Genomic DNA, 70,105 nt, shown 5'->3' on the forward strand with positions numbered 1-70,105 from the left:
CCACGTGTTTGAGACCCCTGGGTTAGATAATACTTAGTCCTGCCATGAGTGCCGGGGACTGGACTAGATGACCTCTCGAGGTCCCTTCCAGTCCTTTGATTCTATGATCCAGTTACGGGCTGCCTCCTGCCTGCAACCTTTACTCACTCCTGCAGGAGAGACAAGCCGCTGCAGGTGGAGGAAGGCTGCTCCAGGGCTGAGGGCTGCTCTCCTCCAGACTCACCAGGGAAGCTACAAACTAGATTGCCTAGTAAGGGGAAGGACTGACACCCGGGGAACCAGCTGCTCCTCCTCCTTCACAGGGAGGGTCACCATGGGGCTGATCCCTGCCCTCGCAGCATGTCCCCCAGGGCTGTGAGGAACCCAGCGACAGCCATCAAGATACCTGCACACAGACTGACAAGCACAGTCAGTGTGCACAACTGTACCAGCTGGCACGCTCTTGGGAATGCATGCAAGCCTATAGCCCAGACGACTCATAGACTGTAAGGTCAGAAGGGACCATCTTGATCCTCTAGTCTCACCTCCTGCACACTGCAGGCCACAGAACCGCACCCACCCCCTCCTGTAACAGACCCTGAACCTCTGCTGAGTGACTGATGTCCTCAACTCATGGTTTAAAGGCCCCAAGTTACAGGGACTCCACCATTTCCACTAGTTTAAACCTGCAAGTGACCCAGGCCCCACGCTGCAGAGGAAGACGAAACCCCCCCAGGGTCTCTGCCAGTCTGACCCGGGGGGAAATTCCTTCCTGATCCCAAATCTGGCTGTCAGTTCGACCCTGAGCATGTGGGCAGGACCCACCAGCCAGACACCTGGGGAAGAATTCTCTGTAGTACCTCAGAGCCAGAGGCGGCATGTTATATGGGCCCGTGGTGCCAGTGCTCCAGCAATATTCAGGGCCCAGGGGCCCAGCTCCACCAGTGTTCGGGGCCGGGTCTCTCCCTGCCGCCCCGGTGCGCTTCCCCCAGAGCGTCCCTTCCTGTGCCCTGGGCAGCGGGCGGTTGCCCTGCCGCTCTGCGCTGCGCTCCCTCACCAGCTGCTGCTGCTGGCTACAACAAAGGGAGCGGCACCGGCCGCAGGCTGAGGCGGCTGCTGCACCTGCCGAGGGAGGAGGTGCACATGTGATGGCAGCTCCCCCAGCACCCACTCAGACGACTCCAACTCCAAGGGGCTTCCTGGAGTCTGGACCTGAGCAGCTGGGGCTTGGGTGAGTTTTGGACTAGTGACACCCTGCCCCCTGCCCACAGTCACCACTCCTGCCCCATGCTGGGCAAGGGGCAGCCCCATCCCCCACCCCCAGTGAGGCTACGGTGAGGGGCAGCAGCAGGGGAGGAGGCGCACACGTGATGGCAGCCCCCCCACCTCCGGCACCCACCACAAGGGAGGCGAGGGGGCTTCCTGGACCTGAGCAACTGGGGCTGGAGTGAGTGTCGTGAATCCCTGCCTCCCCCGCCCACAGTCACCACTCCTGCCCCAGGCTGGGCAAGAGGCAGCCCCATACCCTACTGAACAATGACAAAAAGTGTTTGCTGCCGCCTGAAGAACATCGCAAAAGAAGGGGCTACATTTTGTTTTAGTTTTAGAAAGTATTTGCTTTTGAGGGTTATTGATCCAAGAGTGCTTGGTTGTTTCCATATTCAAAAGAGTATTAATAAAGTTGACATTCTTAGTTAAATGAATTTTTCTTATGATAGTGATATTGTGCAATAGAGGGAAACTGTTAAACGCTTGCTGTTTCCAGTCCATTTTTACATTATTTTAAAAAATATAGATCAACTTACAAGGCGGGGGGGGGGGAGTGGCGGGACTTCATGGAATCATAAAATATCAGGGTTGGAAGGGACCTCAGGAGGTCATCTAGTCCAACCCCCTGCTCAAAGCAATCCCCAGCTAAATCATCCAAGCCAGGGCTTTGTCAAGCCTGACCTTAAAAACCTCTAAGGAAGGAGATTCCACCACCTCCCTAGATAACCCATTCCAGTGTTTCACCAGCCTCCTAGTGAAAAAGTTTTTCCTAATATCCAACCTAAACCTCCCCCAGTGCAACTTGAGACCATTACTCCTTGTTCTGTCATCTGCTACCACTGAGAACAGTCTAGATCCATCGTCTTTGGAACCCCCTTTCAGGTAGTTGAAAGCAGCTATCAAATCCCCCCTCATTCTTCTCTTCTGCAGACTAAACAATCCCAGTTCCCTCAGCCTCTCCTCATAAGTCATGTGCTCCAGCCCCCTAATCATTTTGTTGCCCTCCACTGGACTCTTTCCAATTTTTCCACATCCTTCTTGTAGTGTGGGGCCCAAAACTGGACACAGTACTCCAGATGAGGCCTCACCAATGCCAAATAGAGGGGAATGGTCATGTCCCTCGAACTGCTGGCAATGCCCCTACTTATACAGCCCAAAATGCAGTTCGCCTTCTTGGCAACAAGGGCACACTGTTGACTCATATCCAGCTTCTCGTCCACTGTAACCCCTAGGTCCTTTTCTGCAGAACTGCTGCCTAGCCATTCAGTCCCTAGTCTGTAGCAGTGCATGGGATTCTTCCGTCCTAAGTGCAGGACTCTGTCCTTGTTGAACCTCATCAGATTTCTTTTGGCCCAATCCTCTAATTTGTCTAGGTTCCTCTGTATCCTATCCCTACCCTCCAGTGTATCTACCACTTCTCCCAGTTTAGTGTCATCTGCAAACTTGCTGAGGGTGCAGTCCACACCTCCTCCAGATCATTAATGAAGATATTGAACAAAACCGGCCCCAGGACCAACCCTTGGGCACTCCACTTGATACTGGCTGCCAACTAGACATGGAGCCATTGATCAGTACCCATTGAGCCCAATGATTTAGCCAGCTTTCTATCCACCTTATAGTCCATTCACCCAGCCCATACTTCCTTAACTTGCTGGCAAGAATACTATGGGAGACCATAACAAAAGCTTTGCTAAAGTCAAGGAAATAATACATCAACTGCTTTCCCCTCATCCACAGACCCAGTTATCTCGTCATACAAGGCAATTAGGTTAGTCAGGCATGACTTGCCCTGGGTGAATCCATGCTGACTGTTACTGATCACTTTCCTCTCCTCTAAGTGCTTCAAAATTGATTCCTTGAGGACCTGCTCCATGATTTTTCCAGGGACTGAGGTGAGGGACCTGACTTGGACCCATTCTGGTGTGACAGATTTATGTTACCAATCTGCCTGGGACTTCAGGTGATCAGGCTGAGGCTGCAGGATTTTTAGGGGAAGAGATGAAGGAGCACACCAAGTGACTAAGTTTAAGCTTTATTAACCAAATAACAGCGGTGAGTGCTGGATGCGCCCCACGTCACTTAGAGGGAGGAAGAACGCGTTAGTGCCCGAGCCCTAACCCACTTTCATACTTACACACGCACAGCCCAAGGCTGGCCAAGCCTAGGTGTAATGTAAGAAGAGGGGGAAGGGTAGTCGAGAGTTCTGCCCTGTGCCCTCTGCCCACGTTGTTTAGGGTTTGCTGTAAATCTTTGACTTGCTTCAGCTCTCGGGAGGGTTTTAAGCCCTGGGTTTTTCCGGGGCATTTTCGTCCAGGGACCCTTGTCCCCCGTGCTCTTGGTACCAGTCTGAACCAGCCTTCTGCGGCTCCCTTAATTTCCCCAAAACACACCGGTCTCAGGATCGCAAGACTGTTGTTTTTTAACTCACTGACCTTTGCAGTTTTACAAGTTTTGCACCCCTTCAGTTTTGTCTGGCTCAGTTTTCCTTTCTTACAGCTGGCCGGGGTTGAGACACAGGCTTCTGGCTGTTTGGCAGCAGAGAGCTTGTTTGTGTGCGCTGGCCTTGGGCTGAAGTTTCGTTCCTTATTTTTGGGCCTAGCTGGATTCTTGAGTTAACCCGTTCCTTTCTCCCTTCCTCCCCCTTTGGCCTCTTGTAACCTGCAAAGGAATCTTCCACTTCACACTCACACCTTCAGCCCTTCCCAAGATACTTTCCAATGCATATAAAGGCATTAGCAATATACAACGCTGGTGCTTACCTAGGGGACCCCATGGGGAGGGCATTTTAATGTGACACTGGGCACCACCAAATATTATACAAACCTGCTGTCCCTGCTCAGAGCCCTCCCCATCTAGTGTCCCATCTCCAGCCGTTGGGGGTATTTGCTGCTAGCAGTCACAGATCAGCTCCATGCCATTGTAGGCAGCCCCATCACACCATCCCCTCCATAAACTTATCAAGCTCAGAGTTAGGTCCAGAGCACTGGAACTATTTGTATAGTGGGGGTGCCGAGAGCCACTGAACCAAACTATAAACCCTGTATATGATGGAAACCACTTTGAGCCGGGGGTGCTGCACCCCCAGTTCCAGCACCTATGGTTATGTCTGGGTTTTCTTCCCAGCTCTGGGGAAGGAGTGGTATCTAGTGGTTAGGGCTGGGTGTCAGGACTCCTGGGTTCTCTCCCTGGCTGTGGGAGGGAAGTGGTCCATAGTAGTTAGAGCGGGGGGGGGGGGCGTGCATGCAGAAATACACACACACACACATACTTCATGTATCAGAGGGGTAGCCGTGTTAGACTGGATCTGTAAAAAGCGACAAAGTTCTGTGGCACCTTATAGACTAATCCAATACGTCTGCCACAGAACTCTTTGACGCATACTTCATTCCACTCTTAAGCAGGGGAACGCACCAAGGAGGCCGAAAAGGAACCCATTGTCCGTCTTGGGAACCAGTCTCCCTGGGAGACGGAGCAGGGACAATAGCTGGAGGGGTAATCATACCCCTCTCCTCCCTGCTGGATTTCAGCCTCATTTCTGGGCATCAGCCAGCCCCCTTCCCGAGCCAGGGAGAGAACCCAAGAGTCCTGGCTCCCAGCCCCCATCCTTGAATCACTAGACCCCACTCCCCTCTCGGAGGTATTTGGCTATGGGGTGAGTCATGTACCTGGCAGTCAGCCCACTCACCAAGACACCAGCTCTGAACCTGGGGGCATGGGTCCAGGACACAGCGCAATGACCCCCAACACCCCCCACAATGCACTGTGCTCTCCAGCTCTCCATGGCTTTCAGCACCTGCCCAGTGGGCCAGTGTGAGCATCTCCCAACCCAGTATTCCCAGCGCACCCGTTAGCAGAGAGGCTGGAACAATTTTTACAGTGGGGGCACTGAGAGTCATTGAACCAAACTGTAAATCCTGGATATGATGGAAACCACTTCAAGCCAGGGGTGCTGCACCCCCAGCACCCCTAGTTCCAGCATCACTGTCCGTTAGCGTTTTGAGTGCCAGGAGCTCATGTGCCGGGGTGATCAGCACAACATAGATAGATAGATGGCTGTGTGGGGATAGACAGATTGCAGGGGGGCCTGGGGCTGGATAGATTGCGGGGCGGAGGTCTGGGGATAGATCGATGTGCTCCTTCATTCGAAGGCTGAGTTACCAATGGGCTTCGAGTCCCCAGTTTTTTGGTGCCCGGGCGCCCCCTGGTGGTGGTGGATTCATCTGCTGAGTTCAGCTCCCAGGTTCCTTTCCGCTGTGCGAACTGTGCCATGCCGAGCTGGAGGAGGAGAGAGGAGGAGATTCTGCATTTGCTTTCTCTGCCCCACAGCTCTATCTCCCCCTTTCTGTTGGTTTTGCCCTTTCACCATCCCTCCCACCCGTGCCCCAGGCCAGACCCAGCCTTTACTCCCGCCAAGGTCTATGAGGAGTGACTGCACTGGGGTCGACGTGGTCACACTGAAGTGACCCTGCAGGGCACTGGGAAGGGGGGCCCCAGGCCAGGCTGCCCTGACCCCAATCTCCATGTCCCACTGTAGGCCCACTCAGCCACCTCCCAGCTGCAGAGTCCAAGTCCAACCCAGGGCTCGAGGCGTCTGCCCCCACACCTCACTCAGCAGCCGGTGGGAAAGCTGGGGTCCTACACCCCACCCTTTGCTGCCCAGCCCCCTGGCCTGATTGGCAGGTGCCCAGGGTGGTGGGAGCTGTGAAGCTGGCCTGCCCCAGGAGCTGTGTCTGCCCCCTCCCCTCTGTCCCCCTTCAGTCACTCTGGACAGCTCTGCTAATCCAGCCACCTTCACACACGCCCTGGCTCAGGGTGTGCTGTGTGATTCCCAGGGCTGTGAGCTTCCTCAGAACAGTGCCCTGCGAATACTAGCCACTGAATCGTCTGCTGTGCTGACACTAGGGCCAGCGCAGGGACTGAGGGAAGGTAGCTGGTACCATAGGGGGGAGGGGATGCCCCATGCTGCCCTCTCTGTTGTGCAGGACAGCCCAGCCCAGCCACCAGCTCCTGCCCCCAATCCACCCCCCTTGGAATGACTCCTGCATCGGGATCCCCTCTAGGGGTGGCATAGAGCCCTCCAGTGCCCGGGCATTTCCCGAGAGGGGCACACCAGTCCCACACCCCTCAGTGTTGGCAGAGTTCCCACGGCAGAGTAACTCCACAACCCCCTGTGTTTGTTGCAACACAGATGAGCTCAGCTGGGCTCCGGCTCCCGTAGGTCAGGCTGACGTCTGTCTCTCCCCATCATGCCGGCCTGTTCTTGAATGCCAGAGCTGCCCCTCGCACAGAGCCAGCCAGCAAGGATGCAGGATGCTGACTATGTGCCAGGGCCCTGCTTCCCTACCAGACAAGTCACTAATAGGGGGACTGGTAGGCAAAGGAGTGGGGTGGCTGGGCCTCGGCTGCAGGACCTTCTGTTCGAGAAGACTGCAGTTCAGTGCAGCACTGTGAGCTTCCCCAGGAGCAGTGGCGCAGTGATTCTATCATGGCGCTGCAAGCTTCCCCAGGAACAGAGCCCAGGAGTCCTGACTTCAATCCCCCACTATAGCCACTAGTCCACCTGTGTAGTAGCCATGTGACCACACAGGTGGTCTGTGCCTGCTCAGCAGGGCCTCATGGAGAGCAGCCTTCACCAGGGTGAAAGTAACTTAAAGGACTTACCAGTACGCCGGAGTCCTGAGTGGGGCATGGCCTCAACCAGAAGAGGTGGGGCCTTTCAATCACCCCAGAGGCAGCTGGGAGCCCCGGGGCTCAGGGGTGAATTAAAGGGCCCGGGACTGTGGCTGCCACAGAGCTCCGGGCCCTTTAAATCACCACGGGAGCCCTGCCGCTGCTACCCTGGGGCAGCAGGGCTCGGGCTAGGGCTGGGGTAGCAGCAGCAGGGCTCCGACAGTGATTTAAAGGGCCCAATGCTCCTGCCACTGTGGGGAGCCCCGGGCCCTTTAAATCACCGCCGGAGCTCCGGCAGCGGGGCTCGGGCGGCGCTTTAAAGGGCCTGGGGCTCCCTGCAGGGGCCGGTGCTCCGGGACCTTTAAATCCCCGCCCGAGCCCAGCTGCCGTAGCTCCGGTGGTGATTTAAAGGGCCCAAGGTTCCCCGCATCGGCTGGAGTCCTGGGCCCTTTAAATCACCGCCGGAGAAGCCGGTCCAGTCTGGCACGGCGTACTGGCTCTTGCTGTACCGGCTTATTTTCACCTCTGGCCTTCACCGACCCCAGGTGCCAGCCAGCGGCTGTGCCCTCCTGGCTGGCCAGACACTGCGTGGGAACTCCCTGGGGCCCCTCCCTCTAAGCAGGCTGCAGGGTGCCTCACCCTCCCCCCCCAACCAGGAATGGCGGGGAAGCAGCTAAGGCAGCAAGGGGGTGAGCGTGAGCTGAGGACCCTCGACCCCGGAAATACCCCGGTACCGCCACGGAGAACCCGCTTTGAGTGGGGGCGGCCAGGACCGCACCCCCGGCTACTGCAGAAGGAAAGAAAGCTCCCGGTGGGCGGGACATGAAGTGCCCGATCAGTCTGCTGGATTTAAAGGGGGCTCCCTGGCCCCCGCCCCACCCCTGTAGACCAGAACCCCCAAGGCCTGCTATGAGTAAGGAGGGATGCAGCCCTCTCACAGGCCTCAGTTCCAGGGCAGATCTGGGACTGGAGGGGCTGCCCAGAGCCTGGACAGGTGCCCAGGGTCTCAGCGCTCTGCCAATGAAGGCTCAGGAAAACCTGGGGCAGTGGGGTGGGTGCGGGGAGACGTAGCAGGGCCGGCCTCTGGGATGGGTGTACAGGCTCCCGCCCAAGGTGGGTTTGGATTCCCACCTGACCTGCTGCCCAGAGCCAGCTGGGAGGGGGAGAGACCCAAGCTGCAGGGGGTAGGTGAGCAAACAGGAGCTGGGGTGCCCCCCCCGGGTGTCCCCCCGCCCTGCTCCACGTGCTCAGCCGCTGCTGTTCCTGTCTCCCCTCCCCCCGTTCATCCCTGGAGTCGCCCCTGGCCACCCCGGACTGGGAGCCTCCTCCTGTCTGCTCTGCGGGGGCGGGGGGGCTGATGGCGCTGCGTGGTGTCCCCGATTCCCACTGAGCTGGGGTGACGGGACTGGGGGAGTCCGTCTGTGCTGCTCCTCGGAGCTGCTGGCGGCTGCTTCTGTCTGCACAAGCCTAGCTTGGGCGCCTGCCCCTGAGTGCTCCTACACTCACTCAGACACACACACTGTCACACACTCCTCCTCCTTCACACACCCCAGGGCTCCCTGGATCTAGGTCACTTCCCCACCTGGCCCGTGCAGAAGCTGCTGCTCTCCTGCCCTCCCCTTAAACAGCCCGCAGGGAAAGTCACCTGGATGCAGGAAGCCCTGACGTGGCTTCTTCCTCCCCCCTCACAGCCCCCTAGGGCTGCGCGGGGTGACACAGTGCAGGGGTTGGGGCTCAGGAGGGGGCAGGGGTTGGGATGAGGGGACACAGTGCAGGGGTTGGGGCTCAGGAGGGAGGTGCAGGGATTAGGGGTGAAGTGGCACAGTGTAGGGATTATGGTGCAGGAGGGGGGCAGAGGTTGGGAGCGAAGCGGGTGTAGGGATTAGGGGAGTGGGAGCAGGCAGGGACGAAGGGGGCACAGTGAAGGGGTTGGGGGGGGGAAGGGAGGGTGCCACACCCATGGGGGCCAGGGGCACCAAAATGCAAGTTCGCCCAGGGTGCCATTTTCCCTAAGGCTGGCCCTGGCGACCGCAGCACAGCCTGCCTCGGGCTCTGTCGTCCCTGGCAGGGAGCCCTGGCCCGTGGAGCAAGACCTGCCAGCCCGCCCCAGCTGCTGGCCAGCCCTCGCCTGGCCTGACTGATACGGCCCTGTAGAAAGGCCCTGTGCGGACAGTGGGGGCCTATCCCTTGCTGCTCTGCCCTGATAAGGATGGCGTCAGCACAGCCTGCTGCTGCCTTTTCTCTCCCCCAGGAACAGGCTGCAGGGGGAAGCAGGGGTTCCAGGCCCCCCCCCCACCTTACACCCCAAGCCCAGATCGGTGGGGGTGAGGCCAGGGACGGCGCAACCCATTAGGCGACCTAGGCAGTGGCCTAGGGTGCTACAACTTGGGAGGCGGCGACCGCGGCGGCATTTCGGGGCGGGACCTTCCGCCGCCTAGGGCGGCAGAAAAGCTGGCGGTGCTCCTGGGTGAGGCGGGGGGCAGATGGCAGCCTTGGGGGGGGGCTGTTTTTCTCAGATGCTCTGGAGTTCTCCGTCCTGACACAGGCTGAGCCGCATGCCGGTGTTATCAGCTGCACGGTTCTGGGCAACACCCTCCAAAATGGGCTGGCAAGAGTCTGGGTGGGAGAAACAGCCCAGGAATGCCTGTTAAACACCCAGCGGTCGGCTGGCTGGGGCCATGGGCAGCTGTGTGGGTTGGGACAGGATCTGTCCCTCATCGGAGCATCATCCAGGGTACGGGCACGGAGCCAGGGATCAGACAGGGCCTTTCCCTGCTCACTGCTAGAGACAAGCTTCCGAACGGCCCCAGCCCGAACCTATCTCCACCGAAAGCTCTGTGTGACCAAGTGGGACTGTTCTTAATGTGTTCTTTGAATACTGAGTGGGGAGTATTGACCTGGGAATGTTACAGGGGAGTGTTGCTGGGACTGTTTGCATTGGGGGATGGGAGGCTTTCCTTGAGGGAAGATACCTGAACACGTAACATGAGAACCCAGGAAGGGGGTTGGAGGCCAGGTGACACCTCTGCCAGGGAAACTGGACAAAGGCTCGGGGGAGGAGCCGGGGGGAGGCTGAGTGAGTCGGCTGGAGGGAGTTTCAGTTTGGAGCTGTCTGGGAAAATGGAGGGGAGCCTAGATGGGGCTCTGGCCTCCCTGCCCCCCCCCCCCCCACCAAGAGGGACCTGACTGAGGGGGTCCTGTTGTCTGTACCTGCAAGACCTGTCTTGGACTGTGCTCCTGTCTCTAAATAAACCTTCTGTTTTACTGGCTGGCTGAGAGTCATGGTGAATCGCAGGAAGCCGGGGGGGCAGGGCCTTGTGTCCCCCCCCACTCCGTGACACTCTGCCCTTGGGATTCTTATTGCAGGGCGTGGTCAGTGTAGCGCTGGCAATCAGAAGACCCAGCACGTGACCTCAGGGCAAGTCATGCCCTGGCGCTGTGCCTCAGTTTACCCAGCTGTCCCGTGTGGATAATCCTGACAGCCGCGGGAAGACAGGAGCAGGAGGTGGCGAGGGTAGTGTTTGCTGATATTTGAAAAGTACTTTGGGATCCCGACCTGGAAGGAGCTAAAGAGAGTGAAGGATGATTATTAGCTATTATTAATCATCATTATATTAGAGTGCAGGGAAAAGATCCTAGAGTCCTCGGTCCCCTAATGATGAGCATGAGAAAGAAAAAAAGAAAGCAAACCTAGATGGGGTGTATGGAGCTAGATTCCCCAGCTACCCCCATCCCTCCCTGCCCTGATCCTGTCGGTCATGCCTAGCCCTGGTACTTGGTTGCCGTGTGGTCCTTGCCAATGCAGCTGCTGGTTGTTATAGTTGCCTCAGCTGTTTCCTGCTCCCCCCACCATCACCCAGAGCACAGAGCTGTCCCAACCCAGCCTCATCCACTGTTTGCCCCCTTCCCACCTCCCCTGCAGCAGCTGGCGGAGGGTTTAACTCAAGCCCTCCAGTCGCTGCTGTGGCCCTAGCGTGGGCCAGCCAAGACCCCTGATCTCCTGCTTGGAAACAGCTGAGCCTTTCTAGCTAAAGCTTTTCCAAAAAATGCAGCTGGAGGCTGAGACCAGCCCAAACCGGTTCAATTAGGGTCAAGTGACAAGCAACTGAAGACAAGGTCTTATCCTAGGACGTGTCAGGCAATGCTAACTCCAGGCAGTGCTACCAGTCCTGACGCTCCAGGGGAATGATACTCAGTTCCTTGGTAAAGCGCTCTAGATCTATGGATGAAACGTGGTAGGTAGGAATTCTTATAAGAAGTTCTTATCCCACCCCATCACCATGGTATCTGGGCTCCTTGCAGTCATGCATTAAGCACCTATCACGTGTGGTTTGTTCTCTCACAGGGGATAGTGCGTGGGCAGCAGGGGTGTGTGTGTTTTGGTAGGGTTGGTTTTAATGCTCACGCTGCTCTGTGTTGATATCAGAGGAGGCCTGATGTCCAGTCCTGCTGCTCTAACCCCCATGCCCCTCCCTGAGCAGACCCCTGCTGCCTGTGGTCCCTGCGTTGGCGATCCTGTGAAAGCTGCTGCCTCCTGGTGATCGTGTGCCCAGCCAGCAGGGACAGCCCATTTGTATTCAGCCCCTGTGGCATCCATGTTGCTGCCAGCCAAGGCTCTGAATGAGCTTCTGCTGGGGCCTCTGGTTCCCGGGTGAAGAGTCCAATGCCCCCCAACCTGCCTTGGCATGGCTCCCTTGAGTAGTTAAAGCACTGAGCTCCCTTCCCAGGACCAGGCCCTGCGCCCACTGCCCAAAGGGCAGCTTATATAACAGAGCCCACACCAGATGTCAGGGTCCTGCCCATGCTCTGTGCCAGGCGGGGAGGGGGGAGAGAGAGAAGTCCCCTTGCCCTGGTACCTTGGAGGCCCCCGTGCTCAACTGGGCCCTGCTGGCCCCTACCTCCCAAGCCCTTCACCTTCCATAGCTGGCATTTCTGTGGGAGCAGCAGCCTGGCTTTCCCATGGCATCCCATGGCTTGGGGGCTGCAAGGCTGGGCTGATTGCTGCCATCACCCCATGGTGCCCACGGCTCAGGGCCAACTGGGACCCTGCACTGCTGCCAAGCTCTGGGGGCGAAGTCTTCCAGCCAAGTGTCGGGGCAAGGGCTGCTTCTTCCGGGATTTCATGCCGTGACTGAAAGCTGCCAGCTGCCAGCATGCGAGAATAGGCCACAGGCCTCCTGGGTTCTCTTCTCATGGTGTGACCTTAGGGCAGTCCCTTCCCCCACCCCATGCCTCAGTTTCCCCCATAACACTGGTAAGTACAGTCTGTGGGTTTTGGTTTCCTAGGTTCCTCACTGATGCTCAGCTCTCGCAGGTGCCGCTTTCACCATCTCCGGCTGGCTCGGAGACTGCATCCCACCCTGGCAGGCAATGCCCTGGCATTAGTGCTACCAGCCAGCGTCCCCTCCCACCTGGGCTCCGGCGCTGCCATAGATCTGGGCATGAGGCCCTCGGAGAGCTCCAGTGGGTGCCGAACACTGCACCACAGGCTCCCGTGAGCAGGTCCCGCTGTTGCCAACCTCAAGAGAGCAAAAAACATGAGTCAGACCCAAAAACATCAGGAGATTGGCTCATGGAATATTTTTGTTTTTAAAGCACATCTTGTGTTTTTTTTCTGTCTTACAACTGTTGCTCTCGCCTGGCCCATCCCCGGTGTGTGTGGAGGGGCAACCGGTGCTGTCCACTCTCCCAAATGGTGTATCCTCGGGGGCCTGTGAGACAATAGGAACATCTGCATTCAGCTTGCCCAAGGCCAGCGGGGTCTAGTGGGGAGAGCGCCGCACAGGAGGCAGGAGAGCTGGGTTCTCTCCCCAGATAGGCTGATGTGTGAGCTTCAGTAAGTCACTTCCTCTCTGCCTCTGTTTCCCCTCCCACCCTTCGACTGTCATGTCTTCTTTGAGCTCTTTGGAACAGAAATTGTGTCTGTGCAGCGCCTGGCACAACGGGGCCCTGATTTCAGTTGGGGTCTGGGCAGCACCTGGCACAACCACCAATTGCCTCCATTCCATTCGGCCCTCTGTTCCAGTGTGGATAATGACACCACTTGCTAATTAAATCACACGTATGAGGTGTTGCTCTTATTAACAATTTATATTTATTAGCCATTTGAATCCCACAAGACCCTGAGCCATTTCATATTGCAGCATGAACCTTTCAATTCTCGCTGAAATGCAGCCATCTCTGGGGTGGAGCATTGCCGTTGTCTACCAGCGCGTAGCAATGCCACACCACAGCTTCTGGCAAGGGCTAGGACAGGAAGTGCGGGCAAATTGGCTCTCCCGCTGATATCGAAAGGCGAACGTGCAGGCCAGAGAGCCCTTGTGTGTGGCCAGCACCCCTTGAATCATGGAAGCATCTGGGAAATTCTCCCAACCCGTGCGCTGGCTTCAGAAATGATTTTTGCCCTTCCTGGTGCCGAAATGGCTCCATTTGACCTCACCCAAAGCCAATGTCAATAGATTTTGGCCCCAAAACCTGTTGACCTCAATGGTGCCAACAGATTAGCAGAACCCATGATCCTGCCCAGCTCTGCCAACTGGATCCCGGGGGTGTTCCGCAGTAGTAGTGCAGTGTTGCTTGCACCCGGGAGGATCGTGGATGGGAATGTTCCTAGCACTGGGCAGGGCTTTCCCGTCCCTGGAGCCAACCGCAGAGCTCAGGGGAACAGGGCAGGGCAGCCTAATCTTGGAGCCTAATCTCAGGCTGCTCCACGTGCCCATTTGGGATGGGGGCTGGGAATGGGGTGCTCTGGGGAATGCTCTGAGCTGAGGCAGGGGTGTTGTGTATACACATCCTGCGTGTGTGAATGCATGCATGTGTGCACGTGTGTATCCTATCTGTGTGTGTGTGCATATCCCGTGTGTCCGGTGCGTGTTCTGTGTGCCTGTCTCATGTGTGCACACATATATCCAATCTGTATGTGTATCCCATGTGCACACACATATCCCATCTGTGTGTGTGTATCCTCTGTGTACACACGGGTTACCCATCTCTGTATGTCCTGTGTATGTGTGTGCGCACATGTATCCCATCTGTGTGCATCCCATGTGTGTGTGTATCCTATGTGAGACTGTGTCCTCCCTGTGTGTGTCTCAGGTAGCCGAGGGGTGTGATCAGGGGGTGACACTAATCCGTTCTCTTTGCGGGGGCTGCTCCCACTCAGCGGGGGGCCCTAGGGCCTTTCCATTTGCATCCAAAGGTCACCTGGAACAGCCAGTGAGTCATGGCCCCTGGCAGTGCAGCCTGGGGACGTCCTGTCCCCATGGGAAACAAGCACATGAGAACTCAGCGGGCCGGGCCAGGCCAGGGTGCGGCTGTGCCTGCTAGGCCCACACAGCCCTCTCCCCATCCCCTCACATGCATGGGAACTCCTCCCGCAGCATGCTCCCTGCTGTGGTCTCACGGCCCCTCCCCTCCCCCAACAGATTCACTCCCAGGGGAAGGGCTCAGACCCAGTGACTGGTACCCTGGATTCTCCGACCTGGCTGCAGGTTCTCACCCTGGGGATGATTCACAGGGCAGAAGATGGGGCTTTAGCTCCAGGGCCAGACACAGCCGATCCCACCAGGGCTCCATCCTCCTCCAACCACCGTGCAGACACCCAGGATCCAGCCTGCAACTGAGCCAGAGGGATCCGAGCTGCCCTCTGAAAACCGGGGTGGGGATGAAGGGCACATCTGCCATGTGGGGGGCTCAGAGAATTCCCCCCCTCCGCTGGAAATAAATACCACTCCTGTTGCATAGAGGGGGAAACCAAGGCACAGATACACACATCATGCAGTGAACCAGTGGCCCAGTTTGGAGTGGAACCCCAGGAGCTAATTCTCTGGGACACCCTTCATGAGTGCAGGGCTGCCTCCTGCACGGCAGGGATGGGGTACTGCACGGCTCTGCTTGAGAAGCAGCATCCCCACATGGCCCCCGAGTCCAGTGAGCTCCCAGGAGACTGTCAGCCACCCCCAGCCTGCAGTACCCAGTCTCTTGCCTTTTACATAAATCTCTGTCTCCTAGCACCGCTGGGGCATGGCAGATGCTGTGGGTAAATCAGTCTGGGGGCCCAGCGCCTTCGCGCACATGGAAAGTGCCTGGCGGTGGCTGACCAGCAGGATGGTGCATCTGGCGCACTAGGGATTGCAGTGCTGTAGTCTGGCAGAGCAGCGCCGGGAGCAGGCGAGAGGTGAGTTGATCTAAATGAGTCGGTGACACCTGACTGCACAGCTGCCAGTGACCTTGCACTGACATTGGGCTGGAGCTTGGTGGGAGGTGCCCATAGCCAAGCAGCAGGTGGAGGGGCCATGGGTTCCTTCCGAGAGCCAGCACAAATCAGGGCTGCTACCTGCCCCCCTTCCCCCCACTGTTCTAGGCTGGGTCCCATGCTTCACATTGTTGCAATCCCTCTGCACAGCAACATGCTAGATCCCAGCAGCCAGTGTGTGGGAAAGCCCAGAGCTGCTGCAGGCTGAGGAATCACCCACCTCTCCCCTCTCCGTCTCTGCTACCAGCCCTGGGCCTGGGGTAGCAGTTCAAACCACTCCCTTGTGACACAGGGCATGCTATCAGATCCCCGGAGATCGGAGCAGCAGGGTCTATTGGTTAAAGCACAGGACTAGCAGCCACCATTGCTGGATTCTAGCCCTGGCTTTTCTACTTCCTCAGTTTCCCCATCTGTAATCCAGGAAGAAGTCTCATGCCTCTTTGCAAAGCCAGATGAGTGATGGCAGACAGGCACTGGGGTCAGGGTGGCACCAACCCGTCTCTGAGGGGGCTGACCTTGGATGGGCGGCACCTGCATTTCCACCCCTCATTCCTCCTATTCTACAGAGCTCATCACAAACCAGAGCAGGAACCAGCTCCTTCCCCCAGCGTAGCTTTTCGGGCTGTATCCAAGCACAGGCTGGGACATCTCTGTACGGGAATCCCTCCTGCCAAAGGGCCTGCCCCACAGCAGCAGGATCCAGCCCGGGAGAGGTCCCCACGCAGCCCTCTGCTACTAGCTGCCAGGGTTTGCTCTACAGCAACCTCTAGGCCCCTGGCTGTGGTCTGCACGCCTGCTGGAGGGGAAGCGTTGCTTGGATTGTGCCTTTTAGTTTCCACACAGCAGCCTGGGGTGCGTGTAAATACTACACTAGACCATGGGGAGATGCCACCCAATTCACTGAGGATGAGGTACAAGGGTCTGAGATCCACCAGGCTGTGGCCCCAGCCGGCCCTGCTGGGGCAGGTGGAGAGTCAGAACGGTGCCTGCTACAGGGAATTCGGCCTGCTTGGCGGATGGGATCCATAGGACGAGGCTGGAGCTAGTGCTGCGGCGCAGCAAGCTGGAGGGACACGGAAGCGACAGACTGGGTTTCTGTGGGGATGCCACATCCATGGCAGGGCAGCACAGAGCACCCTCTGCAGGTGGCATCTGTGAACAAGGGCATAGCTTCTGTGATGGAGGCACACAAACCTTCCTCCTCACCCATCGCAGCCAGGAGAGCCACACCTGCAGGATTTATCCAAACACGTTATTAACCCTAGAACTGCTCAACAGAACTGGGGGAGCGTGTGCCCCTCAGCACACTGATACAGGCCTGGGAAAGCACCCGGGGGCTCACTCAGAATCACTGCCTCCGTTATCTGCCACACTTACGGTTCCTGCTAATTTATGCTGCCCCCATGACATGGGGTGTATATCAATTAATGTAATGCTCTAATTGCAGCCTGCAAAGCAGGAGACACTGGGGATCAGGATGAACACGAGGGCTCTGTGTGCCAGGCCAGCCCTGGCCAGGCAATTAAAGGGCTAAGCAGCACAGGTGGGTCTTAAACTACACAGGGACAGGCATGTGGGTGAGCACTATTGCTCATGCGCCCAGGTGGAGGTGAAGCCCTGGATCACCTCATGCTAACGTGAGGCTGGTCTGGCCAGAGCTGCCCCCCAGAGCAGAGGTGGCATGTGCACCCTTTCCCCCACTCCTAGTCTACTGGACCCAGCACATACCCAAGCCATGCACCAGGCTCCCAGCATGACCTGTTGTGGTTACCTGTGACCCCTAAAGTGGTTGGGGGCCCACTATAGGAAGAACACCCCTCCCCCCCATGGAACTGCAGCTCAGAGGTCCTTGTGCCAACAGGCCCCCACCCTGGTCTAAAATTGGGGGGGAGGAGGGGGGAAAGAAGCATGGCCTTGTAACTTCTTTCCTTTGGGTTGTCCACCCCCACCCTTCCTGGGGAGGGATGGTTGGGCCAGTGAAGAAGCTGGGATGTCAAGTCCAGCATCTGTCCTAGAGTGGGGATGGTTTGGGGAGGTCGGCTAGCTGGGTGCAGTGGGTTTGCTAGGTCACAGCACCAGGAGGGCCAGTGTTCCCAGAGCAACCATGCAACATGGGTGCCCATCATGATGGATTCAGAGAAGTTCCAGACAGCAACAGCACTAGAAGGGATTGGGCACTCACTCAGGCCCCACGCAGCTCCACTCGGGCACCCACAATGCAGAGGCACATCCTAGGGGACAGTGTGCTATTCTGGAACTGGTTCAGTGAGAGTTTCCACCCTAGCCCCAGGCAGAGGAGTTCAGAGGAAGTGTCAAGGACCCCACCCTCTTGCACAAAGCCCTCCAGCAGCTTCCTCTTTCCACACTAGTTCCCTCCGCCCCTGCACCAAGCTGTTCTGCTTCTCACCTCTTCCCTGGGTGCTATCCCCCTTCTCCCAGCACCTGCCCCCAAGGGCAAAGCTCAACTTTATGCCCTTTCTCTTTTCTAGAAGTAGCAGGTTGGGCCAGAGCACAGCATAGGATTCTGCAGCCTCAGGCAAACCACTTCCACTTTCTGCACCTTCATTTCACTCCCTGTGAAAAAAGGTTGGGACAGGGATAGGCAACCTGCAGCACGTGAGCTGATTTTCAGTGGAACTCTCACTGCCTGGGTCCTGGCCAGCGATCTGGGGGGCTCTGCATTTTAATTTAATTTTAAATGAAGCTTCTTAAACATTTTAAAACCCTTATTTATAGACTTATAGAAAGAGACCTTCTAAAGACGTTAAAATGTATTACTGGCACGTGAAACCTTAAATTAGAGTGAATAAATGAAGACTCGGCTCACCATTTCTGAAAGGTTGCCTACCCCTGGGCTAGGACAAGCCCTGAGCAAGTGCTTGGAGCTCTACTGCTAAGAGCAGCAGAGAGGAAAGAGGGTTTGCAGTAGTCTTTAACACAAGCACAGGTAGGTTGCTGCAGGAGACTTTACATTAGGAGATCCCCCAAGACTGCAAGAAGCAAATGGAGTACCAGAAGCCACTTCCTTAACCCCTCCCCCAACTACCTATTGAACCCAAGCACTTGGGGAACAGTTCTGTGTTGCTGCAGCATCACCCTGCCTGGTAAGAGCACTGCTGTAAACAGGGGTCAGCTGTCTGGGAGTGGACAGGGGAAACCAACCCTCAACCCTACCATGACAGGCTGAGAAAGTTGCCACTGTGCCTGCCCTGCCCCCCATCTACCCTTTCATACTCCAGTGAAACAGGAGGGAGCTTTGAGAACAGAAGGCCCATGCCCATCTCTAGACCCTGAGAGCAAGAGCACTGTCTCCCTGTGTGGGGCACCTTCAAATTACTCCTCCAGTTCTTCGGCTAGGCTGGACAGCTTGTTCCACAGCAACAGGCTGAGGCTGTGCCAACTAGTAGATGGGGCTGAGTGGGACTAGTTCACTCCAGCTCTGATGTGGAGCTCAGTTTCTCAATCTGTAAAATGGAGATGATACTAATCGCCTTTGGGAGGTACTGAGGGAAAGTGCCAGGTATTAACTCCTTCCAAACCCCTTCTCAGTCTACCCTGGCTGCTCCTGTATGCTTTAAGACAGGAAGCTGCAGCACAAAGGGCCCCACTCTCTGAATGCTATACTGCCTTCTGCCACTATAGCAGTAGCAAAATGGAACTGTTCAAACAGTATGGTTCAGTCTGGCTCCAAAGCAGGTCTGTGGCTATACTTTCTGCTGGAGGGAGGAACATTCCCACTCTAGCTCTAGTGTACAGATACTCCCTGAGTTACATAAAGCCAACATACGCACATCCAAGCTTATGGAAAAAGTTCTGTAAGCTAGAAATAGGAGGGGTGGGGTTTTTTGCATGTAATGGTTGGAGATACATTTCCGACTTACGCAAAATTTGAGTTCCGCACGATGTTCCAGAACAGAACACTTGTGTAAATGGGGAAGCGTCTGTATTTGATATGGGCCTAGCTGTTACAGTGACAGTACCAGCTTGGATTGCCCTGACCTAAGTGCACTGCAACAACATGAACATTCAGGCTGGGTTTTAATCCCCAATTGACAAGCAGACTGAGCACTGGATTAGAGGGTGTGCCAAAATCAGGGGTTGATTTAAACCAAGCATGTGTGCCTTGAGAAGCCTCTTTAACAGTACATCAGCTGAGAAAATGAGGTTGGTCACCACAATGGAGCTGTTCTAGCAGTAGCAAAGGGCAGCTTCTAATGACTGCAGTTAGGCACCTACTGCTTTCCTCAGGTAAACAGAGTGGAGTTTAGACCATACAGGATCCTCCCCTTATCCCAACTTTAGTTCACCTTTCCTGCTGCTTGTAATTTCTTTGGACATGCTCTTGCTCCTGGCTTATTAGATCAGGGAGGGGCTGGGTTAACCAGGTAATGCACTCAAATCCTGCCAGCTGCTGTAGCTTTGGAAGGGGGTCATGTTCCTTCAGCTGTAGCTAGTCATGCTGAGATCATGGGATAAGAACATTCTAATTTCACAAGTGGTGTGAACACTTCACTGGATGGAAAATCCAAAGAAGATTTGTTTCAAAAATTAAGCTTTTATTCAGTTAGAGGTAGCAATGGGGAGCAGAGTCCTGTAGTGTCAGGGTCACTGGAGAGAGCTAGGTTCTTGGCTAGTAGGGGGAGGGAGCAGTCAATGATCTCAACATTTAAATCAACTCTGTTAAGAGTTTAGCCCATCCTAGATTCAAAACAAAATTCCCCCCCCCAGAGCTCAGGTGTATTTGCACAAAATGAAAAGACAACACAAGACCAGAGCATCATGGTACTGCAGGTTTCTCTTGTTTGCACCTGTAAATACTGAAATGGAAGCAAAGCAAGACATACTACAACTTGCTTCCTAGCAAGAACCACCCCCAGCATCTTTCACAGCTCTTGGGGGAGGGGGCAACATGTCCCACAGGTACCATGTGAGCTGCAGAGGCGGCGGGGCAGTCAGGAAATGGTGTGTAGTAGGTATTGCTTCACAAGGAGTCAGCCAATAGGTATGTTTAGTTTAAAAGTTTTATTTTAAAAAAAAAAAATAAGTGTGGTCTGGGTATAGTGCCCATTACTGTTAACCTAGAGCAAACATGTCAGTGGAACAGTCACCCCTCCAAGCTGGTCACACCAGAATTTACTGTGCCTGCCAGTTCTAAGACTTAGCGCCAAGGAAAAACAAAATTTAAAAAAGGACCTCAGTGACAAACATACATAATGGAAACTAAGCTGGATACAAAAGAATATAGAAATATGTACAGTAATTCACAGCCCAAACAGGAAACCGACCTTAATGAGGTCAGGGGCGCTGGTTATTTTGCAGCTAATTTAGAGATGAGTCATTTAGCATGAAAGCAGTTACAGCATAAATGCAATATTCCCATCTCCTCCCCAGGCGAGTCACCCTAGCATTGTTCCAGTTGCTCGGAGCAGCGAGATGATATGGATTTCACCCAAGCTGGTCTCACACTCCCAGGATGGCATACTTGAACAGTGCCATGATAGCTGCACTGATGAGGCCAGAAATCGGGACAGTGACAAACCATGCCAGGAAGATGTTACGGAAGAGACGCCAGTCCACAGCCTTCCTGGAACGGAGCCAGCCCACTGAGACCACGGAGCCCACCTATGGAAGATACACCAAGGGACAGATTTAAAGACTAGGAGACCACTAGGATCTCACCTCCTGCATAGCAGGCCAGAGATCACCACCTAGTGCTTCCAGCATCAAACCCAACAGCTTCTGGTCAGCTAGAGTATCTTAGAAAGACATTGCAATTTTTAGAGACTGAGCAGCACATACAGGGAGGCAGCTTGTGCACCCCACCCAAATCCCAGCTACCTAGAGTGGGAACTCATGCATGGCAGCTCCACCCCCTACCTGCATGTGAACCAGGTGTGATGTCTCTGCAATGGGGCCAGGACACCTGTGCAGCACAGCTGCCATGTTGATTCCCAGTGAAGCTACAGGGGAGTGAGTTCTCCTCCAAAGGTTGTGCAGTCCCCTTGGGTAATGGGGACCCAGCCTCCTCCCACCCACCCTGCACCAAGGCACACTAGGGTTAGATAGGATCCCCAGGGAATAAGATTAGTACCTACTTGATAATCTTAAAAAAAATCCATAACCAGTCAGGTCCTTGCACACCCAATAATCTCATGGTGCCTGGGGGCACCCCCAAGTTTGAAAACCAAAGTACTACCTTCAGCTTCCAGATACTGATCTTATTCTGCCTTTATCTGCTAGAAGCATGCCCTCAGCTCTCAAAGCTCACCTCAACCTTCTCTAAATAAGATTGAGCTTTTAGTCTCCCTCTATCTAAGGCAGGTTTTCTAGTCTTCAGGTCATTCTTGTAGCTCTTTAGGTATCCTCTCCAATCTGTCAGCATCCCCAACATGTTGCCCCTCCACAGGCAAACTCAGTTTCCAATATGGCCTTACTAAGAAGAGAGCAGCATTGACTAGGTTCAGATACAAGACAAGCCTGAATCCAATGAGACCTGCCCAGAGAAAACCTGAGTCATGGTGAAGTGTGGCCAAGTGCCTTGTGCACATTATGGAGAGCAATCTCCCTGTTGGAACTGTGGTGCACAGCCAGCACAGCATGGGGCCAGGCAGCAATGGACCAGCAGAGAGTTTCACAATGAGATTACAGGCATCTGATGCACAAGTGCAAGGCTTATAGGAATGAAGTTTCCCATGACCTGAGTGGCCCAGGGAGCTTGGCAGCTTTGTAATGGGTCTGTTTGACAACTGTTTTTTGTTCTACCACAGTAGTGCCCACGTATCATAGAATATCAGGGTTGGAAGGGACCTCAGGAGGTCATCTAGTCCAACCCCCTGCTCAAAGCTGGACCAATCCCCAACTAAATCATCCCAGCCAGGGCTTTGTCAAGCCTGACCTTAAAAACTGCTAAGGAAGGAGATTCCACCACCTCCCTAGGTAACCCATTCCAGTGCTTCACCACCCTCCTAGTGAAAATGTTTTCCTAATATCCAACCTAAACCTCCCCCACTGCAACTTGAGACCATTACTCCTTGTTCTGTCATCTGCTACCACTGAGAACAGTCTAGATCCATCCTCTTTGGAACCTCCTTTCAGGCAGTTGAAAGCAGCTATCAAATCCCCCCTCATTCTTTTCTTCTGCAGACTAAAGAATCCCAGTTCCCTCAGCCTCTCCTCATAAGTCATGTGCCCCAGCCCCCTAATCATTTTTGTTGCCCTCTGCTGGACTCTTTCCAATTTTTCCACATCCTTGTAGTGTGGGGCTCAAAACTAGACACAGATGAGGCCTCACCAATGCCAAATAGAGGGGAATGATCATGTCCCTTGATCTGCTGGCAATGCTCCTACTTATACAGCCCAAAATGCCGTTCGCCTTCTCGGCAACAAGGGCACACTGTTGACTCATATCCAGCTTCTCATCCACTGTAACCCCTAGGTCCTTTTCTGCAGAACTGCTGCCTAGCCATTCGGTCCCTAGTCTGTAGTAGTGCATGGGATTCTTCCATCTTAAGTGCAGGACTCTGCACTTGGCCTTGTTGAACCTCAGATTTCTTTTGGACCAATCCTCTAATTTGTCTAGGTCCCTTTGGACCTTATCCCTACCCTCCAGCGTATCTATCACTCCTCCCAGTTTAGTGTCATCTGCAAACTTGCTGAGTGCGCAGTCAACGCCATCCTCCACATCATTAATGAAGATATTGAACAAAACCGGCCCCAGGACCAACCCTTGGGGCATTCTACTTGATACTGGCTGCCAGTGACATGGAGCCATTGATCACTACCCATTGAGCCCGATGATCTAGCCAGCTTTCTATCCACCTTATAGTCCATTCATCCAGCCCATACTTCCTTAATTTGCCGGCAAGAATACTGTGGGAGACCGTATCAAAAGCTTTGCTAAAGTCAAACACATCTACTGCTTTCCCCTCATTCATGGAGACAGTTATCATAGAAGGCAATTAGGTTAGTCAGGCATGACTTGTCCTTGATGAATCCATGCTGACTGTTCCTGATCACTTTCCTCTCCAAGAGCTTCAGAACTGATTCCTTGAGGACCTGCTCCATGATTTTCCAGGGACTAAGGTTAGGCTGACTGGCCTGTAGTTCCCTGGATCCTCCTCCTTCCTTTTTTAAGATGGGCACTACATTAGCCTTTTTCCAGTCATCCGGGACCTCCCCAGATCACCATGAGTTTTCAAAGATAATGGCCAATGGCTCTGCAATCACATCTGCCAACTCCGCCTCCGAGAGGAGGTACGCTAAGTGCTGCAATGGGTGGCTGTGTTGGTGAGTATCTGAATGTCTGTTGCAGGGACAGTTTGTCAGTTTGACCATGTGCTTGATTGTTTGAAAAGTGAATTGGGAGTGCTTTGTTCCAGGTGGGCCTGACTGTTCTAAAAAGGCAGTCAGCAATGAACCAGCTGAGCAGCTAACAGCAGAGGCTAACAGAGGGAGTTCACCTGGGAGTTCACCTGGGGAGAGCGCACTGAGGCTTTCATCTTGCAGGCTTCTCTGAGTAATTGCTGCAACAGCTGAGGAAGCTCTTTGAATGAAGGTAATATGGATGGTGAGCGTTCAGCTGTTACCTGCACAGGATGTGCCATGTTTGTCTTTTTTCCACAGGACAGAAGCAACTTTGTACAAAGTGCAAGCTGGTCTCCATATTGGAAGAGAAGGTTTGAGGTCTGGAGAAACAAGTATCGACCCTGCGTTGCATAAGAGAAAATGAAGGTTTCCTAGACAGACGTCAGGATATGCTTCTATGGGTACAACATTCTGAAGAATCAGAGCAGGCTGAGCAGTGGGGACAGAAGGATGGTGAAGAAATTTGGCAGCATGTGACCTCCAGGAGGGGGAAGAGTCCATGTACCAGCAATGCAGATACAGGTGAGCAACCGTTTTCATGTTCTCCCCACAGGTACTAATGAGGAGAGTGGACTAGATGATACATCTGAGGGAAGGGAGCAGAAGGAGACTCCACCAATTGGAAGGCATGAGATGCACTGTCCTAGGGATGGCGTTTCCATGACCACCGCTCCCAAGAGAAGGCGGCAGGTGGTGGTGGTCGGGGACTCCCTCCTCAGGGGGACAGTCATCTGCCGCCCTGACCAGGAAAACCGAGAGGTCTGCTGCTTGCCAGGAACTAGGATTCACAATGTGACAGACTGCCAAGACTCATCAAGACCTTGGATCACTACCCCTTCCTGCTTCTCCACGTGGGCACCAAGGATACTGCCAGGAATGACCTTGAGCGGATCACTGCAGACTATGTGGGTCTGGGAAGAAGGATAAAGGAGTTTGAGGCACAAGTGTTCTTGTCCATCCTCCTTGTGGAAGGAAAAGGCCTGGGTAGAGACCGTTGAATCATGAAAGTCAACGAATGGCTACGCAGGTGGTGTCAGAGAGAAGGCTTTGGATTCTTTGACCATGGGATGGTGTTCCAAGAAGGAGGAGTGCTAGGCAGAGACGGACTCCACCTAACGAAGAGAGGGACAAGCAGGCTGGCTAACCTAGTGAGGAGGGCTTTAAACTAGGTTCACTGGGGAAGGATACCAAAGTCCTGATGTAAGTGGGGAAATGGGATACCAGGAGGAAGCACGAGCAGGAGAGCGCAAGAGGGGAGGACTCCTGCCTCATACTGAGAAAGCAGGACGATCAGCGAGTTATCTTAAGTGCCTATACACAAATGCAAGAACCCTGGGAAACAAGCAGGGAGAACTGGAAGTCCTGGCAGTCAAGGAACTATGATGTGATTGGAATAACAGAGACTTGGTGGGATAACTCACATGACTGGAGCACTGTCATGGATGGATATAAACTGTTCAGGAAGGACAGGCAGGGCAGAAGAGGTGGGTGAGTTGCACTGTATGCACGATCAGTATGGCTGCTCAGAGCTCCAGTATGAAACTGCAGAAAAACCGGAAAGTCCCTGGATTAAGTTTAGAAGTGTGAGCAACAAAGGTGAGGTCATGATGGGAGTCTGCTATAGACCACCAGACCAGGGGGATGAGGTGGACGAGGCTTTCTTCCGGCAACTAGCAGAAGTTACTAGATCGCAGGCCCTGGTTCTCATGGGAGACTTTAATCACCCTGATATCTGCTGGGAGAGCAATACAGCGGTGCACAGACAATCCAGGACGTTTTTGGAAAGTGTAGGGGACAATTTCCTGGTGCAAGTGCTGGAGGAACCAACTAGGGGCAGAGTGCTTCTTGACCTGCTGCTCACAAACAGGGAAGAATTAGTAGGGGAAGCAAAAGTGGATGGGAACCTGGGAGGCAGTGACCATGATATGGTAGAGTTCAGGATCCTGACATAGGAAGAAAGGAGAGCAGCAGAATACAGACCCTGGACTTCAGAAAAGCAGACTGACTCCCTCAGGGAACTGATGGGCAGGATCCCCTGGGAGAACAACATGAGGGGGAAAGGAGTCCAGGAGAGCTGGCTGTATTTTAAAGAATCCTTATTGAGGTTGCAGGAACAAACTATCCCGATGTGTAGAAAGAAGAGTAAATAGGGCAGGTGACCAGCTTGGCTTAACAGTGAAATCCTTGCTGATCTTAAACACAAAAAAGCAGCATTACAAGAAGTGGAAGACAAATGACCAGGGAGGAGTATAAAAATATTGCTCAGGTATGCAGGAGTGAAATCAGGAAGGCCAAATCACACTTGGAGTTGCAGCTAGCAAGAGATGTTAAGAGTAACAAGAAGGGTTTCTTCAGATATGTTAGCAACAAGAAGAAAGTCAAGGAAAGTGTGGGCCCCTTACTGAATGAGGGAGGCAACCTAGTGACAGAGGATGTGGAAAAAGCTAACGTACTCAATGCTTTTTTTGCCCCTGTCTTCATGAACAAGGTCAGCTCCCAGACTACTGCACTGGGCAGCACAGCATGGGGAGGAGGTGACCAGCCCTCTGTGGAGAAAGAAGTGGTTCAGTACTTTTCCTCAATGCCCATTTCTCTTCAGCTTCTCCCTCCACCACTTCCTATGTTTACTCTATGTTCATTATCCACAAATGGACAGATCTGCATGCAAATTGTAGACCTGTCAAACTCAAGACCAATGCTTGGTGTATTTTGGAAGCTATTCTACTAGAAGTCAATACGAACCAGATCTGAGATGGAGGAGGAAAAAGGCAAGAACCAGTACTTGGAGACAACTGGATTCTCATACAGTAGACCAGACCATCACGTCTGGTCCTACACCACTAACTCCATCTCCTGAGACAGTAGTGACACTTCCTGCAGAACTAATAGGCAGGTCACCACAGGAGCCATTTAACATACGGGCAAGCATTTCACTTACTTTGCAGTGCGTTGTACTGATAGGAAGACCAACATTTGATGCAATCACCACAGTCAGAGCAGATGCCAGTTCAATGCTGAAGCCACTGTGTATACACAAAGATAGTAGTATCAGAGGTTGGTATGAACCACACAATGTCAGCAAGGGATTCCTGCACACCAGACAGTCCATGCGCATGGCACATACAGAACTTTGGCTTATGGCTCCTCTTCTATGCAGGGTTCCAGGTCTCCCTCATTAACCAGTTTAATTGTTAAGGCATTAGATTTTGTACACACTTCTGCTTTGTATGGAGAGTGCACCTGGGGCCTCTTGACAGCTCCTAGCTGGAGGCCAGAAGCAAGGTTAGAGATCTTTAATCAGAGCTTCATTTTTCCTTCCATTTCTAGTGGATACATGCATCTCTGCAGGAAGTTTAGATAAAAGTCAAATATCCATAACTCTAGGGCACTCCCCCTTTACACAATGGAGACTAAGCAGATTTCACACTGCCACTCACTGAGCTCAGTAGTTATTTGCATTCAATTCCTCAAGGCATTTGCTTTGATCTGTAATGCCCTGATATGATCTTGGACCTGGATATCAGAGATCAGTCCCCTTTAGGGCAGCCACCTGGAGATGGTGGCAGGGAATTCAGTGGATGATCTTTGCAATCCACCCCCCAAGCTCCAGAGGGTGGAGCTATAAGGCACAGTGGAAGGTTCAGCTCTTCTGTCTTTTGACCTAGAGAGGAGGGCATGTGTGTTTAGTACAAGCACCTGATCCCAAAGCCATCTGTTCAAATGCACATATTAGAACCATACCAATGGAAATGGCAATTAGAGGGGATATTTGTGGAGTGGTCTTCCTGAAGATAACCCACCACATATCACGACTATCAAAGCTATTGTACCTCAGAGCACTAGGAAGTTTAGAATGTGAGCAAACAAACTGGAAAGAATTAATGAACCTTTCAATTTCAGTAGGCTGCAGACTCCGCATTGTATAATTACATGCTCACCCAGCCTCTGAGTAATAATGTGTTATGTACACAATGGTGAGTACAGAGGACACAGTATACTGAAAATACCATAAACATCCTCCTGTGTCCCCCATGAAGCATCTTACCTAGATGGTGTGATGGGAGTCAGATCCTTCCCCATGGTCTGAATGACTCTTCTCCCCCAGACCCACAGGCCAATGCAGATTCCAGCACCTCCATACAGCAGCAGCCAGATGGGAGTTGCCACTTTGGCAGCCACATCACCTGTCTGATAGACTAGGTACAGAGCCACCAGGGGGCCAATGGCATTGCTGGAAGGAAACAGATGCATTCCAGTCAGAGACAATTAATGAATCTTTCCATGCTGCTGACTTGAGAAGTGATGAACTCCAATCTTGCTATAAACCCTAACTTGCTACATTTTCTGGATGACCAGGTTAGTGGGGAGCACGTATTTGCCAGAAGAGCCCTCACAATAAGCAGCTTTCACACCAGCACGCTAGGCATACATGCTCCAGAGAAGCAGTGAACATACTGCATTAACATTTGCACTGAGAGTAACCAGCTAAAACCTGTCACGTAGATTAAGTCTACTGACCTGACATCGTTGCCGCCATGAGCAAAGGAACCAAAGCAGGCAGTGAGAATCTGCAGGAACTGGAAGAGCAGGGACACTTCTGGTCTATCCTGGTCATGCCACTCCTCCAGAGAATCAGTGCTGCACTTCCTGTCACCACTGCCTATCTCCACCTTGCCTACATCCATATCCACATCAGCAGCCGGGTGGGTATCTGCCACAGCATTGCAGTAGCTAGTGTAGCTGTCCATACGGATCCTCTTCTTAGTGTCTGCTCCAGGCCAGGTCAGCTTCTCCATCTCCTCCCCCTTGGGCTCACCCTCTTTGGCACGGAATGAATCCAGCGGCATGCCACAGATGGCCATAGTGTACGACGTGTAGCTGTTGTTGCGTCTCAGGGGCTTGTCGCCAGAGTCCCCCATGCAATCGCCCACTTTGGCCAGGTGAAGCTTGTGCAGCAGCTCTTTGTACAGGCCCGAATCCTTGTGCACGGTGTGGTACTGGTAGTGGCCATTGGAATTGATCTGATTGCTGACAGCTTGGTTGAACTGAACAAGGTTGCCACTGGGTAACCGCACAGCTCCTGCAAATGGAACTTGAGTTTAACCCACATGCCCAGGAGTGAGGCACATGCCTCAAACAGGAGCCAAACTAAAAACACTACAGACCTCATGCTTGTGCCACTCTGCCCTGATCTATTTGCTGGTGGAATATGCCTCCACATGGCATGCTTAAGGGACTCCCACTTCATCTGGACTTGCCAGGGCCATCTCAACCTCCAGCCATAAGGCCTTGAGTCAAGGCAGGTGCTAACCCCAACTCACCACTATCAATGTTGGTTTCCTTCAGGTCAACACTAGGGAGCCTCTCCCGCTCTGGGGCTTCCTCCACGTCTCCCAGATTGAAGGAGACTGTTCTCTCCTCCACGGCTGCCCTGTGGTGCACAGCAGACACATCAGTGACAGAGCTCTTGTCACCCAAGCCGTTGTCCAGTGGCACTTTATACTCATCTTGGTCTTCCTTCTGGCTGTTTTTTTTCTCCATCAAGGGGCTCCCAGAAGGGCTTGACTTGACCTCTCCTGTGGAAAGAAGCAATGACTTAGTAGTCCCCTTTCCCAAAGGCTACTGCCATTTAAAGCCCATTCAGCCATTAACACCCGATTCCAGCCTACTCTGCATCCACTGAGACCTGAGCAAAGCTGGCACCTGTCAGAACCCAGATTTTAACTACAGACGACAGAGCCACTCTTCTTGGGAGCAGTGTTAAGCAGCAAATCTCTCACCAGGGTATCATTAGTGAAGTGCTGCAATTTGCACTTTGTGATGCATGAGCCATAGGAGTATACAGGTGACTCATCTGTGCCTTTCACTGGGTTAAAGCATGTGACAATACAGAGACTGCACTGGGCAGGAAGATACCTTTTTCACATGGTGATGAGCCATGACAACACTAGGGTTTCCACTGCAAGGAGTGTTTTGGAAAAATGCACCAAGCTCGGCTTTAAAGCTCTCACACAACTTTAAACATCTAGAGTAGAGGCAGCAAAAAAATTTCAGCAAACAATAAGTCTGCTAAAAAAGTAATGGGGAAGTAATAGTGTTGTAGCTGTGTTGGTTTAGTATATTAGAGACAAGGTGGGTGAGGTACTTTTATTGGACCAACTTCCTTTCCCCCCCCCCCCACCAACAGAAGTTGGCCTAATAAAATAGTGTTTCTCAACAACCCATCTGTGGACCAATGCCCGTTCCTGAGATCTCCCTGACTGTTTAGGAAGGCAGCAAGCCGGTCCCTGGTATCAAAAAGGTTGAGAAACACTGCAATAAAAAAAGATTACCTCATCCACTCGCTCTCTAATGCTGAAATGGTTCATTCTGGCCATTGCAAAACAAAGTGTTTCATGTTGTATGCTTTGACTTTCAAAATGGTGATTTGTTTTGAAATTTAGCTACAAAAACCCCAAAAAGTGAAAGCCACCTAAATAACCAAAAACATCAGAATTTGTCTGGGCCAAACAAAACCCCATAAAAAATTTTGGTTCCCATTCCAGGGAGAAAAACTGGCTAGTTTCAAATTGAAAATGAGGTTCTGTTTGGCCCCCAAACCAAAAAGTGTATTATTCACTCAGCTCTAATCTAGAGCCTTGATGGAGGGACTTTAGCTTTCAAACATGAACAGAAACAGTACTAGTTAGGGCAGAACTGGGACTCTGGAGTGATCCTGCCTCTGACTGTACGACCTTGACCTAAATTCATTTTTGGCTGCCTAAGCAAGCACCTAAATACAAGTAGCATTTTCCAGAGGATCTGAACATAGGTCTCCAATGACTCCCGAAGGAGCTGTGGGTTCTCAGCTCTTCTCTGAGAAAGCATGGCCTGTTATTTAAAGAGCCTAACCGTATAGCCAGGTCTGAAAATTGGCTTTAACATCTGCCTGTTTCCCCAGGCCATAAAATGGAAAAACTTCTACCTTACCGGAGGGAGGGCAAAGCTAACAAATGCTTGAAATCTTCAGAGCAAGAACACTAGGAGTCAGTTAAAAGCTTCCCAATCTGTACTATATTAAAGCAGAGACCATTGATTTCAGAACTCATTAGCTCACTGCAAGCACTTGGTCAGAACTTTTTAAGTCTGGCTGGTCAGGTCAGATACTAATAGCAGGAAACCTCTGTAGTTCCCTAGTTCTGCTGCAGTGCTGTGTGGGGCTGCTCAAACTACTCCAGTATGTGTGTCACCGGGGTTCTGCTTAGGAATCGGCTATGCTGAAACCCCAACAGCTGCAAACAGATTTGCTAAGTTACATTAGTGAGGGGGAAAAAATTTAATTCCTGGCAAGAGTATAAACTCCTTTAACAGCTGGAAGGATGAGCTGTCTCTAGATAGACAAATTTCAAAGGCAACCAGAAAGTATTTAACAAGCTATTAGTCTCTCACCACTTATGCAAACCTGACAAGGGTACTTGTGAATAGCTATTTTCTCTTACTTATTGCTTAGGATGTCTCTCCCAAGTCTCACGTGTAATTTATAGAGGAGCCCCTCAGAACATTAAGAAGGTAAAGCTGGGGAATGCTATTTGAGTGCCTTTCAACAGGTATTCTTTGCTATAGGGCAGGGATTTTATGAGATCACCTACTTAAAACTAATCTGCATCAGCAAGGTCAGATTGCTCATTAGGTACAATATGGTATTAAAGGTTATATGCCACAATTAGGCACACTGCCTCCTGCATTCTCTACCCTGGGCACCCTTTAAGATTAATGATGAAATAGTGCTGTTTAGGAGTATATCCACTCCAGGTAATTGTTCTGTGCTGTGTGCCTAACGCCTACTCCATGCAGCTTGATCTGCAACAGATAAGTAGGTACAGAAGTTGCTGCAGCCTCCCAACAGTACTTTCTTACCAGTGGATGGCTACTCAGCTAGAAGCAGACTTAAGGGGCCCTCTTAGAAGCCACCCCTTGTTATAAGCAAGTTTAGTTTTACAGTAACCAGCAAAAGCTTGATTACAAATACAGTACTTAAGTGACTCATGAGATTTTCAGAGGAAGCTGAGTGAGATCTGAGTGCTAACCCCCCTTTAGGATCCTTTAATAAAACAGACTGTTAAAGGGGAGATTTGTAAGACACCCCCCCACCCACCCACACGCAAGATGAGCCAAAACAGGATATTTAAGTAACTCATTAAGCAGAACATGTGATTTTATGTCATTCTAAAGTATTACTTACGTTCTATTTTCTTCTTCATTCTTGGACACACAAAGAACCAGACGATGAGAGCACAGACAACAGCACTCCCCGCCGAAGTTAGAAGGATACCCCAGATAGGAAGTTTGTCAAAGCCCAGCACTAGGAAATAAAACAATGAATCTTGAAAACCCCAGGGCAAGAGCCCCTTCAATGTATGGCTATCCTCTTCACAACTGGCTCAAGGGATGCTTGGTACATGACATTCACTGCTGCCTCCCAGGAGTCTGCAGTGCCCTGCACCAGCTTTGCTATATTAGCAGAAAATCTGAATAGGAGATGTGAATATGTAACAGAAAATCCAATACTAACCCTGCAAAAATTAGAACTTAACCCACATGGGAGCCCCCAACAAGTTACAATCTCTCCCCAGCTAATCTCTTTCACATGTTCGGAGACTCTCCTGACCTCTCCCCTCCCCAGGGAAAACTGGATTACTGAGAGCATTGTACATGCTGGTGACCAAGCAGCAACTGACTAGACATGCTCTACCATCCTTCCCTCAGTTTAGTTGTCAATATAGTATACACAGAGGCTTATGTCCTGACTTGCTTTTTTACTTTGACATTGCAGCAAGTCTGCTGCTGCAGCAGACAGCACTATTCCCCCTGGCATGCCAGTCTGCTAATAGCCAGGGGGAGAAGAGTTGTACCCACGAGAGATCTCCAACAGATTTATAGTGATGTGGCATTTTAGGTTTGTGATGGGATAGGACTTTTCCAGCCACATGGTGCAACAATGATGGCTTCTGCATCTCACTCCAGAGCACTTATTTTTAAAATTAGAAGCAATTCGACATCTCTTGAAACAGGAGAGGCTTTAAGGTGTTAACTGACCTAGTTACACAAGCATTTACAAATGAGTGGCTGGATTTTTTTTCCATAGAAGCTCACTCAGTTATAGTTTACTATAACCTTAAGCTAAGGTATCAAGTGTTTGATAAATGGCCATCAAAATGCTTCTGCATTTTCTGCTGCAGCCAGGAACTATAAACACTCCCAGTACATAGAGGGCAGATAAAGGAACTGCAGAGGTCAAGTGCACAATGTCACACATCTATTTCATATGGCTTAGTTAACATGCAACACTAATAGCAGCTTACAACAAATACAGAGTCTGGCAAAAACCCCAGCTAAAGTGGAACAAAGTTTAACCAAACCTTGTCTACAGAATGTAAATTTAACATGAATCTGGCTAGTAATGTGCAAACTTATAAACTGGATCACATGGTGCGATGCTGTCTATGCTTTAACTGGTTAAGATTCCTACTTCACAAGACAATGTCATTCACAGGCATAACCACCACTTTGGCTGAACTCCATTAGTGCTGCAACATCTGTTAGAATTTCAGGACCAAAGTGCATTTGAAGGGACCAATGTATGAAGGGAAAGCTGAGTCATTACTTCATAGCTACACACCAGACTATTCACTACTAAATACTGAAATAGATCTAAAGTGTCTAATATGACACTGAATACCTGCCACTGTCAGCCTCTACCTAGCTCTGGTTCCTTGATGACCTGTTTTATAATACATCACAGCAGAAAGCACCAGCTGAAGCTGCCATCACAGTCCAGGGTAGCAGGCCCTGATTAAGGTAGCTCAGTATACAGAGTTTTGAAATTGATTGTTAAGTTAGCTGATATTTTCTACAGCTTGCCTTTTAACTCTGCAGGTCTCCAGGCCCTTCTGTGCCAAACTACATTGGATTATGATGGCAGCTGCCTGTTCCATTCATCAGTTGTGTTTCTCCCCCCACCACAACAGAAAGTTAAACATTTTGATCTTGAGCTCCCAAAAGATTTCAACTCCGAAGCATGAATTCCTCTTCGGAGTACTTGTGCCGGCTAGGACATGCCAGTTCTTCTTGGTCAGGAAGTTTCGGGGCAGTTAATATATTCTTAGGGATGAAAAGCAAGCAAGCTCTCATGCTGGAAAGGCCAAACTGAGCAAATCCAATACAAGACTCCAGTGCTGACTAGCCTTACTGGAGAATAGGAAAAGCTTAAGGAGACTCTTCAGCAGCTGGGTTACTGAGCTCTAGCATAAGTAGGAGAGAGGAAAGGGGAAGTCATGTTATCTGCTGTTCCTGTGAAGACTAAGGAGAAAGCTCTGTAGTGATTTAGAGTTTGAGCAGGCCTCTTTGGTTGGGTAACTATCTAGGTTAGAACTCAGCGCACGCTAGCCTGCAGCCTTCTGTAGCCGGCACAGGCCGGCAGCCTTCTAGGAGATTTCAGCCCTGTAAAGCAAAAGGGGTAAATCATGCATTTAATGGAGGTTTTTGTAAAGAATTATAAAATTAGCACTGATGTATTTGACATGTACTTACAAGGTGCACCACTGTACATGATGGAAAAGAGGTTGATCCCAATTGTACAGGCATAGAAGACTGGCAAAGCTCGCAACCCATTGGGAACTGGATCTGCCTGTAAAACAGATTAGTTTTGATGCTATACAAATCCAGATCCCAGACTCTGAACCCAACAGCAAAGCAGATACTTAAAGTACACATCTACATGGAAGAGTGTAGAAAAATAACTTCTTACAAAGTTCTGTTTTGAGCACTTAGACTTAAAAGTTTACTACTTCCCTCCTACTAGCCCAGCAGAGGCAGCTCCAGAAGAGGGAGATAGAGTCTCTTGTGCAAACAGAATTGTTTGCTAAATGCCAATTAGAGGCTTATATATTACAGCTGTGAAAGCTCTGTCCAGTGGGGTTGCATAGGAGTCAGCAAGGAGAGAATTGGGCCTGAAGAACCCTTAGAACTTGTGCATCACAAGATGCAGTGGGGTTTTAGGGTTGCCAATTAGTCGCTCTCCTTACTTGTGAACAGAGCACTTTCCATGTTGAAGACCGAAATGTTCATCTCCCCTGATGCCATTGTTGTTTCAAAGCAGAAATGCACATTCCCTGAAACAGCAATGTTGCCTTTTGAACAGCCCATCCCACAGAGTGGATGGAATCTGATGCTTGAGAACTCTTCACTTAAGAGCATTTTACTTTTAAGTTTTAGGCCTTGGCTACACTGGCGCTGTACAGCGCTGCAACTTGCTGCGCTCAGGGGTGTGAAAACACCCCCGCGAGTACAGCGCTGTAAAGCGCTAGTGTAATCAGAGCCTGCAGCGCTGCACGCTCGCTTGCAGCGCTGCAAGCTATTCCCCTCGGAGAGGTGGAGTACATACAGTGCTGCGAGAGAGCTCTCGCAGCGTTGGTGGCGCGACTACACTCGCGCATCACAGTGCTGCCGCGAAGTCCCGAGTGTAGCCAAGGCCTTAGACATCAAAGTAGCTATGCTCCAGGACTGTTTGCTCTCTGTATTCTGTAAGGCTCTGGATTTTGCTCTCAGGTATTCAATAGCCTACCCATCAGAACAGATGCTCTCTAAAAACTCAGTTTTCAACAGCACTTTCTAAAAGTCTTTGCTTCAATCCACTAAAGGAATTCTCTTCTGGAAAAAAACTCATTTGTCAAAAGGGCTTTTTCCTCCATTTTCCCAGGTGAGTCAGGCCAATTGTTGTTAAAGTCATTTCACTGATTCAGAGAGATTACTCACAAATGCATTCCTATGTACTGAAAGCAACACCTCATCCAGGCAATGGCATTGTTTGAGACTTGTTGACCAGGAGCCAAACCCAAGTGTTCTGATGCTCAATGTTCAGTGAAATTTAATGTATTGAAGCGCATGTTTGCTTTGTCCTATTACAAAAGCATCTGAATAAGTGTTAAGTAGTGAGTACAACTTTGAAAGGCCAGTTATACAATATTAATCTGCCAGCTGTGCTAAATGAACTACTGCATTTTTCAAAGCAGAATCCACAGGAGTTAGATTTGAGATCTGAAGTTCATTTTAACCTACTCAATAACATCCTCAAAATATACTTGGTAACTCCAGAGCTAGTTTTATATTTGTAAGCCGTTTACACACAAGTTGAATCCTGGACACTAGACTCTATATAATTACAGCATCTGTTTGACCAGCAATCTAGTCTGTACACTACCAGCATGCTTAGTGTTAATTCACGTTCAGATTACTGATCTACTCAGCATACTGAACAGCAGGAGTATAGAGAGTGGCTTGTGTTAAATCATTCAAACGAGTTTCATTTCATGCTCCCATTTCCAACTGCTACTTTTGTTCCACTTACTAGAACAGTATTTGTAAAGAGTTCCAAACCAAGGAATCTCACAACAGAAAGCATTTGTCTGGTTGAGTAGAGTTCAGCCCAATACAGTCAAACCTCCCAGACAAAGCCCATCCTGAAGTTCAAGCAACTGGTTTTAGGTTGGTGGAATCTCAAGACAGTTGTTTTGGGAACCTCTGGTCTGCAGGTTTAATTTAAGACATGAGCCCAAGATCCATGAGGGCTTGCCTACATCAAGAAATTAGCAAGACTATATTGCTGTAGTTATTCCAATACAACTGCCTATGTAGACACATTCAAGTACCTGGGGAGCTATTGCAGATATCTGTATCAGTACAGTTCTGCTGCTAAGGGCACGTCTTCACTGGCTACGTTAAAGCGCTGCCACATGCTTTAACGTGTCTTGTGTAGTCACAGCACAGTGCTGGGAGAGAGCTCTCCCAGTGCTCTTAAAAAACCCTACCTCCACAAGGAGAATAGCTCCCAGCGCTGGTGCACGGTCTACACTGGCACTTTACAGCACTGCAACTTGCAGCGCTCAGGGGTGTGTTTTTTCACACCCCTGAGCGAGAAAGTTTTGGTGCTGTAAAGTGCCAGTGTAGACAAGCCCTAAGTTTCCCTGTGTAGGCAAGCTGCCAGTTCAGTCATGCATAGAAGCAGAGTTTCCATCACAAGGGCAGAGCTCTCCCAGGCATTTTAATGCTAAGGCAGGTCATTCAAGTTACAACTAGCTCTAATTGGCACTTCCACAAACTGTTCCATTGAGTGCCAAGTGGCAATCAAGGTGCAAGATTCCTTCCTGCCTTGGAAAGGCTAAAGAGCTCTCTTTACAATCCTAACAGCTACAACACCACTGCATAGTACAAGCTGGGGGGAGAGAGAGACTTGGATAGTATAAACAAGAGGCAGGCAGAATGGTATTAACATGAAATGGGTCTGAGGATAAGGTATTTCAAAATCTATTTGGTCTACTCAGCTAGCCTGCCCTTGGAAGTCTGATGCATAAGCCAGTGTCTACAGACTTTATGTTTTATTAAAGAGAAGTTTCTAGCCCTTCTAGTTGCAGTGATGCTTTCCAGTCTGCAGCCAGAATTAACTCTACTGCTACTAGGTAACAAGCTGCAACACAAAGCCAAGATGACACTGGTCGGTTTGATTTGCAGCCCACAAGGCATTGGACAGCAGCACAAGTAGCCAGCGTCTTATCAGTTTCATGCTGCTGCTGGGGAAGCTATGCCTGCTTCTGTTCTCCATCTGGTTGAACATGAGATAGGTGTGGAATATTAACCCCTGAACTAGCAGCTTTGGATAGGAGGGCAAGAAGAGAAAGCTCCTCCTGTCTTCAAGTCTCCAGAGTGTTGAGATAACCACTAGCCAGAGACAGATATGAAAGATGGAGCATTCAAAGAAGGCCTGGAGACACTTGCCAGGTTACTATCCCAGCAACCTCTTCCATGCCCACTGCTGGTGACAGGGCTTCTCAGAACATTGCACTGGATCTCTATGCTCCCTTCCCCACAAAAAAAGTTCATATCAGCCTGTGGCAAGTAGGTACCCAGTAATTATGAAGGGCAGCCCAGCAGCTAGGGTGCTAGTCCGGGAGATGCATGGATCAAAACATTAAAGATCACGAAGTTCTCAGTAATAAGCATTTAAGACTGTCCTGACCGGGAATGGTTATTCCTATTATCTGCTCATACAATTTCAGTTGCAGAACAGTTTTCACACAGCAGATGCACATTGTGGAGATCTGGCACCCTTACCTTACGAAGAATGAACATACGGACAAGGAAGAACAGGATAGCAGACATGATGCCAGAAAGCAGGGGAGAGATGAACCAGGACAACACTAGGACAGAAGATAAAGAGGCGATTAATATCCTGGCTACTAGAAGGTGGCTCTGGGCAGTAAAACCAGTTATATTTTTCTTACTAATCCAATGTTGGGGACAAGGCCATAGACCGGGGTAGGCAACCTATGGCATGTGTGCCGAAGGCGGCATGCAAGCTGATTTTCAGTGGCACTCACACTGCCCGGGTCCTGGCCACCGGTCAGGTGAGCTCTGCATTTTAATTTATTTAAATGAAGCTTCTTAAACATTTTAAAAACCTTATTTACTTTACATACAACAATAGTTTAGTTATATATTATAGACTTATAGCAAGATCTTCTGAAAACGTTAAAATGTATTACTGGCATGCAAAACCTTAAATTAGCATGAATAAATGAAGACTCGGCACACCACTTCTGAAAGGTTGCCGACCCCTGCCATAGACAGAACAAGCAGCAATGGTCTCAAGTTGCAGTGGGGGAGGTCTAGGTTGGATATTAGGAAACACTATTTCACTAGGAGGGTGGTGAAGCACTGGAATGGGTTACCTAGGGAGGTGGTGGAATCTCCATCCTTAGAGGTTTTTAAGGCCCCGGCTTGACAAAGCCCTGGCTGGGATGATTTAGTTGGGGTTGGTCCTGCTTTGAGCAGGGGATTGGACTAGAGGACCTCCTGAGGTCTCTTCCAACCCTAATGTTCTATGATAGGTTTTATTAATGCCACACCTCACCATCTGAAAAAGCTAGTGGGTTGTACTTTACTTACCAATTTTAAGCAGCTCTGACCACTGGACGCCTTTCTGTCCTTTGGCCACCAGCGAAAAGCCAATTGTTGCTCCAACAATACAATGGGTACCAGAAATGGGAAGCCTCAAGAATGAAGCTGCTAGCTGCCACACAGCTGACCCTAAAACAACAAAGTTGTGTCTCAGTGACTAGTCACCATTACAATATATGGCAGATTTGGGGACAGACACTCCAACAAGATAACTAATCCATGTGTACTTAATCACTTTGCTGCTGCAGCTAGAATGTTACTCACCAAACATAGCGCTGATTGAGCCGGCCATGAGTAGCTCTTGTGTAGAGTTGTACATCTCCACGTCAATCAACCCCTTCCGGATGGTCTCACTCACTTTAGCACCCAGCAGAACAGAGCCCACCGTTTCAAAGATGGATGCCAGGATACATGCTTGCCGCAGAGTCACCACACCCGACCCCACTGCAGTTCCGAACGAGTTTGCCACATCATTGGCACCCACAGAAAACGCCAACACAAAGGCAATGATGAAGCCCAATATCAGCATCCAGAGGAAAGCTACCATGGGACCAGATGCCTTACTTCCTATCGTACTGGTTAGCAGATCCATCAGAGCCGTTGTTGATTCAATTGTGGATTCCATGTTATTAATTTAGTGGTTTCAAATTAACAGGAATTTGCAACTTTGATACATAAACAAAATATGAGGTATGAAAATATTATAATAAATAATGTTACAAATTAAATAAACTAAACGAAGATATGTTCAGAACCAGAGAGTTACTGCTATACGGTGTGTATGGGAATCTCTTTTCTAAAGTTCCTGTGGCTCTGGAGAATTAAACGAGCTGAATAAAATTCCATGGTGCAGAAAATAGAGAACACAAGTTCTTCATCCTGAAATGAGAGAGGGAGAACTGAGTCCCCATGGTCCATGGATGCTGGCTAAGTGAGCACAAGGCTATAGCATAGTGAGACTTTCCCCAAATAGTTAGAGCAAGGCCATTTTTTAAGCTTACATCCCTGTTTAGCAGCTAGAGGCCACACTGGGTACCCATTAGGAAACATAAGTGACTACCTGCTGCTCCATTAGTGCTGTATTCCTGGCCTTCTGCCTATGTTCACCATGCAGATGGGGACACAAAATCCCTTGTGATTTCTACCCTCCCACCAGCCAAGCTGAATGCCAGTTCCCCCTGCAGGCATGCTTAAAAGAGTACCACCACATTGACAATGCCATCAGGATTTGGAATGGAGCTGCTCTCCAGCCTAGAGAGAAGAGGATTTGAGCCAGTGATTTTAGAGAGCACTTCAGTGGAGTCTAGTTGCTGAACGTGGTAAAATAAGAGGGCATGAGACCCACAGCAAGTACCAGATCGATTATTTTTCCTTGGAGAGAGATACAAGCTCTGGACTAGAAGAATGAGGCCGATTCCAACACGCGCGCCATGCTGCCGTGTGGAGCAGGGACCTAAAAGCAAGCAGGCAGTACCACAGAACCCTACCTTAAATCTATTAAGACAAACTTAGCCACCATCCCTACTAGCCTGAAAGGCACACTCCAGGCCAAGTATTTCCTCAACAGGCTACAAACATTATCTGCTCTTGTTGGGTTCCAGGAAGGAACTAAAGGATTCTTCCCCAGCCTATGGGGAGGATCCACAGGGCCCAGGATTATGTGGGACAACAGAAAAAAACAAGGTCAGGGTCAAAAGTAGGGAACCTGAGGGGGACACCGAGCAGAGAACCCTGGACAACACCCACTGAACCTCAAAGGTGTCAAGGGAGCCAGCAGTCGCTGCCCAGAGGAATTCTGCCTGGATATGTGGGTGGAGAGAGGACTGGAAACAAGCTCCACAGTCAGAGAGAACCCACTCAGCCAACATCTCCTCTCTGGTGTTCAAGATTGCCACTTTGGCCACCGCTAGGAGGAGGTTGATGAGGTCCCGCAACTTTATGGGGCCACAGATAGGGTGTGCATATACAAGAAGGTGGGAGAAGTGCAGCCAAAAACACGAGGCGGAAAACATTATCTGCTGGAAGGTAGGCACGTCAGGCACTGGGTCTACCAATTTCAGCTCTTTCCAACATAACAGACACTCAGCACAGAGCCCTTTCAATCCTTAAAACCCTACCAAAAAACAACAACCTCTACCCAAGCAGAGTTTTGGCCCCAAAAAGAGAGAAGTGCCAGACTCCATGAAGCCCTTAAGGGACTTCACTATTGCCACTATTAAATGGCAGGTGTTCAGATACTATAATGTTGGGTGTAACAAAACCCCAAGATCGCTATCTCTGCCTTCCAGCAAAGATTCCTGGACTAAGTGGGCTGTTGCTATGTCGCAGATGCAAGCTGCAGTGGAGCGGGAGAGTGGAAGTGGCTTCCCTTTGAAGCCCTGCTGCAAGACAATTAACACCATGGCTCACCCCGGCCAGCTAACATGTTAAACCTGCAACTTATCCCATCTACACCAGGATTTTAACATGTTAAAATCTGATAGCTAACAGCACCACTACCTAGTGTGGACAAGCACCAAAATAAGAAAAAGCCCCAGTCAGTCTGCAAATCCTGTACCTGAACAATGACTTGAGTAAGGCATGTTGGCAGGTCAGCTGAATTCCCCATAGTACCTTGTGTCCTAAGCTGCAGTCTTTTGTGCTTAGCCTGGCTATTGCTGCTGCAGAAATTACTCACTCTTGGTTTGTTTGCTGCCTGTCCCTACGGTGACAGCGCTGGCTCTGGCTGTCCCTGAAAAGGGCCATCAGAAGAGGGAGCAAGCCCTCTCCCCACCCCTCAAGAATCAGAGCAGGAAAGACACTGTTCATTAAGATTCTTGCCTTTCCCCAAGAGCATTTGGGAAGGAAGGAGCCCATCACAGGTATGTCAGAAGGTCCTACATCTGTTATTTCCCCCTCTACCCTATCTGTGTTGCAGCCATGCTTCACCACAACACTGAGAAGAGACAGGAGATTAATATCCAGCCAATTTAACATCAGATCTTGCACTGCACCAGCCCCAGACCTCCTCACACACCATTACCACCTTTGCTGCAAAGTAGGAGGAAGGGCTGCAGATACCTTGACCATGAGTTGGAATGGAAGCAGCAACACCTTCCATCTGAGCAACAGGCCCACTTAAACAAACTCCCTGAAACACTGCCAACGATCATCCCCCTACTAGACTGGAGGGAGGAAAGGCAGAACAATCTGCCTGAAAAGGCAAGCCTACAAAGCACACTCTGGGGAAACAGCATCTGCTGCATGGAGGCAGAAAATTGGGTTTTCTATGTGGCTGCAGTACCTCAAGTGAGCAAGTGGGGGACCCAGCTGGCACTCAGATTCCAAGATGTAACCTCAAGAGGGATTATGCCCACCATCTGCCCCCTGAAGAAATTACAAAGTCCACATTGGGGCATCTAAGTGAGCCTTAAGTGGGGGGAGGGATAGCTCAGTGGTTTGAGCAGTGGCCTGCTAAACCCAGGGTTGAGTTCAATCCTTGAGGGGGTCACTTAGGGATCGGGGCAAAATCAGTACTTGGTCCTGCTAGTGAAGGCAGGGGGCTGGACTCGACTCAATGACCTTTCAGGGTCCCTTCCAGTTCTATGAGATAGGTATATCTTCATATAAAAAAAATTATCACTAGAGGCACCAAATAGCCACCATGCACCTGGAAATCTACAGGCTCTGTGGATACTCAGCCCCTCACTGTTTTAGGCACTCATTAAGGCTAAGTCTTCACAGCAAAAAATGGAGTGTTTTTACATCAAGTTAGCCATCTTTGGGTTTGTCTACACTTAAAATGCTGCAGCAGCACTTCAGTGAAGACACTACCTACACTGACATGCAGGTTACCTATGCTGTAGCCAGAACCCTAACTCTCAGAGGCATAAGCTAGGTTGACAGGAGAACCCATTGACCAGCACGGTCTACACAGGGAGTTAAACTGACCTAACAGCTTTACTCAGGTGTGTGGAACTAGATCAATCCAGTTTCCTAGTGTAGACCTGGCCTTAGTGTCAAAATCTCAAGGGAACAAGTCACTTGTTTTTATGTCAATTGGCTATATCAAGGTAAGCCCCAGGTGGGAGGTACATGGGGGCCTCAAACTAGCTACAGATAATTAAGAACTACCCGAGCCTTATCTCAGCTACCTCAATATAAAATCCTAGCAAACTCAACGTTCACCCTCCATTTTGCACTACAGTCAGGCCAGGTGAATTAGCCCCAAGGGGCAGAAGAGCCCTGCCTAGCTAGCCTGCCCCGCTGTAGCCACACGGCACTTCCATCACCTCCCTGTGAATTCAAACTTTGCTTTGAGAGCCCTCCCCTCCCAAGGGGCTCTGAAAGGGCAGCCACACGTTCCTCTGAACCCTGAGCTCAGCCAGGCCGTGCCAGCTGGCACTCGGTGCCAGCACACAGGTGGGCATCCTGCAAATGACAAACCGAGCATGCCCTGCTGTCACCCTCCACTGGGACAGGAGTCAGTGCCACCATGCTGCCAGCTAGCCCAGGCGAGAGGGGGCTGTGCCCAGAGCACCTTGCACCACCTCTGCAGTGCCCATCCTCACCACCGCTCGCCCCCAGACAGGCTGTGCCCCCACCCACCTGGCACCCCACGCCCTGGAGGAGCTGGGGCCCCTGCTGCCCCCCAACACCCACCAGGTCCCTTACACATGGGGCGTCACCCCACACGCCGCACAGCCCCTTGCGCCCCGCCCCACTGCCCCCCCCCGCATCACCCGCTCCCCAGATACCCCGCCCGGGGGCACCCCTCCCGCGCGACCCCGCGCGCCGGCCTTTCCTTCCCGCGCAGCAGGAAACGGCTGCTCCCGCGCGCGCCTCGCCTCAGGCGGGTCCAGGGCCGCGCGGGCAGCCGGGCGCACGTGGGGGGAGGGGGCGCGGCGCGCGCAGAGCCCTGTCCTCCCCCCGCCCTGTGCCGCGAGCCGCGCCCCAGCCCCGGCTCCTGCCGGCGGGCAGCGCTCCGCCATTCCCCCAGCCCGAGCGCGGCGCTCACCGCGGTGTCGATCTGGTTCTAGGCGGCTCCACTGTCCCGACCAGCTCCCAGCACACGCAGCTTGCCGCCGGCGCCGGGCCGTGCTTTATAGCCTGAGCCGGCCCACGTGACCCGCCGGCCCCGCCCCCCGGCCGAGCACGCATCCGGCGCGTGACGCAGGGAGAACACGGCCCCCTTTCTCGCTGCCGCGCGGCCATTCGCCACCCCCGGATCATGGCCACGCCCCTTGCTGGGATGGGCGCGGCTCCCGCTCCAGTCGACCCCGGCCACGGGCTGTTCACGCTGGACCCTAACGAGGGGCCCTGGCCGGGCGATCGGGAACGGGGGTTTGGTACTAACGCTGCCTCCCACCAGCAGGCTGAGCCTGCCCCAATGCAGGGTCTGCTCCCAGCGCCACCAGGGCACTCAGCTCCTGGGTTTCCTCCCTCCCGCCCCTCCCCCGGGGAGCTGGGAAAGACTCCTCAGGTTATTTCCCTCACCTGTTCCCCATGGGATGCTTGTTCTCCCACCCTGCTAGGAGGGACTGAGGCCGACCCTGGGCTCCTATATGGTCCCTGCGCTTGTTTGTTCTGGTTTTAGGGGGATCATGACTTGCATTCCCAGTAAACATTATCAGCTGACTCAAAGGACACCACGCCCTCTGCCAGCCAGAAACAGGAACAGATCAATCTGGGGCTTGGCACTGCCCTTCGTACCACGAGCCCCACGGTCCTGCCCATGCACTGTGCGGTGCCCAAAACATGATGTGGGTGGGATTGGCAGCGGAGGGCCGGGCTATGAGCTTCCATGGGTGGCTCTAACACACATCAGGCAGGGCCATGCAATGCCGAATTAGCACAGGATCATATAGCAGGACAGGTCTCACTGTGACGTTCTTACAATACCAAAGCTCCCCTTGACAATTGGATGGGGGCCCCTGTGCAGGCCACAATGCTTAGCGCCCCAGACACCTGGTCTGTCTTGATCCAAATGCAGGTGCAGGAACATAGGTTGCCAGTGGTGCTGCATCTTGATCCAAGCAGTCTACAGAACAAAGTAGTGCTTTAGAGCAGGGTTTCTCCACCCGTGGGTCGGGACCCAAAATTGGGTCGCCAGAACTTTTAAAAAGGTTGCGTGGCAGCTCCTGTCCCAAAGGACAGGCTGGGCTTGCCTATATCCTCCAGGCACTGCAACCTCTGGGATCCCAGCGCCACTCATGTTTGGCCCAGCTGTCATGATGATGGGAGCCTGGGTAACCCAAATTTAAGTGAGTGACACTGCACCCCATGAGCCAGGTCACAACTCCACTCACACAAATTTGGTCCAGTCAGGGGGGCGGGGCTGAGCAGCGCTGCAACCCCAGAGGCTGCACAGCTCGGAGCGGAGAGCCAAGCCCAGTCATTCTCACAGCACAGAAGGTGAGGATCCAACCAAAACCGCCCCAGGGCCTCCACCCCTGGGTTGTGACTGGCCATAAACATTCACTAATGGGTCCTGAGCCCAAAAAGGTTGAGAACCACTGCTTTAGAGCTCAGGATGGAGTAGTGCATTCTGGGAATGACAGGCTCCAGGCAGCTCTTTGATGCAAAGAGATACAGCTGCTGACACGTTGGCCCGTTCGCTCTTGACTGGGAAGTTACCCGGCCTGGCCCGTTAGTGGTTAATGAATAATGGATGAATTTCTGTCTGCGATTAGATCACGACTTTCTCACAGTTATTCCTTACTACATAGGCATCCTGCGCACAATCTGCTCCTGGTCAGGGCCCCTGCCCCCCTCTGCGATGACTGCCTTTCAGTTAGACCTTGTGCCTCTTTTTTGTATCCATTGTCCTATTCGGCCCTGATCCTGCATTTGCTTCATTTTCCCATGAAAAAAGAACAGGAGTACTTGTGGCACCTTAGAGTCTAATAAATTTATTAGAGCATAAGCTTTCATGGGCTACAGCCCACTTCTTCGGATGCACGAAAGCTTATGCTCTAATAAATTTGTTAGTCTCTAAGGTGCCACAAGTACTCCTGTTCTTTTTGCGGATACAGACTAACACGGCTGCTACTCTGAAACCTGTCATTTTCCCACGAGTGAGTAGTCCCCTAGGCGTCTGCAGGATCAGGGCCTTAGATTGTAAGATCCTTGGGGGAGGGTGTCACGAAGTGTGGGGGGACACAAGGCCCTGCACCTCCGGCTTCCTGCAATTCACCATGACTCTCAGCCAGCCAGTAAAGCAGAAGGTTTATTTAGACGACAGGAACACAGTCCAAGACAGGTCTTGCAGGCACAGACAACAGGACCGCCCCCCCAATTAGGTCCATCTTGAGGTCCCAGGGGCACCACAGCCCCATTGGGGGGTCAGAGCCCTGTCTGGGCTCCCCTCCATTACAACAGCAGCTCCTGAAACTCTCCCTCTCCCCAGCGTCTCCTCTCCCAGCCTTTGTTCAGTTTCCCGGGCCAAGGTGTCACCTGGCCTCTAACCCCTTCCTGGGTTCTCACGTTACATGCTCAGGTATCTTCCCTCAAGGCCAGTCTCCCATCCCCCAGTGCAGCCAAACTCCCCTGCAACCTTCCCAGGCCAACACTCCCCACTCAGCATTCAAAGATCACATTAAGAACAGTCCCAGCCTCTCTTTTTGTGCCATGTTTGTACAGCACCCAGTACAATGGAGTTCTCATCTACGATGGCCCCCCCCAGTAGCTAGTGTGAACCAGTGATTTGCTGTATCATTTCTATGAGCGATCTTTGGGCTGCAGCTCATTGGTGAGCTGGTTCCCGAGACCATTCCGCAGACAACGACCAAGCTGTTTTTGTTGGACAGGTGCTTTGTTTCTCTTTCCTGATTGGTTGAACATCGCTCTTAGGAACCATTTACTGGTGCAAAAGCTTGTGATTACACATTGGAAACTGGCTCATTGCAAATATCCAGAAATAGTTGTTAAAAATTCAGAGTTTCCAAGATGTTCCTTGGCTAGAAACGTCCCGAAAAGTGATCCCAAAGAGGGAATGAATGCACTTGGACAAACGTTAGTGGGAAATAATAATAATGTCCTGCTCTTATATAGCATCAGTATCTTACAGCTCTTCTTCCATGTATATGTTCTCACACACCCCTGTAGGGCAGGACTCTTGTCCCCATTGTACAGATGGGGAACTGCGGCACAGATATCTAAGTGACTTGCCCGTGGTCACACAGGAAGTCTGTGGCGGAGCATGGAATTGAATCCAAGTCATAGACTAGTGCCCCAACCACTGGACCATCCTTCCTGGATGTGCTTAATTTGCAAGCCGGTTTGCAATTCCTTTCAATCTGCTGCATCGGTCAGCCCACTGAATTCTTCGTCTACTCCTAAGTCTCCACTTTGTGACTAGTATAACAGAGGGCAGCTAAGGTTTCTGGCCCTGATCCTGTAACTGGATCCTGTCTGTAGGGCTCACGACACCTGTAGAGAGGATCAGTTGACGCAAAAAAGGGCATATTCCTTAACTCTGTGGGCTGGGATCCCTGCTGTGCAGACAGAGCCGCCAGGCAGAATGAACCGGAGAACTCAGCGTAAGCAATGTTCTGCAGCAGATGCTTTACGCCTTGTCTCCTGCTATCCCAGTGGCACCGCTGCCATCAGATTGGTGTAACCCCTGTAACAATATCAGTTTGAATTGTACTGAAACACCATGTAGACAGGTTTAAGAGGTGGCTGGCATTATACTCTGGAAGGTGAACTTCAAACTCCTTTGTATAACCCTCCACCTAGTATAATAAGATCCTGCTGCTTGACTAATAAGTCACTAATGGTTTGGTTACTTTCATTGCTGCTTTCTCCTCTGGGTGACACAGAGACCATCTATTAATGTCTGACAAGAGTGTATATCGCAAGTGATTAGCCTTTGTCCCGACTTCCCCAACCAAACGCCCCCAAAACTGCCCACCTGAAAAGCCGGATTTGTGGCAATCACTGGCCCAGCTGCTGGGCTTTGCTGGTTATGTTGCAATCGGGGCTATTAGCTGTTTAATGGCTTTGATAAGACCCAAAGATAAAGTCGAAAACCTGCTCTGGCCATCTCCCATGCTGAAAGATGGTTTGGATGGCAAATGAGCTCTTTGCAATCTCCATTTCCCAGAGCTCTGTGTTCTCGTCTGCGCTGACAACCATAAGGCCTTTTTCTGAATGGATCGAGCTCCCCACCAAGGGGGAAAGTCTTTCCAGACCATGGGCTTGTTTATAGACGCCACTGTTGTGTCTAATTATCTTTAATATGTTTGTAAAGCTCGAGACAGGCTGACCTGTGGTGCCAGAACCTGCCCGGGAGTGGATTTTCTCCCCACTTCCCGTTTATGCTGTCTCCAGGTTGGCTTATTTCAAGGGTGTTTTTGGAAGAGGCCAATCTGTGTTAATTACAATATTTAGCGACCACCCCAGAGGGGTCAGGGCTTTGCAGGGCGCTTCTTGCAAATAACATGTAGCCAGATATTTATAAATTAAACCATTCGTCAGTTTCTGCTTGGCTTGGAGCCAACGCCCACTCTGCCTGTGTGTCACTCACACTCACACTCACACACACACACACACACGCAGGCTGTGCCTCCTTTTCAGTAGCTGACCCAGACCCGGCTTTTTAGTCCCATCAGCCTTGTTTTAAAGAGGCAAATCCCCGTTTTGTGTGGAGGATTTGGTGCTTTAATGCAAACCCAGCACTGTGAGTCACCGTGGACAGGAGAATTACAGCTTTTGTTTTCAAAGGGAGCCGTGTTTACAGAGCCTTTCCCAGCTCCTTTTCCATCTGGTGGGTTGAAATGAAGCTTGCCAGGGATTGCTAAGAGGACTGAGGACAGCCCTGCCCCATCCACCACCACAGGACCCCACCGTGCAAGGGGCACAGAGAGCACTGCCTGGTGATGTGGAGGAGGGGCTGCCCGGCACTGCCCACCCTCCCAGCAGCTTGGAGGAGCAGAGTAGGCCACGCCAGCACAGCCCCAGCTGGAGGAGGCTGGGAGGTGTGACTGACCCCGCTCCAGCCCCCCTCACAGAGCAGGGCCCAGAGCCAGGCCCTGACTCAGGGAGTGTGGGCTGGAGCAATGAGATCAGATGGCTGTTCGGCCAGTGAGCGGGGGCGAGATCCTGGTTTCCCGCCCTTGTGGCCTGCCAGACGGTGGCTTTGGCAGGCCAGGTGCTGTGGTCAATCTGGAGGCCGACGTGACGCCCAGCTGCCACCCCCGCCTTCCCTCTCTTGGCAAGTCACTGCCTTGGGAGCACCCATCTCTGACCAACCACATCCCCCCCTCAAGGCTCCATGCAACCTGGGAGGACCCCCGGCCATCAGCAGTGCCATCAGCAGCAGCCTGTCCCAGCTCAGGGCACCCACTGATCTCAGCCCCCCATCCCGCTGAGGGGCAGCCAGGAGCTCCCACAGAGCAGGGGATCCTGAGAGAAGCCCATGTGGGGGGAAGGGAAGGCTGTTCTGTGCATCAGGAATATTATTAACTCAGCTTTGCATTGGGCTTCTTAAAACCCCTGTGTGTGAGAGAGCTCTTTCGGGGCACGGCTGGATGAGATGCCCAGGGGCAGGTGCTGAGCACAAATGCATCAGGAAGCATTTGTCCTCAGATTTCACCCTCCGAGGACGGCGTCCCTGGCAGAGTGCGGGATTCTGCAAAGAGTTATTAGGCAGGACGTGGAGACAGCAATGCCCAGGCAGCTGGGCAGGTTGCCCAGGCACTCCAGGGGTCTGCCTGGTATGGGGTCAAGGGCGCTGTCCCCCAGAAGGGGATGGGGATGGGCACTGGCAGAGGAGGGGGGAGGGGGATGAGGACACTGGCAAGGAAGGGGTGGGGGTGGGCACTGGCAGAATTATGGGGTGGGGGAGGGCACTGGCAGGGGACAGGGACACAGGGGGAGGCTGGGGGCACTGGCAGGAGGCAGCATGGGGCAGAGCCCTGCACCATCCCCTGCACCCCTTGCCCCCAGACTGGCTCAGCCTGGCCCACGGCTGCAGCCCATCGAGGAGGCGGGACCCTTCCCTAATCCCCCAGGATCCCTGTCCTCACCCATCTGCCCCTTTGCCCTCCACCCCAGGCCGACTGGTGGGGGGGCAGCTCCCAGCTTGGGCTGGGGAGGGCACTTCACCTGGGCGAGGCCTAGGAGAGCAGCTGGGGTGGTCGGGGACACCTGGGTCACCTGGGACAAGGGTGTGGGGCAGGGATTGCTCAAGCATCCGCCTCTCCTTCCACTCAGACCCAGGATCCTTGCCCCAGCCCCTTCCCTCCCCTCGCAGGGTGCGGGGCGCAGGGGGCGGGGGTTGATCATTTACTTACAGGAAGCACAGTTCACCAGACAGAGTAGGGGGCTGAGAGCCAGGACTCTTAGGTTTCTTTCCTGACTTGGGGAGGGGAGCCTTGTGAGCTAGAGCTGGGGAGGCTGGGAGCCAGGACTCCTGGGTTCTGTCCCCAGCTCTGGGAGGGAAGTGGGGTTAGGGGTTAGAGTGGGGGGGCTGGGAGCCAGGACTCCTGGGTTCTGTCCCCAGCGTGGCCACTGGTGCACTGACTGGCTGTGGGGAGTTACCTCCTGTCTCTCTGTCCCGGTTTAACCCACACCCTGTGGACAGGCCCTTCCTGGTAAGGACATGGGAGCCCCACAGCCCTAGCTGGGCAGTCTGCTGGGCGTGGGGTGGGGGCGCTGTGCCCAGGCAGTCAGTGCTGGCCCCGACACCAGGCCACCGCATGGGGGCCTGTGCTGCAGGCGGTGAGTTTGGATGAGATCTGAGCCGCCCAGGCCATGGCATCTCCCCCCGATCTGTCTCAGCCAGGCTGTCTCGCTGCCTGTTTGGGCCGGAGAGCCCATCTCCCATGCCTCCATTTCGCCTCCCTAAATGCCCCCTGCAGGATCAGTTCCATACAGGCCCCTCTTTCCCCTCCTGTGTGTCTGGTGAACGACTGCTGTGCCTCACCCCAGAGGCAGCTGCATTTCTGGGCTGGCTGGGGCACTCTCCAGATGTGCAAAGTAAAGGGCTCCCTGGCTCTGAACCGCTGGGGGGAGGTGCCCCATGGGGGGCCCAGCCCACTGGCTCCTGACTGTCTGTTGCTAGGCCCTGAGCAGAACCTGGCAGTGCCATCAGCATGTGCCCGAATGATCTCTGCCACTTGGATTGCACACGCAGTCCCGGCACCACCTGGCCCCAGCGGGCGCGGGAGGAATAAATCTTTCGGCATGACGGCTCAGATAACACCCTGCAAACGCCCAGCACTCATGACCCACCTGGCCTTGGAGATGGGGCTGGGCGGGGAGATGATCAACCACCCAGCCCAGGGGACTGCCACCCTGCCCTCCTGGGCATTGCACTGCCAGTGCTGGCAGAGATTTGTGATCATCTCCTTCGCCGCCTGCACTGCACAGGCCAGATCCCAGCCTGAAATAATTCCTGTCTGAACTTGATGCACCGAGATGGGCTATTTCCCCCCAGGGGGGCATCTGGGTGGTAGCCCAGCATAAAGGGAGGGGGCCCTTTCTAACAGTTGGTTCCACTTAAGGGTCATTAAGAGACAATGCCAGAGCCTTGGGCAGGTCCCAAACCAGTTTGCACAGGGTGGGTCAGGCTGGGAGAACCAGACCAAGATGACTTCCGAGACTCTGGGATGGCTCCCATCTGTGCCGCTGTGCAGATAAATTGCTTGCCCTTCAGGAGCGAGTGGATGTTAACCGGTTTCATAGCAATGGGATTTAGGTATAGCCGGTCAAAGGACTTGCTGGCTCGCTCCAGCCACAAACGCCTATATGGTATGGTGCAAAGTAGTTTTAATACTCTCCCGCTTGGAAGTGGATTTGGGTTTGGTTTTTTTAACCAGTTTCTTTGTGCTTCTTTCTCTGAAGTTCCCAGGAAATGAGGCGGTTTCCCAGAAGTTGACCCATGAGAGCATGTGAGAGTGGAAAACCTTATTTTGGTGGAGCAGATTTAAAGTCAAACTGCATCCTTGTCACCGTTTTTACCCTGGAAAAATGAAAGGAAGCATCAGGGCTATAAGGGTTTTGACATTCCCAGTAGAACGTTTGTTGACAAAATGTCCCTTGTTGGGATTTAAGCAGAGAGCAGCACCCTGTTTCAGAGATGGGGTGGGGGAGGCCAGATCTTTTATTGGACCAGCAGCTGCTGCTGGGGAGAGAGACTAGTCTTGGAGCTGCAGAGCTTGTCTTCAGGACAGCTCGGCTCGCAAATTCCTCTCTCTCCCCAGCTGAAGTTGGTCCAATAGCAGATACGACCTCGCTCACCCTGTCTTGCTAATATCCTGGGACCCACACGGCTGCAACAGCACTGCGCACAACAGCAGATATCCCGCTTCAGCGCATTCATTTCCTGCGCACTGAGGTGCAACAAAAACCTTCCTTTCACAGCCAAAGGGAGGCAAACCATTGATGCGCCACATCAGGAAGAGCTAGTTGGTATTTAACAAGACCCTGGCTTCGCACTGCACCTTGTGATGTTTTTGGAGACGTTGCTACATTTAGGTCTCTTCAGAAGCTGTTGATTTGGGGTTTTTTTTTTAACTAAAACAAACCCCAAATGCCCATCCCTGGCGCTGCTTGCCAGAGGAACGAGGAGTGTAATGTGTTATACAAGTGGCGCTATTGCAGGACGGGATGGGGAATAAGCCGTATGGGTACAAGGCTTCTTTCTGCCTGTGCTTACCCTAGGTGTAGCTATGCCAGTGATCATCACCCCCTGACCTGCCATCCCAGAATAACTTTTAAATGCAGACAGGCTGGAGAGGCCCCCAGGCCCAGGCTGACGAGGAGACTACACTATTGAATCAGAAATGGCATCTCCCCTTCCCATCTAGCTTAGCTTGGAGGCGCAGGGTTAGAGGAGACCGATCCACGCAGGCAGTTGGCTGAGGAGTTGGAAGCTTTTTGCTCTGGGCCAGCGGAGAGCGGGAGCAGAAGAGGACGGCGGGGCTGCCCCTAGGCCACTTTGCCTCCTTAGCCACTCGCAACCCCAAAGGTGGAGGTGAAATCTATCGCCAGGACAGCCCGGCGGACTGGAGGTTACAGGAGGGAGACAGTGCTGATCTATTCCCAGCTGGCCACGAGAGGAACACTTCCCACCGCCCAGCACTGCAGTGAGGGTCTACGCTGAAGCCGCCGGGCTGCTGTTGCATTCCACGCCCTCCATACTGTTCATTCAGGGCACCAAGGGGCATGTAGATGGTCCCCAGGGCTCAGGCTGGTGCTGGTGGTTACATTTTCCGAAGGCTCCCCACCTCTTTGAACCCGGCCTGGCAGCTGCTGCCACCACTTGGCAAAAGCATCACGTGGGCACAGCTGGGTCGGGCTCGGATCACCACACCCCCGCCCCACACACACCACCCCAGCGCAAGAGTGGAAGTTGCCTTCCAAAGGGTAAAACTGATCAATGCTAGTCCCTGGGCCGCGCACACTGCAATACCAGTGACGCAATGGGCAATCAAAACACAGGGGAGCGAAGCAGCAGGCAAGAAACGCCCGTGAGCTGTGGGAGGGGGACAGGAAGGAGCTGGAACCCAGCCCACCAGCTGATTGCACCATTTCCATGTGGCAGTGACCTTGGTTTTATTGCCCCAGGTGGGGCTCTGCATGGCCCCCCCAGCACAGCCCCATGTGTCACCCCTGGGCCTGGATCTGGATCTCCGGCACGAAGAGCCAGCCTGCTAGCCACCAGCCGGGCTCTGGACACGCACAGCCTCGTGGCATGACCCAGGCTAAGCCCAGCAGAGCTGACAGCTGGAGGTCTGATTGTCCAGGCAGCCCGGGGGGGAATGGTGTGTATGTGTGTGTTTAGAAAACTCTTTTTCTCTGCTGCTTTGTTCCATTTGTTCAGTCAAAATGCCAGGGGGAGGGGGAGAGGCTGGTTGCCACTGCCTCCCTGGTCCCGGGGTCCCAGTGGGACTTGCAGGGCACCGGCGGTTGGTACCCAGAGCCAGGGCCGGCTCTGGCTTTTTTGCCGCCCCAGGCAAAAAAGCCTCCGGCTGCCCTCCCCCCGCCGGGGGGAGGGCGGCGAGCCCGGCCGTGGCCCCGCTCTCCCCGGCGGCCGGAGCGCTGCGCCGCCCCCCTCCAGGTGCCGCCCCAAGCACAAGCTTGGTGGGCTGGTGCCTGGAGCCGGCCCTGCCCAGAGCCCTGCACCTGCGTCTGGCCTCAAAGTTGGAGAATCACATGATCCAACCTCAGAGCAGGTGAAGGCAGAGGGAGAACTCCGGCTGGGGGGCCTCAGAGAAACTAGAACAGGACAGAGGTATAGTGAACCCCGTAACAATCACTATTGTTAACCTGGGGAAACTGAGGCATGGAGCGGGGAAGGGGCTTGTCCAAGGTCAGTGGCAAAATCAGGAATAGGAGCCATGACTCCTGGCTCTAACCACTAGACCCCACTCCCCTTCCAGAGATGGGGACAGATGCTTGGCCCATCTAGGGTCCCAGAACGGGGCTTGTCAAACACACATCTGAGCCCCCGAGCCCAGTGTGGGCCCGATCCTGTGATGGGCCCGATCCAGACTATCCTGGAACAGCACCATGATCCCAATCCAGTCACTGAGACCCGGCTTGGCCCTGCCAGAGCTGTGGGGCTGGCTGCTCTCCCCCACGCTGGCCCAGAGCTGCAGCCCAGCCAGATCCTCTGGTTGCTTGCAGCCTCCTGCCCCCCTCACTCCCAACCACATCATCCTGGCTGCACCCCCAATCCCAGAGGACCACAGCTCAACTCACTGACCTTTCCTGCCCCCCCGAGCCTGAGTCACTTCCCTGCTGGGAACCCTGTGCCTACTACTCACTGTGATTCACCCCCCATGTGGCAACCTCCCCAGCCACTTACCCACCAACGGGCCCTACAGACGCTGGGCTCCGAGGCCCCCATAGCCCCTGAGGCAGCAGCAGGACCATGCTACTGAAGCGCTCGGAGCTGAGCGGATGGGTGGAGATGGCTGGTCCTGGGCATGGGGGGAACCATGGCTTCTAGACTGGCATGGGCACAGCAAGCTCGCTGTGTTCCCAGCTCTGAGTAGCCACCCAGCAAAGCCATGGCACTGGGGCGTGGCTGCCGTGCCTGGTCCTCCAGCCTGCGTGCCTTTCATAGAATCATAGAATCATAGATTAGGGTTGGAAGGGACCTCAGGAGGTCATCTAGTCCAACCCCCTGCTCAAAGCAGGACCAACCCCAACTAAATCATCCCAGCCAGGGCTTTGTCAAGCCGGGCCTTAAAAATCTCTAAGGAAGGAGATTCCACCACATCCCTAGGGAACCCATCCTAGTGCTTCACCACCCTCCTAGTGAAAAAGCTTTTCCTAATATCCAACCTAAACCTTCCCCACTGCAACTTGAGACCATTACTCCTTGTTCTGTCATCTGCTACCACTGAGAACAGTCTAGATGCATCCTCTTTCAGGTAGTTGAAAGCAGCTATCAAATCCCCCCTCACTCTTCTCTTCTGCAGACTAAACAATCCCAGTTCCCTCAGCCTCTCCTCATAAGTCATGTGCTCCAGACCCCTAATCATTTTTGTTGCCCTCTGCTGGACTCTTTCCAATTTTTCCACATCCTTCTTGTAGTGTGGGGCCCAAAACTGGACACAGTACTCCAGATGAGGCCTCACCAATGTTGAATAAAGGGGAATGATCATGTCCCTCAATCTGCTGGCAATGCCCCTACATATACAGCCCAAAATGCCATTAGCCTTCTTGGCAGCAAGGGGACACTGTCGACTCATATCCAGCCTCTTGTCCACTGTAACCCCTAGGTCCTTTTCTGCAGAACTGCTGCCTAGCCATTCAGTCCCTAGTCTGTAGCAGTGCATGGGATTCTTCCGTCCTAAGTGCAGGACTCTGCACTTGTCCTTGTTGAACCTCATCAGATTTCTTTTGGACCAATCCTCTAATTTGTCTAGGTCCCTCTGGACCCTATCCCTACCCTCCAGCGTATCTACCACGCCTCCCAGTTTAGTGTCATCTGCAAACTTGCTGAGGGTGCAGTCCACGCCATCCTCCAGATCATTAATGAAGATATTGAACAAAACCGGCCCCAGGACCGATCCTTGCGGCACTCTGCTTGATACCAGCTGCCAACTAGACATGGAGCCTGCGGGCAGGGATCTTTGAAGGGCTCAGTACCCAGGATTAGGGCCACGTCCCGCAACGAACCGAGTGCAGTCGGGTGCCAGCGGGGGGCTGGATTCCTTGAATCTGGCGCTAGCTCGGCCCTGCGGGTTCGGGGTGTCAGACTTGCAGCAGCAGCTTCCCTGGGCTCCTTTGCAGGAACAAAATCCAAATTCAAACTCAAGGCCAAGAGATGTGTGGGAGGGGGGCAGGAAGGGGAGGTTTTGAACCATGTGTGACAATGAACACAGCCCCCTCCCCCCCAGCTTCCCAGATGGGGCTGTGGGGACTTACTCGAGGAAGCGGTCTGAGCTCCCTGGGGGGCCCCTCCATGGTACCCGGACTGGGCTGGGATCTGGCCGTCTTGTCTGATGGCAGTGGGTGAATGGGCCCAAGCTGGGCACTGCCCAACAGGTGGCGCGCACCGCCCCACAGGTCAATGGCTGGCAGGGCGGGCGTGTTTGCTCCAGGTTAGCGCCCAAGCGGCTGTGCTGGGCCGATCACACAGGAGACATGTGAGTCATGTGGGTGCAGCATGATCACACCTGCCCCAGGCGGGATGGGGACGTGCCAAGGTACCAGGCAAAGAGCGACCGGTGCCAACGTCGGGGGGGGGGTGAGGCACTAGCCTGGGCAACTCCCTTGAGCCGGGCAGGCTGGAGTCACCTGTTGCGTCTGACTGCCCAGACACCCACTGGTGGACATGCTGGTCTACCCTGGCAGGTGCACGAATCTGCCCCTCAGAAACCCCCGGAGGAGCAGGCTGCTCACAGAGCCTCCCCGTCCCCCGCACACAAGAAGAGGTGTCACCCTCCCCAATCCACATCCCAAAGAGCCACGGATCCGCACCTGGGGAGGGGGAAGGGCTGGGTGGTGGGGATATAGTGCGGGCATTCTCCTGTGCTGTGACATCCCCTGATGTGTGGGCGCTACCCAGGCCCCGACTGAGATCAGGGCCCCATCGTGCCAGGCGCTGCCCACGCCCCACCTGAGATCAGGGCCCCGTCGTGCTGGGCACTGCCCAGAGCAGGGGCTGGATGCTCAGTGTGCCAACCATGCTGGGAGCTGAACTCTTGGCGATGCAGAGCAGACAGCCCCTGCCCAGTGAACCCAGTCCCAGAAGCAGCTGGGGGCAGGGTGGGTCCCCTCCCCGGGGTGCAGAGCTGCACAGGGCATGAAGGCCCCCTGCCTAGCGGAGTGACATGGCTGGAGGGGGAGGCCCAGGACCCAGGAGCTCTGGTGGCCACAGCTAACCCTGCCTGCCCCAGCGAGGGGAGGGCATGTTTCACACCGAGGGGTGCGTGCGGGGGTCCCAGCACGACTGATCCTGCTGTCAGGAAGGGCAGCAGAAGTTTAGGCCCCCCCGCCCCGCCCCTGCTGCAATTTCAAACCTGCTGGAGGTGCTTTTCTTTAACACAGCGATCAGCTCCTCCACGCAACGCTGAATTCATTAACGCCCACCATGACGCCAGCCCCGGACCTCGTCACAGAGCTCTGAACTAGGCCACAGCCCCGGCACCGAGCCAGCCAGGAGCGGGTGGAGGAGCTGGCGAGCCAGGTCTCCCCAGGGTGGGCAGCGACCTGTTTGCTTAGCACCCCATCACCCTCGCTGTCCCAGAGCACCCTGGGGTGCTACTCACGCATCCCCAGAATACCAGACACTCCAGCATTGCAGGCCCTCACTGACGGGGTCTGCAAGGGCACACTAGTGGTGGGGTGGGGGAGCAGCGCGCCTTTCTGGATGGTGTCCCCGGGCTGATACCAGGCAAAGCCATGTCCAGTTTTCTCTCAGCAGGAAGTACCAGGCCTGGAAGGTTATTAGTTACATGATATCTGTGCCGGGCGCTGCCCAGACCCCGACCGAGATCAGGGTCTGCTGAGATGATGGCAGCCGGCTCAGTGAGGAGAGTCCCTGCCCCAGGCAGCCCCCAGCGCACAGACCAAGGGAGCCCAGAGGTGGGAGCGATGCCCAGGGCTAGATGTTGATCTTGGAGCGAATAAGCCTCACAGGAGACGTGGGCTTCGGAGGGACTTGGGGTTGGGCGGGACCTGTCAAGGTACAGAGGGAGAAAGGACTAGCTGAGAGGGGCAGGCTTGAGGGCTGGGTGTTCCTTGGCTCTGGCACAGGGGGACTCGGGGCTGATGGCAAGGCCCAGAGCTGCCTCTGCCCATGGCCTGGGGGCTGGCACCTGGCTCCCCCTGACTGCCGCAAGGCTGGGGGCACAGCTCTGCCTCCTAGGACTGGGACCCTGGCACTGTCCTCGCAGGCAACCAGGGCTCTCAACTGAGGGAGGAGGCAGAGCTAGACTGGGGAGTCCCCCCCCCATCAGGGACAGTCCCACCCAGCCGAGCAGCTCAGGGTGCCAGGGCCCTGGTGCCTCCCCCACACAGATGCTCTCCAGGGACCCTGGTGTCCTGGCCACAGCTCCACTTCCTCCTGCCCCAGGATGGGCTAGGGGTCAGGGACTGAGCTCCACGGAGCCAGATGGCCGGGCTGCTCCCTGATGCCAGCGGAGGGGCAAGGTCCATTGCTCCCCCTCCGTCCCCCCGGCACCGGAGAGGGGCAGCCAGGGAACGTGGGCATGAGCTGCTGCATGTGAACAGCCAACACGACAAGGGTGAGGTCCCAAGGGTGCAGGGGGCTACTGCAGGGGCAGCGCTAGGGCAGAGGACATGCTGGGGGCAGCAGTAGGGCAGTGGGTACCACTGAGGCCACGACTCTCTCTGCTCCCCTCTCTCGGGCCATCGACCGGACTAGAATACTGCAGGTCGGGATTGAGGGGCACTAGCGGCGCTGTGTGCGGGGTGCCCAGATGCCCCTCCTGGCACTGCCCAGGGTGCTCAGCTGTGGAGCACAGAGGCCCAGGCAATGGGGCAGGAATGCGTGCCCGGCGGAGCACAGAGCCCTGGACGCTTTCCTGCTTGGCAGCACCCAGCTGGCACCTGGCCCCACACAGTGCTCAGGCCTGGGGGAGGCTTTGCCCTTTCACGTGCACTTGGATTCACAGCCCAGCCCCAACACACGGGGACCAGCCCTGGCACCTGCCACAGGATCTTGCCACAGAGCAGGCCCGAGCCAGTGCCGTACCCTGCCCTGGGGCACCTGCCTTCTCCCACACTGCATACACCCGCCTGCCACCCGAGCACTGTACCGGGAACCGGGAGTCCTGGCTTTGGAAGGGGAAAGGGGCTCCAGTGATTAGCTGGGAAGCAGGACTCCTGGGTTCTTTGCCCTGGGCAAGTCAGTTTGCTGCTCCTTGCCTCAGTTTCCCCAGCAGCAAGGTTACAGCCTCACTCCCTGCCTCAGTTTCCCCAGAAGCAAGGTCATGTTACTCCCCACCAGTTTCTCCAGCAGTGAGATCACATCCCCTCTCCCTACCTCAGGTTCCCCAGCAGTGAGAATGATGCTGAGCAAATTACAGTCTATGGGGCACAGTTGGGGTTGGTGTCAGAGGGGCAGGGAGGAGCCCTGCTGTGCCCTGAGACTGCTCCCTGCTGCCAGGGGTCAGCGCTAACTCGGGGGGAGAACAGCCCCTACTGCCCCACCCAGCCGGCTGCCGCACCCTCTGTTCAGGTTTCCCAGCCGCACACTGGCAGGCCCAAGCTGGCTTGGCATGAGGGCACAAGCCTGGGAACAACCCAGCCCTGCCCTGCCAGGAAAGTCAGTTTCCCACAGCTCATCCTTCGCCCTCTGCCCCCCTTCGGGCGCCCATGGGAACGGTGCAGTAAATAGCTCAGCCAGGATGGGTGATTCTGCCTCACTCCGGTTTGCCTCACATGCTCGGAGCTGGCAGGAGCCCAGAGCGGGGTCAGGGCATGCACCTGCCACCCGGGATGCAGCTACACAGCTCTGGCCCATGCCAGGGATGGGAGCGGGGACAGGGAGACCCTGGGCAAACCGGAGTTTAGAACCCAGGAATCCTGACCGCCAAACCCCCCCCCCCCCCCAACCACCAGAGCCCACTCCCCACCCAGAGCTAGGCAAAGAACCTGGCAATCCTGGTTCCTAATCCCTGGGCTGGGAGTCAGGACTCCTGGATTCTCACTGGCTCATCCACTGACTTGCCATGTGAGCCTGCCCCCCCGTGACTTGGTCTCCCCCTGCGCAGTGGGGCCAGTGCCCCAGCGTTCAGCTGGCTGGAGCAGCAGGAAACAGCATTCTTGTTATTTTCAATGGTTCAGAGTCCATCCCACACCAGCAGGCCCGGAGAGCCCTGCAACCCAGCCCAGCGCGTGCCATGCATGCCCCGTGATCCATCATGCGCAGGCCACGCTGCCTCCACATCCTCTTCATGAGACACGGGCCTCGCCCCGTCTTGGGAAAGAAGGGAAGGGTTCTGTGGAAGTCAGTGGATGAGCCAACTAGAACCCAGGAGTCCTGGCTGCCAGCTCCACCCCTGCTCTAACCACTAGCCACCACTCCCTTTGCAGGGCTGGGATAGAACCCGAGTCCTGGCTCCTAGTGAGCTGTCCACTCTCCTCCCAGGCTGAGGCCCCTGACAGCACTCAGTGCCTTGGCAGGGCCCAGCTCCAGGCTGGGACAGGCTCAGGGCGGAGAGACCCAGGGGATCCCCCTACCCATCTCTAGGCTTCCTCCACTGGGAGCTCTTGGAGCTGTGGCGCTCACTGGCCTGGCAGGGGGAGCCGTGTGGCATCGCGTGGTGGGTTCCGGGGGAGGCAGGTTGGCGGGGGGGATCTCCCGTACTGGCCATTGGCTAACTCCCAGTGAGTTGGTCTCACGCCCCAAGATGCCAAAGGGCCCAATCCTGAGAGCAGCAGGACCATGGGATCGCAGGGGCTCGGCCCCTCCCAGGATTGGGCCCCTGGGCCCTGTGCATGGGCTGTGAATTGGCACCATTGTGGTTTGTGGTGCCCGCTCGGCAGTGGGATGCCCCCACTGGGACCGTCACACAAGAGCTGGCGTGTGAACACCATTCCTCCACCGCTCAAGGCTGATCATGGTGCAGCCTGCCTCCCTGTGGCTGGGGGCCAGCTGCCAGCTCCACCCCAGAGCAGGCTGCATCTCCCAGGTGCCAAGGGAACCCTGGATATTTTCTTCTCCATTGCTGAGCTGCTGGCCCCTAGAGGATGGGCAGGTGGATGGCGCGGTACAGCCCCGAGAGACTCCTGCAGAACACGCCTCTGGGCCAGAGCCCCGTGTGTCTGCGCCCTTTGGTGTGGGCACCAGGAAATGCTGCAGCAACATCTGTGGAGCCTGCCAGAGCTGGGGGCAGTGGCCAATCCATGTGCTCATTGCCCACTCACCCTGGCAGCCATGTCTCTTCAGTGCTGAGGTCCTGTCCAGTGCCTCATGCCCTGGGTCCAGCAGCACCCCACACCAGGATCTCCATGGCACTGCCACAGCCCTGCCCCTTTTCAGCCCACTGAGATCTGAGCAGGGCCCATTCCTCCCTCCGCTGGGCATTGATCGGCACCAGGTTCCCCTCCCATTGACTTACCCACCTCCCCGAGCCCCCTGGCACCCTTTGGGCAGGTCAGACCTTGCCCCCGCCATGCTCCAGACGGACCCCTCATTCCTGCTGGTTTCTCTCCCTTACCCCTGCCCAACTAGGGGTCTGTACCCCTTCCCTCAGCCCCACTACCAGGCCTGGCTGCCCAGTGCCCCAGCCAGGGACACCAGCGCTTGGGGCCAGGCGCCGCTATCACCAGAAGGGGTTCCCACCCCCTACCCCGTTTTACAGAGCAGACGCCAATGCAGGGTGTGACAAAGTGGAGATTTTCCCTTGTTATGTTGTATGTGAATCTTACAGTTTTGCATGAATGCTGTGTGTGCCTCAGTTTCCCTTTGTATTGCACCAATGTTTAGGTCAGAGGTGGCCAACCTGTGTCAGAAGTTAATATGCGGCTCCTTGTATAGGCACCGACTCTGGGGCTGGAGCTACAGGCGCCAACTTTCCAATGTGTCGGGGGGTGCTCCCTGCTCAATCCCTGGCTCTGCCACAGGCCCTGTCCCCACTCCACCCCTCCCTGCCCCCTCCCTGAGCCTGCTGTGCCCTCACTCCTCTCCCTCCCCCCCAGAGCCTCCTGCAAGCCATGAAACAGCTGAGCGGGAGGTGCGGGGAGGGAGGGGGAGGCGCTGATCGGTGGGCGGGAGGCACTGGGAGTGGGGGAGGGGAAGCTGCTGGGGGCTGCTGATGTATTATTGTGGCTCTTTGGCAATGTACATTGGTAAATACTGTCTCCTTCTCAGGCTCAGGTTGGCCACCCCGGTCTAGGTGATGGGAATAAGCGTGTGTGACTTCTGTGGGGGTTGCTCTAACTGCCTGCATGGATGCTATGGCCACCTCTTCGCAACCTGAGACCCAGGAGGGGGATGTGACCAGGTGACTCTTGGCCTGGGAAGTGAGACAAAGGCCGGAGGAGGAGCAGCTGGAAGGAGTCAGTCTCGGCTGGCTTGGGGCACAGGGGGAGCCCTGGCTTTGCGCCCCCCCCCGATGGACTTGGCCGAAAATCACTGATTTCTGTGCTAACAAGTTCTGTTCTATGCTGTGTTCCTGTCGACTAATAAACCTTCTGTTTTACGCTGGCTGAGAGTCACGTCTGACTGCGGAGTTGGGGTGCAGGGCCCTCTGGCTGCCCCAGGACCCCGCCCGGGCAGACTGGCTGCAGGAAGCACACGGAGGGGCAGGCATGCTGAATGCTCCGGGGTCAGACCCAGGAAGGTGGAAGCTACTTGCCCCGGGCACAGTCTGCTCAGAGAGAGGAGGCTCCCCCAGAGTCCTGCCTGGCTTCGTAGGGAGCAGTTCCAGAGCATCGCCCCGGCGACTCCGTGACACAGGCCCCAATCCCGCCACGCTGGCTTTCCCAGATCTGTGTCTGTGTGTAGGTCCCACAGGGATGGGGGGGTCCTCGGGTGGGAAGGGGGCAGGAGAGAGCCCTCATGGACGTTGCCATGTCCCGGGGGGGAGACACAGGGGGATGCGAAGCTGCTGGCTCCCAGGCATGGGCGGCGCATGAACCGGGGCTGGGGGAGGCTAGCCCCCAGCCCCATCCCTTCCACCCGAGGCCACACCCCTTCTGCTACCTGCCAGAGCCCAGAGGGCCCCCCACCGTGGCCACCGGCCCAGTCCCATAGCTAGCCCCCCAGCCCCAAAGGAGCGCCATGAGGGAGGGCGGCGCGCGGCCCCAGCCCTGGAGCATGGGAAGGCAGGCGGCGCGTGGCCCCAGCCCCGGAGCATGGGAAGGCGGGTGGTGTGCGGCCCCAGCCTCCCAGCTGGAGCGCTGCGGGGCTGGAGCTGGAGGACTGGAGTCACGTGCAGGGAGAGGTCACGGCATGGGGTGGGGCCATGCCTGGCTGTTTGGAGAGGCACAGCCTAAACCTATGCGACCCGCTGCCCATGCTCCCAGGCCCACACTCTGACCGCCCCAGGACCAAGCTGGGAGGAAACTGGGCTACGGTGACTCCAGAGATGGACGCAGGGGCCAGAGTCCTTTTATTCCCCATTGCCGGGCCGGGCCACTGCTACGTCCAGAGCCACGGTAACACCCGCCCCAGAGCGCCCCACAGCCACCACCCGCGGGTCCATGGCCTCCTCGGGCCCATGCGGAGCCACTCTCCTGCCCCACAATGGGCCAGCAGGTGGCCTGACTCGGGCACGGGAGCCCCACTGCTTGGGCTGGCCCAGGGGAGAGGCGGGGTGCCCCGCTGCAGGGCTACAGGTACTTGTAGATGACCCTCTCGGGCACGGTCTGCACTTCCAGCCGGACGGGACACTTGTAGAAGAAGGAGAGCAGCGTCTCGGTGTAGCCCACCAGGAAGTAGAACTTGTAGGGTGGCAGGCGCTGCAGGAAGACGGCGCAGATGACCAGCACGTTGGCGCGGCGCTTCAGCACGATCTCATTGGCCAGGCAGCCGTGGAAGGTGCCGTAGATGAACTTGCGGATGAAGACGTCCTCCACGGTGCGCTCAGCTGCCCCACTCTCCCCGTCCAGGTTACCTGCAGGGCAGACAGGGCAGCAGGGGGTGAGGGGATGGCACCAGGCACGCATGCCCACAGGGCACCTTTAAGAGACAGTATGAGCAGCACCAGACAGAGCAGGGGGCTGCGTGGGTGTCCAGCCAGGGCACCGCATCAGGATCCAGCCAGGGAACACACATCTCCCTCCGCTCCGCTCCCCTCCCCCACGCCTGGAGAAGAGCTCAGGGGGGCGGCGGGGAGAACGGCCCATGCCCAGGTTGAAGACCCCCCCACCCTCTTTTGTTAAGTCAGAGGGACCACTCAACAGGGGGCGCTGTGGGGGGTAGGGCAGGGCACTGGCTGGGAGGAGGCACTCCCAGCTACTCCCTCCCCGGCCTCTCCCAGCAGGAGGCGCTGTGGGGGACGGGGCAGGTGCTGAGAGACGGGGAAGCCCAGGTACTCCCAGGGCAGCGGCTGGCGGGTCACTCACTGGTGTGCAGGGAGAGCCAACCCTTGCGATGGGCGATGTAGTGGGGCGGGTGGGCCTGTTCGTACGTCACCGGCTTGTCTCCTTTCCCGACTCGCACTCGGGCCGCCCGGTTCTGTAAGATAACACCCATGGGTGGGGGGTGAAAAACAACATGGGGGCTACCCCCGCTCGGCAGGGCCAGGAGCGGGGCACACATCTTCCCCTGCTCTATAGGCGTTAATGGCCCAGAAGGGCCGGGGCAGCAGGTATTTCAGAGCGTTTGGCAGTACCTAGGGCCCAGAGCACTGACCCCCTGGTGCTAGCAGGCTGATCCCACTATCCACATGCCCCCTTCCTCGGGACTGGCTACGTGTGGCAGCAGAACGGCATGCAGCCTGTGTGAGAGGCAGCCTGCAGGAAGCTTTAGCCTGAGTGTTCATTTTCCTGCTAGGGGCGCCTCTGGGTCCTGCCCAGTCTGATGCCTCAGAGTGACTCACACTCTCAGCAGGTATCTCAGGGGCGCTGAAGGTGCAGACGCAGCGAAGAACAGGCGCTGCGAGGTGCAGGCTACAGAACTAAGCCCAGGAGCCGCTCTTCGACATCGACTCGCTGAGCCTCCAGTCCCCTGCCACCTCTGGACAGGGCAGAATCACCTCATGTCCTAGGGGAAACTGAGGCATGGAGGAGAAAGGACCCACCCCTGGTCATCCAGTGAGTCAGTGGCAAACCTGCCTGTAGAACCCAGGAGTCCTGCCTCCCTGCCCTAACCACACCTGCCACACAGGACTGTTCGGGGGACACAGAGCTGGGGTGGACTCCACAGGAGAGAGCAAAGGCTCCTGGCATAGGTTGCTGGGGTACATGGGGGGTTTCCAAGGCCTCGCCCAGAACTCTATGCCTCTGTCCCTGCTGGGGAATGGCTTTGCTGGGTGGGTGAGGCCCTGTTTCACAGGCCCCTCTCCAGCTTTGATTTTGCAGGTTCAGAGGGAGGGACGGCTGTTACTTACCTTACAGCTCCTGGGATTCTTTGAGGGGCTGTCCATGGGATCCCACTGCTGGCACCTGCATCTCACAAGTGCACGAGCCATGTATGCCAGTGCTGGGATCCACACGGACAGACCCTCGCAGCAGCAGCCCGCTGTGCACTTACCTTGTGACACACAGCTGTGGTCTGAATAGCCCGGCTGCAGGAAAGGAGCCACGAGAAAGCGCCCCGGGTCCATGGAGCGGCCTAGCAAAGCAAAGCACAGGGCGTCAGGGAGCAGGGGAGGCGGCGAGTATAACAGACCCCTGGTTGCATGCTGGGGATTGAACGAAGGAGCTGCAGCACCAGAGACACAAACCCCTGGACTGAGCTGCAGGAGTCACATTGGTGGGAGCCGGGAGCCAGCTGCTAGAACAAGGGTGGTCAAATTACGGCCCGGGGGCTGCATCCGGCCCTTCAGACATTTTAATTTGGCCCCCAAGCTCCCGCTAGGGAGCAGGGTCCAGGGCTTGCCCCGCTCCGGCGCTCCAGCCGGGTAGCGGGGTCAGGGGCTTGCCCCACTCTGTGCATGCTGTGGCTCCGAGCGGCTCCTGGAAGCAGCGGCATGTCCCCACTTCAACTCCTACACGTAGGGGCAGCCAGGGGGCTCCACACGCTGCCCCTGCCCCAAGCGCCGCCTCCAGAGCTCCCATTGGCCGGGAACCACAGCCAACGGGAGCTGCAGGGGTGACACCTGCAGATGGGGCAGTGCGCAGACCCACCTGGCTACGGCTCTGCGTAGAAGCCGGAGGGGGGACATGCCGCTGCTTCCGGGAGCTGCTTGAGGTAAGCACCACCTGGAGCCTGCACCCCTGAAGCCCTTCCCGCGCCCCAACCCCCTCCCACCCTCTGAACCCCTCAGTCCCAGCCTGGAGCAACCTCCTGCACCTCCAACCCCTCATCCTCAGCCCCACCCCAGACCCTGCACCCTTAACCGGAGCCACACACCCCCTCCGCACCCCAACCCCCTGCCCAGCCCGGAGTCCCCTCCTGCACCCTGGGCTCCTCATTTCTGGCCCCATCCCAGAGTCTGCACCCCCAGCCGGAGCCCTCATCCCCTCCCACACTCCAACCCCCAATTTCGTGAGCATTCATGGCCAGCCATACAATTTCCATATCCAGATGTAGCCCTCAGGCCAAAAAGTTCACACACCCCTGTGCTAGAACCACTGGAGGGAGACCGCCCAGAGTCAGGGTATTACTGTAACGCCCCGCTGGCCGGCTCCAAAGCTGCGGGCACCTCTGGGTCCTGCGCATTCCTCCTGCAAGCCCGGCTTCAGGGACACCCAGCGGGCCATTTCGGTGCTGGGCCGGTGGATTTTGATTAAATGTCCCGGAGTTGAGTTGCCAGGGTCGGCATACTGGGCAAGCTGCAGCTGTCGGCACGTCCGCGGGGCTCTGACAGGAGCCGGAGCTGGCTCCTCGGTGCGGCGGGTACTTGGATTGCCAGCTCTCCGGGGAAAGGGGTTTAATGCCTGTGGGCAGGGGAGGGGAGCGACACCGGGGGGGGGGGGGCAGCTGCATCCCCCTCTCCTGGTCCCACCCAGCCGGGGCACCCCCCCGCCCCGTTGTTTCACACACACCCTGCCCTCTCTGTGCTTGCACAGCCCTTGGCACAACGTACAGCGCCGTGCACATCCCCACGCGCTGGGCGCTGCCCAGCTGAATCAGCCACTAGCCTCAGCTCCGGCCCGTCGCGGTACGTCTGCCTGGCCCAGCGACCCCCGGCCCCACGTGCGCCGGGGGGGACAAGTTCCCGCGCTAGGCCCCGCCCCCAGGGGGGCTCAGGCCGCGGCGGCACCTCACCGTCAGGCCCCTTCCCCACAAGGGCGCCGCCATCTTGGAACGTGCCAAGCTCCGCCCACTGAGAGGGGGAGGGGGGAGCCAAACCGAACCAAACTGCACCGGGAAGGGGGCGGGGCCGGGGACGGAGCCGAAGGGGTAACCCCGCCCCCAAGGGGGCCGGCTGGTCTCTGCCCCCCCGCATTGCTCCCCTGGGCGGGGGCTCCTCAGCAGCAGGCTCTGGGGGAGCTGGAGCGTCAGCCCTGGGGGGTCCCCTGTGACCTGCTCAACCCTCCCCCGGTGCTGGCACGTGGGGCTCCCAAGAGTTTACACACACAAGTGGGTATTTTGTGTGTTACAGGAGCACCCAGTCGCCCACACCGAGATCAGGGCCCCTTGTGCCCGGTGCTGCCCAGACCCCGACCGAGATCTGGGCCCCGTCGTGGCACGTTGGGGGTATGTGTCCCAGCGTCCCTTGCCTGCAGGTTCACAGCTTTGGGGGCTGTTTTACACCATCTTGCCCCCTCGCTCTGCCCCTTGCCCGCCTGCCAGGGAAGAGCTGGGAGCAGATCCCCAAAGCAGGGCCATGCAGGCTGCGGTTAGCAGGGCATGTGCTCAGACCCAGGGGCTCTGATCTCCTCTGGGAGTGAGTTCCAGAGTCCAGCCCAATGTCGTCATCCCAGTGCCATGTGGCTGCAGCAGGAGTTCACAGGGAGACTCGTCTCGGGTACGCAGGACCTGTCCCACGGGCCCCGGGACTAGCAGGGCAGAGCGTGCCCAGTGGGGTGGCACCAGGGATTTCTCGGGGCTGGTTCCTGGGAGCAGTTGTTGAGCCTGGAGGTGATCAGTGCATGGATTGCTATGTTCAGCTCTGTACCCAGGCCCTGATACCAGGGTGATGGGTGCAGAAAGCCTGTCTTGGTCGCAGATGGGAGTGGGCGTGTCTGTCAGCCTGGGTGGGCGAACATAACCAGCTGAGGGCAGGTGCCCTCTATAGCCCCATGCAGGGACTGGACCAGCCTCCGCTCCATTTGCAGTGGGGTCGGAGTGGGTCACTGCTGGGCCCTGCACCAGGGAGCATTGTTACAGGTCCGACCCACTCACAGGGCTGAGAAACAGGCTCCAGGCTTTGCCAAACTCGTTAAGGACCGTGCCCTTGTGGGGCCCCGAGATTTCCGTGGGGACTGTGAGTCAGGGCCACGGTGTGTGGCTGGTTGGTTCTGCAAGGGGTTGGGGCCAGGCTCTATGCTTTGTGTGAGTCCCACTTTGGCTAGGGATGGGGGCGCCCCACCCACACCCTGGGGCCCCAGCTCACCATGGGTAAGAGTGGCCTGCAGTGAGAGCAGGGCAGGGAGAGGGGTTGCTGTGGGGGGCAGCTAGATCCAGAGTCAGAGGCAGGATTTCCCCACTGCCTCTGCAAACTGGGCAACCCCCATGGTCAGGGCACAGGGCCCATCTCCTGCTATGCCACCCCCTGCAGCAGAGAGGGCTGGCTGGGCCATGGGGCCTGACCCCTACCCTGCCCCCCACATGGCAGGACCCCCGAGAGCAGGGCAGAGGAGCCCATGGGCAGGTAGTGCTGCCTCTGTGTGATCAGCGTGTGAATGGCCCAGGGCCCTGTGTCCACCCACGTGGCCTGCCCTGGAGCACAGAGGCACACCTGCGAAACCTGGGGCTGGAGGGTCCAGCTTAATGGCAGGAGCAGGCCGGGCAGAGGTAGAAAGGGGGGCAGGGCATAGGGCACTGTAGAGCCGATACCTCTGCAGGGGGAGGGGGAGGGGAATCCTGCCGTCTCTGATTTACAAGTGAGCCAGCTCTGCCTATGTGTGTGGAGGGGTAGGGTTAGGAGTCAGGACTCCTGGGTTCTATCCCCAGCTCTGGGATGGGAGTGGGGTCTAGGGGTTAGAGCAGGGGGGGCAGCATCATCTGGGCATGTTGCACATGGTTAAGTCCCTGCCCTCTCAGGGGCCTCGGGCATGGGTGCCCCTGTGACGTTATTAATATGAACTGGGACCGTATACATCATTGTTGCAACCAAGGTCCTGTAGTGGCACCAAATCTTGTATAAAGGGGGTCAAATAAGGTGTCTAAGACAAGGTTATACTTTGGTTATGATTATGCTGTCTGTATGCATGTATCATTTTTGTATTTAAAGTTATAAGTATTGGCTCTATCCTGTCTATTTCAAACTTGTGCTATGCTTCTTGGGTGACACCCCCAACAAGTTGGTGTCAGCTCTGTCTAGCCTGCTTGATGGCCCATTAAGGACCATCAGCTATACAACTGACCCATTGAGAGGACAGATACACCACGTGACTCAGCAAGGGGCAAGCCTATGGACAGAACTCTAAGGTTTTTCTATGCCACGTGCTGGATAGCTTGTGTTTGGGACAAAGAAAGCAGAGACCACATGGCAAGAGACTATAAAAGGCGGCTGCATCTCCTCCATCTTGTCTTCAGTGCTGCTTCATACCTCTGGAGGAACCTTGCTACAAACGGAAGCTCTGAACAAAGGACTGAATGACCCATCCCAGCTGGGGATGTTCCAGAGACTTGATTTGAACCTGCAGTTTATTCTATCACTGCTACAAGCCTGAACCAAGAACTTGGCCATTACTGTATGGAATTGATTCCATTTCACCAATTCTAGCTCTCATCTATATTTCTTCTTTTATGAATAAACCTTTAGATTTTAGATTCTAAAGCAGGGGTGGGCAAACTACAGCCCACGGACCAGACCCAAAGCCCTGAGGGATCTGGCCCACGTCCCTGTGGCCCCGGGGTAGGGGGAGGTAGAGGGCTCCATGTATTGCCCTTACCTCCAGTCATTGCCCCCCACAGCTCCCATTGGCCGGGAACAGGGAACCACGCCCAATGGGAGCTTCGGGGGAGGTACCTGGAGGCGTGGCAAGGGCAGCACACACGGAGCCCTCTGCCCTACCTCCCCGAGGGGCCCACCACCCCGGAGCCTAGGGTGACCAGATGTCCCGATTTTAATAGGGACAGTCCTGGTTTTGGGTCTTTTTCTTATATAGGCTCCTATTACCCCCCACCCTTGTCCCGATTTTTCACACTTGCTGTCTGCTCACCCTACCGGAGCCGCTTTAGGTAAGCAGCGCCAGGCCGGAGCTCAAACCCCTCCTGTACCCCACCCCCAAACCCCTGCCCTGAGCCCCCTCCTACACCCCACACCCCTCCTGCACCCCAACCCCCTACCCTGAGCCCCCTCATGCCCCCTGCACCCCAACCCCCTGCCCTGAGCCCCCTCGTAGACCCCACACCCCTCCTGCACCCCAACCCCCTGCCCTGAG

At 54.6% G+C, this 70,105-nt stretch overlaps 2 protein-coding genes across 2 annotated transcripts; both read right to left on the minus strand.

Moving 5' to 3' along the window:
• Positions 1–20,204: 20,204 nt before the first annotated feature.
• On the minus strand, positions 20,205–43,603 carry LOC113407664 (sodium-dependent phosphate transporter 1-like). Its single transcript, XM_026656933.2, has 11 exons — positions 43,524–43,603; positions 38,792–39,406; positions 38,516–38,656; positions 37,682–37,767; positions 34,106–34,202; positions 31,758–31,877; positions 28,858–29,112; positions 28,055–28,616; positions 27,582–27,767; positions 26,475–26,559; positions 20,205–20,794 (listed from the first exon to the last, which is right to left on the minus strand). The coding sequence occupies exons 2-11, from the start codon at positions 39,150–39,152 to the stop codon at positions 20,633–20,635; spliced, it is 2,055 nt and encodes a 684-aa protein (XP_026512718.1). The 5' UTR covers positions 39,153–39,406; positions 43,524–43,603; the 3' UTR covers positions 20,205–20,632.
• A 19,434-nt stretch (positions 43,604–63,037) lies between these two features.
• On the minus strand, positions 63,038–66,877 carry LOC113407647 (28S ribosomal protein S24-A, mitochondrial-like). The gene is made up of 4 exons (XM_026656839.1): positions 66,819–66,877; positions 65,139–65,219; positions 64,010–64,121; positions 63,038–63,558 (listed from the first exon to the last, which is right to left on the minus strand). The coding sequence occupies exons 1-4, from the start codon at positions 66,849–66,851 to the stop codon at positions 63,275–63,277; spliced, it is 510 nt and encodes a 169-aa protein (XP_026512624.1). The 5' UTR covers positions 66,852–66,877; the 3' UTR covers positions 63,038–63,274.
• Between the last annotated feature and the right edge of the window lie 3,228 nt (positions 66,878–70,105).

This window comes from Terrapene carolina, unplaced genomic scaffold (genome assembly GCF_002925995.2).
Source record: "Terrapene carolina triunguis isolate 2854851 unplaced genomic scaffold, T_m_triunguis-2.0 Scaffold51, whole genome shotgun sequence".
NCBI lineage: Eukaryota > Metazoa > Chordata > Testudines > Emydidae > Terrapene > Terrapene triunguis.

Coding starts and splice junctions, on each gene's coding strand:
- LOC113407664 (XM_026656933.2), bottom strand. CDS start 39,152: ATGGAATCCACAATTGAATCAACAACGGCTCTGATGGATCTGCTAACC. Junction 27,768..28,054: donor CATGGCGGCAACGATGTCAG/GTCAGTAGACTT, acceptor GTTTCCTTCCAG/CAATGCCATTGGCCCCCTGG. Junction 26,560..27,581: donor ACTCCCATCACACCATCTAG/GTAAGATGCTTC, acceptor GTGTATACACAG/TGGCTTCAGCATTGAACTGG.
- LOC113407647 (XM_026656839.1), bottom strand. CDS start 66,851: ATGGCGGCGCCCTTGTGGGGAAGGGGCCTGACG. Junction 65,220..66,818: donor TGTGGGGAAGGGGCCTGACG/GTGAGGTGCCGC, acceptor TTGCTTTGCTAG/GCCGCTCCATGGACCCGGGG. Junction 63,559..64,009: donor TTGGCTCTCCCTGCACACCA/GTGAGTGACCCG, acceptor TCTGCCCTGCAG/GTAACCTGGACGGGGAGAGT.